General features: G+C 36.1%; 3 protein-coding genes across 4 annotated transcripts; 1 reads left to right on the forward strand and 2 right to left on the reverse strand.

The window, feature by feature from the left end:
* Window positions 1-4,675: 4,675 nt before the first annotated feature.
* On the reverse strand, window positions 4,676-36,588 carry LOC148874721 (mitochondrial import inner membrane translocase subunit TIM50-like). The gene is made up of 10 exons (XM_088964065.1): window positions 36,233-36,588; window positions 35,669-35,760; window positions 34,948-34,984; window positions 34,360-34,421; window positions 34,164-34,277; window positions 14,245-14,349; window positions 14,054-14,152; window positions 7,494-7,650; window positions 6,761-6,863; window positions 4,676-5,152 (listed from the first exon to the last, which is right to left on the reverse strand). The coding sequence occupies exons 1-10, from the start codon at window positions 36,477-36,479 to the stop codon at window positions 5,107-5,109; spliced, it is 1,062 nt and encodes a 353-aa protein (XP_088820191.1). The 5' UTR covers window positions 36,480-36,588; the 3' UTR covers window positions 4,676-5,106.
* Window positions 36,589-47,325: 10,737 nt separating this feature from the next.
* Window positions 47,326-55,003, forward strand: LOC148874722 (small ubiquitin-related modifier 1-like). Its single transcript, XM_088963624.1, has 3 exons — window positions 47,326-47,456; window positions 53,134-53,283; window positions 54,679-55,003. The coding sequence occupies exons 1-3, from the start codon at window positions 47,376-47,378 to the stop codon at window positions 54,748-54,750; spliced, it is 303 nt and encodes a 100-aa protein (XP_088819750.1). The 5' UTR covers window positions 47,326-47,375; the 3' UTR covers window positions 54,751-55,003.
* A 4,157-nt stretch (window positions 55,004-59,160) lies between these two features.
* Window positions 59,161-67,919, reverse strand: LOC148874723 (ER lumen protein-retaining receptor). 2 transcript variants are annotated; one of them, XM_088963625.1, is made up of 7 exons: window positions 67,362-67,919; window positions 63,305-63,570; window positions 62,999-63,114; window positions 60,242-60,315; window positions 59,634-59,697; window positions 59,485-59,542; window positions 59,161-59,407 (listed from the first exon to the last, which is right to left on the reverse strand). In XM_088963625.1, the coding sequence occupies exons 1-6, from the start codon at window positions 67,450-67,452 to the stop codon at window positions 59,506-59,508; spliced, it is 648 nt and encodes a 215-aa protein (XP_088819751.1). In that variant the 5' UTR covers window positions 67,453-67,919; the 3' UTR covers window positions 59,161-59,407; window positions 59,485-59,505. The 2 variants fall into 2 exon arrangements, with proteins under 2 accessions (XP_088819751.1, XP_088819752.1); XM_088963626.1 differs by having other exon boundaries at window positions 59,496-59,542; window positions 67,362-67,867.
* Between the last annotated feature and the right edge of the window lie 4,170 nt (window positions 67,920-72,089).

Consider the following 72,089-nt stretch of genomic DNA (forward strand, 5'->3'; position numbering starts at 1 on the left):
ATGAAAGACAATACTAATTAGAAGGATGAAAACACGAACCTATCCTTGCTTTTATAGAAGTCTTGGAGGGCTTGACCGTTTTTGTTTTTGTTGTTTTCATTTCATGTTTCAACTACTGCTCTTTTGACGGGAACAACACACCGTCAATGCCCTGCACTGAAATCTGACCGTCCAAATTGCACAAACCCATCATCCTCCTGTGCCACCACCTTGTGCGGCAACCATAGCGTATCGTATCGCACCTTGCTGAATCTTCTTACAGTCGTAGCATATCGTGTGGCAGCCCTGTTGCAAGGCAGTGGTATTCCTAAGCTCAGAACACTTTAGTGTTCAGCCACAGAAAGTAAGCCGTGTCAAGCTTCCAAAGCCAATCGTCTTCCACGACGACCATCTCGTCGAAAACCCAACTCCTCTCCTTCTGGGGTTGACGATGGCACTCTTGGTTTGATGAGCACCTGCAGCACCAAAGAGGAAAAGGCCGCGACCGGTAAAGTTTGAAGAATCCAATCAAAGTCATCCAATTTTTTCCAAGTGCAGACAAGAGTTTTGCAGAGGGAGATTTTCATTAGCTTCCAATCGAACCCCATAAAGCCTCTCATTTCTGGAGTTTTTTTGTTCAGATTTGAAGATTCGGAAGTCATAGATTTGGTTAAATCCATTTTTAGCGATCTGCTCTCGCTCTTGCTCTACATCGCCCCTTCGAGCAGGCAAAGAATACTAGCGAACACCGCCGATAAAACCGATTGGTTGACCCATCTCAGTGATTCGCATCCTTCCCAGAGATTCTCGTCAATGAGATTTTCAGCTAAGTTTTGAACCATTTCATATTTGCGGGAGCTGACTGGGATATCGTTGATGATGGACAGAATCTGAGAGAGTGGTCGAGCGAATGAGAGGAAAGTCGGCCGCTGATTTGGCAATTAAGGAAGGGAAGACAATAGGTAGGAAACGAAGAAAAATAAGAAAAGTTGGAAAGAAGGTAGCGAATGAATTGGAGAAGTTTATATCTTTCTGATATTGAGAAGGAATTTGTCAGCAAAGATGAATATAGAGGTTACCAAATTCCGAAGAAGAAAAGGAGCCATAGCGGTGGCTGAGTTCTCCATCGTCATCCTATCCTATCTATCTGGTTCTGGTCTGAATGTCTAATTCTTCTCCCTCCGTCGTATATTTAGCAGATTTATGTATTTGTGTAAATATGGGTTAGGCCGCCACCGGCAGACGTCAGAAACCTGTTACAGCGGCAACAACGGTGTTCATAAGCTCTTAACACTTCTGGTGTTCATAAGCTCATAACACTTCTAGTGCTTTTCCTTGTTTTATTTTGAAATTTTGAAAAAAAAAATAAAGGGTAAAATCATCTTTTTATCTTTCCCTTAGCAAAGTATTGGTCAATTATCAGAAATAGTGGGGTAATGTTAGTCAAATTTCAAATAGTAAGGATACACTTAATCAATTAATTTTAAAAATTTACGGTTAATTAAAAACTTTCAATCAATACGCAACATTAATATAAAATCTTCGTTAGATGTGTAATATGAATACCTATTTATTACAATGGTCCTTATATTTTAAATTTCATGTGGAGCTATTATTTTTATACTATTTATTAAATTTTCCAATTTATAAACATTATTTTTTATTGCATTAGAGAGAATTTATTTTGGTAAAAATATTGCTAGTGAGATGGATGGTAAAAAATACAATGGCAAAATAGGTATTAAAAAGTAACAACTTACCAACCAAGGTGCTTAGGTGATATTATCACTAATTCTAACTTTGCATCCCCTTAACCAATTTTTTGGTTAGGTATATTGCTCTAAGATTTTCCGACTTAGCAATAAAAGATGGTGTTCGGTATGGTTGTATTTATAATTGTAAGATTATCATAATGCCTAAAATAATGCTTACATGTTTTGGGTTAAAACATACCAGCGAGGGGCCCCTATGAAGGAAAACACATGTGCATATTGCATATGCTTCCTTAATACATACGGTCTGACCTTGTCCTCTTTTCCTTCTATAACATATACTTGTAGTTGCTCAACTTGTACTTCCTCTTCTAAATCTCCATTCAGGAAGGTTGATAAAATACATGTTATTCTTAAGAGAAGTATGTCGAAGATTTTTTAAAAATATTTCATATGTCAACTTGTAAACCCCTAGCTATTCCTATGGTTGTTAATAAAATATTGTCAAAGGAAGATGAAGCTGAATTGGTAGATACATCAATCTACAGAAAACCGTATTGGTTCTTTGATTTATCTCACCAACACAAGGCCGGATATTGTGCTTGCTGTAAACATTGTTTCAAGATACATGAACAAGCCAAGTAACATTCATTTTGGAGCAGTAAAAAGAATACTTAGATATGTGAAAAGAAGTAAGAAATAGGAACTTTGGGCTAAAATATGAAAGTGAAAATGACTACAAGTTGGTTGATTTTTAAGATGGTGATTGGGCTGGTTTTATAGATGATAAAAAAAAAAGCACAATTGGATATATGTTTTCCTTGGATGTAAAATGATTTCATGATCATCCAAGAGACTACTTTGACATTTTCTTCAACTAAAATAAAATACGTTTCAACCACTAATGCATCTTGTGAATCAATTTGGCTTAAAAGACTGTTGGAAGACCTTCAGTTTGTGCAAAACAACCCAACTATCTATTATGATAATACCACAACAATTGCAATGGCCAAAAACCTACTTCTTCATGGAAGAACAAAGCATATTGAGGTTCGTTAGAGTGTCAACTGAAATGAGAAATTGAATTGAAATTCATCAAGATCGAAGACCAACTTGTTGATCCTACCACTCGTCTTTAAAATATTTAGAGATGTGGTCTAAATAAAGACCAAAGATATTATAAAGAAATCCTTATTTATACATGATCCACCAAAATCCAGCATTATCATTGGGATTCTGGTAAAACCGATATAGCTTATTCAATGCTACTTGTCTAAAACTCGATGAGAGAATTATAAAACTTACACAACATTCAGAAAGAATTACAAACCTCACTCAAAGATGGATTACAAAACTCAAGCTTTCTTAAGCAAACACTCCTTAGCACACTATAAATGAGACTTAAGCCTTATTTATAAAAAGGAAGGCTTGACACACGCATCTGCTTTTCAAATTTGAACTTATTTATCTTATCTTCAATTTGTCTTTTTAGACAGACTGATGTTATGAAAATGCTTCTTTATCTTCGATGATTTTTTACTGTAGGGAAATGCTTATTTATCTTCAACTTTTTATTGACGAGACGACAAATCTTTACTATTGAGGATAGTGGCGAAATCTTTATGAAATGGTTCGTAAGAAAAGAGATCATTTAATTATTTTGTCGTCTTATGTACAAGTATAGATAAACATGTGAAGGTTACATATAGGGTAAAGAGAGGTTGGGGTGATAGATGATGGGTAAATTAAATAGTAAATGTTGGGTAAATAGAGATGGATGCTTTAGATGTTGGGTAAAGCAAATAAACAACATATAAATAAAAAGCCATTGGGCATTAGACATTGGATAAAATAACAAAATGGCAAAGGCATGATACACATATCTAAGGTCAAATGACATGTACTAAATTTCTGCACGCACTACACTAAGAAGAGCCCAAAGATTCCATTGTGCAAACGCTTGAGGCTCTTCTTATATGTTATTTTATCGCTAATAAGTATATATGATATGATTTTGTGTATTTTGTGTATTTGTAGTGTTTAAGCTTGCAACTTATTTAGATGGGTTGAAACATTTCAATCTTACATGCATTATCAAGTATATCACTTTTTATGTTGTCTCTTTTCATGTACATCCATGTGTATTAATAGCATATCAGTGGATACATTACAATCAAGTACGAATTTAGTATATGACTAAAAGAAGGCTTCTAATCCTTTCTAGAAACCTTTTACACTAAATTCTACAAATGTATTTTAGAAACTCAAAATCAACAAATCTATAAATAAGAAGAAGAAAAAAAAAAAAAACATGAAGAACTTTAAGTCTTGAATCTAAATGCACTTTTTACGTATCAAACGAAAAACAATAAGATTTTTGCAATTTTTTTATCTAATCTTGATTTTTCTATTATTTTATATATTTGAATGTTCAAAAAAAAATGTTTAGATCTACATTGATCTATATTTGGGTAGTTTGATAATTAAATTTGTTAATTTTGCTCTTAACCTCTTATAAATAGGTATATAGATTTTTCTCAAGAAATTGCAATAACAATAAAATTACAAGAAAAAAACCTATATGGTTTACATTATGTGAAAATAAAAAATAATTATAATGTGAATCTATAGATAATCTATCATATCCATGGATCTATTAAAATTTTATGTCAATTTTAAAAAAGAAAAGTTATTACTTTCATAGTCATATACTTAAATGCAATTTGTGTCCAAGAAAGTTGGATTAATTGATCATACTTACATTATGTAAAGTGGATTCTATAATATTTTGATCCAAATCCCTGGGTGTCCAACCCATCCGTTCAAACCAATGATCCATCCCCCAAAAAAGAAAGTTGATCTCCAATTCAGTTTTTAAAACATTGCTCATAACTCATAAGAGAGAGTTAAGAACGAAAGAGGATCTCCATAGGACACCTACAATAATTTGCCTATAAAGCCCCTCATCCAATGGATTATGAAAATTTTATGAAACGAGCCTTAATCAAAATCTCTCCTTCAATCCATGGGTAAAGTTAAAGAAAACACATAACCAAACTGTCATTTGCAAGATGGACTTCTACATTAGACTTCCTCTGCTGCTAGTAAACAAGCTACAACAAAAAGGACTACACTCTACTACTAACTAAGCATTAGTCGCTTTCATCTCATAGCATTTCTATGAAAGGTAAGCGCAGCTAATGATACATCAAATCTATTTGAAACCGCCAAAAATTTTGTGATGCACAAGGAACAAGAAAATTATCCCAATCTTTTTTTCCCCTTTCTCGGTTAAGGGAGGATGGAGGAATTGGATGGGCACACATGAAACATAAATCCTGTTTCACCTTTCCCTTCTATTCTGTGTCAAAAAGTAGATATTCCATTCCTCAATTCACTTCTGATTATTTCTATCTCAACGCCACCATAAACGCCCATATTGTTTCTGTTCTTGCATTCGCCTGCACCATAATTAAAAAATAAGAATAATAATAATAAAAAAAGTAATCTAGAATGTAAAACATAGATGCTCTTAGATATAATTTAACTGAAACCTCCTATAGAAAATTAGTAATCAACTTTTTTATCAATAATTAGTAATCAAACTTTTCTTATCAATAACTAGGAATCAACTTCTTGCTACGTAAATACCTATATTTTCAATTGATAGGACAGAACCTAAAATTGGATGGACCAAATATTCTTAAATATGCAAGTGCAACTGATAAAGCCCTAGAGGAAAATTCCCAAAAAGGTCAAAATAACCATCTAAAGAAAGATAGCAGTAATAACACAAAATGCCATTAATCTTAATCATTTTTAGCACAAAATGGCTGCTCTCAGCAAGGCAAGATTGCAGTAATGCATGTATATCCACATATATTTCCTTTGCATCCTTATTTTTTATGAATTTATTTTTCACCAACTGTATTTTGAAGGTAGACAAGGATGGAGGCGAGGAATCTTCTAACCTCAATGCTCACACATACCTCCACTCCTTTGTCTAATTAAACCCCCTTAAGTTAATCTCTCTCTCTCTCTCTCTCTCTCTCTCTCTCTCTCTCTCTCTCTCTCAATAATCAATGTTTATAACCCACTTACCCTCTACACTCTCTAATAAAGTAGGTATAAATTGTATGGGCTGGTCAAGGGCCAACCTTGGACATGATGAACCTCAAGCCCAAACCTAGACCAAATGTCAAAGCCCAAGTTTGCCAACTTAAATCCCACCTAAGTTAAACCCAACAAAGATTGGAATGGCTTTGGATGGGTTTGACCAAACATGAGATGATGAGAGGGTTGTCCAAGTAAAGCTTTATACGAGGATCATTTCTTCCGTTGGCCTTTGTTTATTTTAATATAAATATCAGTTACTTATCATCATTTATTTCACTTCTTATATCCATAACTACTTAAACATTATAAAACAATCATTGACTGACCATACAAATGGGTAGTTGGATACCACTATTTATCATCATTTCTTTCTTTGGATTTTGTTTATTTTAATATAAACATCAGTTATTTGTCATCATTTATTTCACTTCTTATACCCAACTGTATGGGTAGTTGGGGTACTGGTTTTTTAGAACAGATAAAAGTATAAACTTCATTAATTAATCAGAAAAAAAAAAAAAAAACTTCACTAATTAATCAGAAAAAAAACTACCCATACAGTTTTGCAAATATCAAAATACAAACAACTGTTTTTGTTATTTCTTTGTTCAATTCAATCTTTTAAATGTTGCTATTGGGCCGCAATATGTTGAACAGGTTTTCCCAGCACGGACCAGAGGACACTCATAGGCATGCATGAGTGGTATACTACTAGTGACTAGAAATGATTTTATAACCATTTCAGGGATACAATAGTTACGCTTGAGTTGTGTACTCGTACTTGCAAGCAACCAAGAGTTCAGGTGAATCACCAGAAGGAACCATGAGAAACTTGGCAATTAATTGCTCATAGACAAAGTAGGCTACAGCTGCAGGTGACAATATTATCTCTTCTACATAGTCAATCTTCTAAATAAATATTCAGTTCTTCTCAATGATGAAAAGATAATTACCTTTGATGCTCTTTAGAACGCTCAATGAATTCAGTTGCAATATCACGACCCTGATAAGAAGCTAGGACCAGTCTTATGTCAGCAGGTCTATGGTGTGCTACATCTGCAGATAAACAAATCAAGGTCAGTGAATCTTTACATAACAGACTGAAAACTGGCAAAACATCTAATCCCTCTTGGACATCTCCTCCCTCTGGGTTCATAAAGCTGAATTTTGATGGCAGTAGCTTAAGGAACCCAGGGCTCTCTAGTATAGGGGGTGTTTAGGAATGAGGAAGGACTTATTATAGCCATGTTCTCAGGCCCTATTGGAGAAGGAAGCTCTCTTAAGGCTGAGATCCTTGCGGCTCTAGAAGGTGCCCAAAGAGCAAGGGAGTATTGAAGGTGACTCGAAGGTGGTGGTAAGATGGCTAAAGGAAGACAACTATGGTATCTGGAACTACAGCAATGAAAGGAAAAAAGTTGAAGTGGCTGACTAGGGACATTGAGGTTAAATACAGCTGGGTAAAGAGAACTGCTAACTCACTCGCTGATGGGTTAGCCAAGAAAGGGGTGTATAGGGGTTCCTTCTTTTGGGCTCATTTATAATTTTGTATCCTTTGTTTTGTGCTGGTGGGGGAGTTAAGAAAGCTTACCCCCCCCCCCTCTCTTGTAATTAAAGTTTCGTAATCTTAATAAAATTTTCCATATCAAAAAAAAAAAAAAAAGACAACTGGCAAAACCCAAGGCTTACATTCAAGAAATGGAATAAGATCCAGAAGTGCTGTATCATCTGCTTCAAGCTTCCAAGGCTTAATGGGAACACAATTTTCTGGCTGAAGGCTTGATTCTAGCGCATGTCCACTCACATAGAGAATCCTAGAAGGATCTCTGTTTAGCTTTGAGAGGTCCTGCAAGAATGATTTACAATTAAAAAACTAAATCTCTCCAATTTCATGGGCATTCGTGCAAGGTAAATATCAAGCTTTATATATGATAGCACTATCAGATGAAATTAAAATGATCCCATGCACCCATGCAATCTAAAGGGATTAAATATCCCTCATGAAGAACCCACCATTCGTTGTGTAGATAATGTAAAGGACCATGCATGAACTCTACTGTAAATAACTAGAATTTCTTCTTTTCCAGCATTTGGACCCTAAAATTAAGCCATCAACAATACTGAAAAGTTCAGCCCCAGAATGACACCTAGCACTTTAACTTTATGCAAAGAATATAGGACTTTGAGATTAGATATTGGTGGTTACCAAATTTGGGATCTAATAGGTTAAAAAGAAAATATCCCTATATTATGGGACTATTTGAGAGGGGTTTCATGCTGTGACTTGATGCTTGGGAGGTGGGGCCCATCCAGAAATTCTATAACCAATGTTCGGTAGAAAAGTCAAGAAAGCCAAATTTAGTCATCATACAGCAACTTAGGTGGCATTCCAAACAAACCTCTTTCAGTAGCTTCTTTGAAGCAGCAGAACCAAAGCAGCTATGCATAAAGTTATGCCCTCCCAAAAAAGACCTTTATATATTAAAAATACCAGCTTTGAAGTAAAGATAAGTCTTGAAGAAATTGGGGTAATAAATCATTCATCCAAAAAATTGTGTGATAAATTGTGAAAGAAATTCTGGAGGATGATGTGGTGATTTTAGAGGGCAATTTTTTGTATGAGTAAAGGACAAGGTACCCGAATCAGATGGTTTCACCATGGCATTTTTCTCATGATTGTTGGGAGATAAGGATTTTATAATTGAAAGAATTTTATTGGAATATAGAGAAAACAGATACAAATATCCCATGGAGAGGCACAAGCTGCAACCTCTCCAAACAATCATATCCAAAAACAGACTACAAAGTTGCCCAATACAATTGGGCCCTGTTTGCCCCTTGCTTGGCTAAACTATCAGCCAAGAAAATTGATGTAGGACAAGGGAATGGATGTGACTTTCATTTCCCTAATTAAAAGAAATCAAGTGTTGAATCACCTAATGATTTTAGGTCAACAAGTATAGTAACAATTGATATAGAACTGATTGTCTTTATACCAAATTGATGTAGGACAGATAACTCTGACACCAAATTTTATGTAGGACTGAAAAGCCCTAATGATGGGTTAAAAATGATTTATGGATGATTTTAAAACTAAAGGAAGAGATAGGTAAGGTTAGGGGAGATCTCAGGGCTTGACTGCAAGAATTGTCTCCCAACAAGTTGAAAAACTTTTAAATAAAGAAAATATGTCAATATTGGAATTTTTCAATGAAATTTTGTAGGCACAGTTTTAATGAATTGTTGTAGACAGTAACCAAGTTTGGTAGGGTATGGAGTACATCTTGCATAAAAGAACAAAAATTCTATTTTTTGTGAAGAAAATTGAAAAAATATGGAACCTAGGGTTCTAGGTGGAATTTTGAGATAAGATTTGGTAGGATAAAAAGGTTAGAAAGATCTATGTAGGCATCCAAATATAGAAGCAATTGGAGATGCTTTGGCACAAATGGTGAAAGCTGCCAAAACAGAAAGATTTCAGATTTTAATGTAATCTTTTAAGAAAATATACCTGGGCCAAATTCAATCCTTTAGAGATGTTGAATAAACTTCTTTGATGAAGAATATGTAATCTTTTGGTGGATGCAAAGGTCACTTATAGAATTAGAGAGAAGATGGAGAGAGAAAGAAGAGAGAGAAAACCCAGAATCACTTACAAGGCACCTAGAATCACTCTAGGGTTTATGGGAATCACTTGTTATAAGAGCAATAGGCAATATCATTCCAATATCAGTTATCACATGTTTTACTAGAACCAAGAAAAACAAAAATTACAACTGTCACTATCATAATAAACACAACTCTTAAACAACTTAACCAATGACTTAAATTTTAAACACAACTTAACTACAATTGGACAAGCCAAATTGGCAGGATAAACACCCACAGACAACATATAAAATGACCAGAAACACATCTAAAAATACACAAATACATAAAAATCCAGAAATTTCCAATTATGACTCTTTAGGCCTCACATTATTCTCCCCTGATTCAAAAAAGGATAAATTACAAAGACCTCCCTGTACTGAGGGATCAGTGACAAATACCCCCTATACTTTCATTTGCTACAAAGGCCCCATAAACTTTTATGTTGCAACAATGACCTCCCTCTGTTAGTATTCCATCAGTTAATTCAGAAAAGACTCTCATTTGGTCGTTTAACGCTTTTTAAATCCCAAAACTGCCCTTTTATTATTTTCTTGGACAATTTTACCCTTTCACTTACACCTTTGTAACCCAACAATTCCTAAAAATATTGGTTCTCATATGGTTAATATAGCTAGTGTGGCATACATGTACATAGGTTCTTCTCCAGCAGCAATGATAAAAACACCTTCTCCAGCAATGGCATAAAAGATGCAAATGATTTTTTTGGTATTTCCAGAGATTCTTCTGTATCTAGTGATGGCATATCAGACAGCTCTTCACCAGTTAGATAGTGGCAACAACTTTTGACAAAGAGCAATGTAGAGTTCTTGCCAAATGGTTCTAGGGTTTAGGGGAAAAGCAGAAAATGGACAAGAAATAGACAAAAGGGAGAATGGTTGCCCATTTTTGCCATTTTGAAAACTTCATTCACGCCCCTTGAATTATGAAGAGGGTGTTTTGGTAATTTAGCGACTTTCATCAGCTGACTTAACAGTCGGATGGCCTTTGTCACAAATGAAAGTACAAAGGGGTATTTTGTCACTAACCCCATAATATAGAGGGTATCTTTGTAAATTGAAATATACCCAAAAAAAATTGTCCTCAATTTTTAAAGAACATAAGGATGAAAACTTAATCAATTCCACTGATAAAACCAACCACAAGCAAGAAAATCTATGTGATGACTTCAATAAGCTTAGACTCAGAGTATGTACATGACCGAAAAAGGATCTTTAAGGTAATATTTGAATGATTTTCTGCATATTATGTATACGGTGAGTGATTCTTATAAACCCTAGGGTAATTGTAAGTTCAAATAAGTTTTTATCAACTACCAATCAAAAAGATTGTAGGTCCCCATTAAGTGATTCAAGGTTTTCAATCTATGATATGAACAATGACGTAGAGTAATCCCCATAATGACTTCAATAAACTCTAATACCAACCAAGTTTTTGAGACCATGAAAGTAAGAAGGTGTAATTCCTACCAAGTCTCTTAATGGTATCTTCCTTCCTAAAGAGGGCCTCGATCAAAGAATCTAGATTGTCCATATGTTTTGTTACTTCAATAGTGCCTCCATTAAGGCCCTTGATGATTCCCTATCCTCACCCAACTCTGTCACAAAGTGAAAGCCCTTTGGGACAGCTCCATACACCAATAATCAAAGCAATTTACTACTGGGAGATGTTCCAACAAAGAAAACTTTCTGCCTCTCCTCTCATGTGTGCATCATTTACCTAAAGAGTGGTGACAATGACAATCACCTATTCCTCTCTTGCCCTTTCACAATAAAGTATTGAATCACTTTTTCCCTCTTTTTGGCTCTAATTAGACACAACTATTGGATATGTTGGACCTTTTCCATTCCTAGCTGACTCATATCATCACAAAAAGAGGAAAATTATGACTCAATGTACTAAACACAGTTTTTCGGAGCATTGGTGTAAAAGGAATGCTAAAATCCTTTCTTTTTTTTCATCAGTAAAACTTTGATTATATTAATTGAATGAGAAAAGATGGTACAAGTTTGATTTGATGATCATGATATCATCCCCACAAGCAGCACTTTGTTATAAAGATGCCCAAAACAATTGCTTCCTTGCTACCCCTTGTTTAGGAAAGGAATCAACTAACCCATTTGCACTCCTAACCCATTTGAATTCAGCACCCAACTCCCATTTCCTTGGCTTTCTGTACACCAAAGGTTGTTGCCATTAACCCAGCACTAACTGAATCTCCTCCTCCTATAGGACCCCAAGTACATTGCAAGAATACTTCTGCTCCCATCCCTTATGGCACTTCCAACACCAAAAGTATATCATCCATTGTGAAATCAGAAAACAAATCCAAGGTCCTAACCCAATATGCAACTCTTAGAGTAATAGTTTCAATTAAGGCCACCTGTAGAGATAGTTGTTAGTGTGTGGTCCCACTTTATATCTTTATGTTATTTCATGTTATTATATGGAGTTATGGTAGTTAGGCCAGATATATTTGTTTTATATCAGAAAACAAACAGTTTCTTTTATCCAAGTTGGTATCAAAGCCTAGGACAGGTTAGGGTTCTCATGTGAGCCTGATCTAGTCAGCTGCATGAGAACTTTCTAGGACTTGAAGCTCTGCATCATCGCCTGATTCTTGGAGGTTGCTGGAGTCTTTAGTTGCTGCCCAAGGGTTCGCATGACCTTTGGAGAATGCCCGGTGACCAGGAAGGATCAGAGAAAATAGGTAAGTCCAAGATTAGGGTTTAAACTGGAGATTGAAGGTGGCGATCAGTTTTCTTTTGAGAAAAAAACTTCTTTTATTGAGACCGACCTTGAATAAGAGCAGTTTAAACCGCTCTGTAAGCAGCGGTTGACAGTTATCTGTTTTCCCTGTTCTTTTCTCTAGGGTTTTCAAATCCTATGATCAGTTCTTTGCTCCCAGGCTTATTATTTTGACTGTGGATGATTTCTGGGTGACTACAGTTAACAGTGAATGATTTTTGGGTGATGAATCTTGGCTGTGAGTGATTTCTTGGTGGTGATCCTTGAATGTGAATGATTTCTGGATGATAATTCTTCACTCTGAGTGATTTCTGGGTGGCTGATTTCAATCATTTAAGTTTTTCTGCATAGAAAAAGGCAGTTCAGGGGTTTCCTTCTTGAAACAGTGACCTGTTAATATTTTATATAAAATGGAGAAGGCTGGAACTGAGTTGAATATTCGAGGGGAAAGTTTTTTAGGGGCTGGAAACATGACTAAGAGCTCTTTTCAAATTACTACTATTAGGTTTGATAGAACCAATTACTTGGAATGGGCCCAATCAGCTATGATGGCCATTGGAGGTAGAGGCAAATTAGGCTATGTGACTGGGGATATAAAGAAGCCAGCAAAGGAAGACACATCAAATGCCAAATGGGTTCAAGAGAACTATTTGGTGATGACTTGGCTGTACAATTCAATACAGCCTCACGTTAGCCGAAATTATTTATGGACAAAAACAGCCAAGGAGATCTGGGACAAAGATGCCTTACCTCCTCTCTTACTATATATCTGCCTTCTATTAAGACCTGCCTGTAATTCCAAACCCCTTGACTATTATTGTTCATCCACCCTGCTACCAATATTTAATCACCTCCACCTGCTTGAGGTTTGACTGCTTAGCGAGTTTTAATCCTTGAAATCGAGCTAAGACTTCTTCTCTAAGAGGGTCACCAAACCCTATTGAGCCCAAGAAAATAGCCTCAATTGTCTCATAACCATCCCTAAAGACTCCCCCAAACCAGAGAGACCTGGGTTACCAAATGAGCTTCCATGAAAATTCAACTATATCCTGTTGTTTATTGGAGGAACCCAATTATGTTGGACCCAAATCTTCAGGGTGGAAGAGGAAGCCATCCCTCCCAACTTCTCACCATGTCATCCACCCAAAAAAAGCTCGTGAAAATCTTCAATGTATTGACCCAATGAATTACCTTCGAAGTAATATTTTCAAGAATAGCATCCAGTTCTACATTGCTCCTTAAACAGCCTGTTGTTCCTTTCCTCCCAAACCGTCCATTGATTGCTGCTCTAGTGGCTTTTTATGTTGCCTTTCCTCTTCTTTTTGATTGTGGCATTACCCCTGAACTGAATAGACTAGCATCATTCTGAGTTGAATTCCATATGCAACCAAAGGGAGAGAAAAAGCGCTCCCAAACTCTAGCCACAAAAGAACAGGTTTTGAAATGAATATGTAAGAGAATAAAGTGAATAATTTGTTTTCATATTGCAGTAGCTTTAGAAATGGTACTATAATCTCAGCTACATGGCAGCAAAAATCTTCTGTTAGTTTGCAATTAAGAAGGGCGAAAGAAAATAGAACTTCCATGCCCTGAGAGGGCAACAAGATAAAGGACATTTGCATTTAACTAATAAACAATTCAAGAGCAGCCTAGCTCAGCAAAATTTGGCAGTAATACCACTACAGGAAAAGATGAAAGTGGAAATAAGACAAATACTAAAATTCTTCCGAAATGCCAAGCAAAGTTATAACACCCGAAAAATGTTTCAAAGATCAAAATCATGGCACATGACAGAGAAATCAGGAATAAAAATACTATCAATTAATACTTACCCTGTAATGTTTTCCATCTTGATATCTGGTTGCAGATCTTGATAGTCTATAGCGTATACATCCCTTCTTATCCAACCTTTCAAGAATAGGATCAACATACTGCAGATATGCCAAGAAAATAAACCTAATTCAATAGAAATTACAATAAAAAACAACTGACTCAATTCTAAAGAGAGCAACAACTTAATTACCATACTCAGCTGGTCAGAGTAGACAACAATTTCATAGAACTGGGCTAGGTGCTCCAAGAAGGCATCAACTCCTGGTCTTTTAAATGTTCTCCAGCCCCGGTCACGCTTTACATGATAAGAGAAGTCTTAATGGTTATATTCCATACAAAGTATGCATCCATCTTCCATCATAAAACTAACAAAATATGAGGATTTTCTGATTTTATGTCGACGTAGATATAGAAACAAGGAAAGAATCCATGGAGAATTAAATTAGTCTACCATTTCCTACACCAATTTCAGAATTTTTGGCTGATAGGATACCAGTATTACATTAAATTTTTTATTTATTTTCTAAAGTAGGTGTCTAAGATAATTATTCTGTTTTTTAGAACATTATTATTGCTATTTCGAAATTATTATTTATGGTAACTTGCGGACTTCTTGTTTGCAGTAATTTTTGTAATTACGATTTTTAGAAATTTCTGGTGTCTTAAAACTAAGTTAGTTTTGAAGGGATTAAGAAAGTGTTATTAAGTTATGATCAGAATTAGAGTCCTTGTTTAGGTGTGCAGATTACTTAAGGATTGTCTTAGTTCTAAAGCAATCAGAAGTTGATTTGGGCCATAGTCTAAATTGGAGTCTATAAAGGGATGTTCAAGTTTATTTGAGTATATTTATAGAATCATTGTAATTGGAGTTGAGGAAGAGTTGATTTGACAAAATAAAGTTTGGTTTAGTGAATTCTAGTTGTTTCCAGGATTTTTTTTCTCTTTTTTCTCCTCTCTCTCACCTATTTCTTACAAGTGATCTGTCTCTTTGCTTTTTTATGAAAAAAAAAAAAGTAAAGTATATTGTATTAAAAAATGGAATCAAAAGTATACACGCATGTTCCTTCATACATGTACACAACCATTAAGGACCCCCCAAAAAGTCTATTTTCAGAAAAGGGAAGGAAAAATCATCTCCGCTAAAATGGCTAAGGCTAGACAGCTAGCTTCTTATCAAGTTATCATGTCAAATGTCAAGCTGTAAGGAACACTGATGTGGTCCCCACAGTGTTTGTATGGCAGCAATATTTCTGTTAGATATGACAGTGTTAGTTGGCAGTAATTTCAGCTTTATTATTAGTTATTTCTTATTCTATTTGCCATGTAAGCAATAAGGGCAATTCAGCCCTTTTACAGTTAGCCAATAGTTATAAATACTAAGAGAGGGTCAGCAGAAATTATGACCTACTCTCTCTTTTCTGAAACTCTCTTCGTGTACTTCTTTTCTTCCTCTCTTCTCTTCTTCTTCTCTTCAATTTTTCATCCTTTTTTCCTTTTAATTCAAGACTGATTGTAGTCTAGATCGACTACTTGGTATCAGAGCCGACCTAGGAGCTCTTATGCTAGTCTGATTAGGCCGACTGCATGATAACCACCTAGGTTTGGAAGTTTTTCAACAAGTAAGGAGGATCGGCTGATTCTTGGATGTTACTGGTAGTGTGCGACTGCTACTAAAGAGATTGTAGAAGTCTGGGAGAGTTCCAGTAATCAAGAAGAATCAGAAGAAGCTTTGGATCCTCAAGATTAGGGTTTTGCATCAACCAGAAGGTGGCGGCCAAAGTTTTTCATAAAGTAAGCTTTTTCTTGTGATTCTGTTCAGAAAAGATAATCTTGGTTTAGTCTGAGAGGTGCGGCTTCAGAATTTGTGTTTTCTTTAGGGTTTTGAGAGAAAACCCTAAAATTCAAAACTGTTATTTGTTTCATATCAGAATTTGAACTGGTTTCATTCAGAATTCTGTTTTCTGTGTTCTTTGGAAGAACTAGGCTGACTGTTATAAGTTGTTTGGGTGTTGTTTCTCCTATTACAGTAATTAAAAAAGTTTTTTTATTAATTCTTGATCAAGAATGGAGTTCAAGAGTCAAGGGAAGGTGATTTTTGGAACTAGCAACTCTGGTAACATGTCTAAAAATACCTTTCAGATTACAACAGTTAAGTTTGATGGATCAAACTACCTAGAATGGGCTCAATTGGCCATGATGGCCATTGGGGGTAGGGGAAAACTGAGCTACTTGTTGGGAGATGTGAAAGAACCAACTAAGGAGGACCAAACCTATACCAATGGGTTCAGGAGAACTATTTGGTTATGACATGGCTATGCAACTCTATGCAGCCACATATCAACCGGAACTATTTGTGGGCAAAAATAGCTAAGGAAATCTGAGATGTCATGAAAGAAACCTACTCCCAACCCCTTAATGTTGCTAGGGCTTATGAACTGAAATGTGAGATTAACAACCTTAAAGAAGGAGAGAAACCAGTCTCGGTTTACTTCTCTACACTGAAATCTTTGTGGCATGAAATTGATCACCTAGATACACTTGAGTGGGAAAGCCAGAAGGATGCATAGACTCATAGAAAGCAGGTTGAGACTAATAGGGTTTTTGAGTTCCTAGCTGGTCTAAATCCTGAGTATGATATTATGAGACAGCAACTACTGACAAGAGACAGTGTGACCCTATCACAAGCCTACTCCTTAGTGCACAGTGAAAAGACTAGGAGAAAGGTTATGATGCAGCATCAGCCCTTCCCACCAGCCTTCGTAGTCAAACCTAAGTCAGGGGGTGGTACGGAGAGGGATATAAAAAGGAAGACAAGTGGGATCTAGTATGTGAACATTGCAAGAAACCCAAGCATACTAAAGACACCTATTGGAAGCTGCACCCTCATTTAGTCCCAACAAAACTCATGAACAAAAGGGGTAATGCTAATATGGCTATTAATACTGATTATGCCTCCTCATCGGGCACAAAAGGCATACCCATAGACACCCTAACTGCTTTCCAGGCTGCCCTGACTCAGTTAGAAAAGGAAGTTGGCAATTCAGCTCAATCATCTCAGCCACCATCAGCTCCCACATCAGCTTTTGCTCATTCAGGTACTCAGGCCTCAGCTTATCATGCTTCAGCTCCAGGTAACACTGGACATTGTTGGGTAATAAACTCAGGTGCATCTGACCATATGACTGGCTTGCCATCATTGTTCACTATCTATCACTTATCTTCTGGCAGAGATAAGGTGTCCATTGCTGATGGTTCCCTTGTTCCCATTTCTGGCAAGGGAGACATCAAGTTGTCTAATGCCATATCCTTATCTTCAATTCTGCATGTTCCTAAGCTTAATACTAATTTGCTTTCAGTCAGTAGCATTACAAAACATCAGAATTGTTCAGTAACCTTTTTCCCTTACCGATGTGTTTTTCAGGACTTGGAAACACTGAAGGTGATTGTGACTAGCCGTGAGACGAATGGGATCTATCTGCTTGGAGAGAGTTCACATTGGGAAGATAGTGAAGATAGGAAGTCTTTTGTTTCTCAGTTTGTTAGTCAGGTTATGCTTAGGCATAATTAGTTGGGTCATTTATCTTTTCAATCTTTGAAGAGTTTGTTTCCTGATTTATTTGGGCCTGTTCAGATGTCCAATTTGAGATGTGAGAGTTGTGAGCTTGCAAAGCATTGTAGAACATATTATTCATTGAGTAATAAAAGAAGTAATAATCCTTTTGATATTGTGCATACCGATGTTTGGGATCCTTATCACATCACTGCTATGAGGGGGTACAGATATTTCTTGTTGTTTGTTGATGACTATACCCGGTTTTCTTGGGTTTACCTTATGCATTCTCGAGATGAGGTTCCTACTTTGACCCGGATCCTTCATCAGATGATTTTAACCTAATTTGGGGTCAAAATCAAAATCTTCAGATCTGATAATGCGAAAAAATACTTTGCCAACTAATTAGCCTCCTATTTGCTTGACCATGGGATTATCCACCAAAGTACTTGTCCTCATACACCACAGCAGAATGGGGTTGCTGAGAGAAAGAATAGGCACATATTGGAAGTGGCCAGAAGCATCATGTTTAACTCCAATGTACCTATTCGTTTCTGAGGAGATGTTATTTTTATAGCAGTGTATCTCATTAACCGTGTTCCTTCACGGGTTCTTGACATGAAGCCTCCATTTATCCTCCTATACCCTGATAAAGACCTATTTATTGTTCCCCTTAAAACCTTTGGTTGTACTTGCTTTGTTCAGATTCTTGGACCTCAGCGTTCCAAATTTGATCCTAAGGCCTCCAAATGTATTTTTCTCGGTTATGCACAAACTCAAAAGGGATATTGTTGCTATGAACCCACTTCTAGGAAAAGTTTGTCTCTATGGATGTTACTTTCTTCGAGGATGTACCATATTATCCTAAGGTTTCTCCTCAAGGGGAGAGTAGTGAGTGTGGGGTTAACTCATCAGAAGTTCATTTACCTTTTCCATTGAGTGATGAGGGATGTAATGGGGAGGGGTGTCAGAGGTGTCGGGATTTGAGAGTCTATCACAGGCGGTGGAGGCAGGTTGATTTCGGTCATCAACAATCCAGGCCAGCCCCAGTTCCTTCTACAGATCTAGATCCAGGTACTACAGTTCCTTTATCGGATCCAGGTTCCACTGAGATACCTTCCACTGTTGAGCCCTTACCTCCTTTGGATGACCTTGACCTCCCCATTGCAGTCCGTAAAGGCAAACGGCATTGCACCACATCCACAGCCCACGGCATTTGCCAATTCTTGTCCTATGATCACTTGTCCCCCTCTTACAGGTCCTTCCTCACATCTATTGATGATATTCCTATCCCCAGAATAGTGCAGGAGGCCTTGTCAGTTCCTGAGTGGAAAGATGCAATGAAGGTTGAAATGGATACTCTTTTGAGGAATAATACTTGGGAGCTAGTTGACCAGCCTAAAGGGAAGAAACTGATTGGATGTAGATGGGTATTTACTGTGAAACATAATGTTGATGGTTCAATTGAAAGGTGTAAGGCTCAGTTAGTTGCAAAGGGATTTACTCAGGCTTATGGTATACACTACTTGGAGACTTTTGCTCTAGTAGCAAAGATGACCACTATTAGAGTTTTATTGTCCCTTGATGGATGTCAAAAATGCCTTCCTCAATGGAGAATTGCAAGAAGAAGTCTACACACAGTTGCCTCTTGGATTTTATGATGCAGACACAAGAAAGAAGGTTTGCCAGTTGAATAAAGCTTGTATGGACTAAAGCTATGTACAGGCCTAGTCAGACCATACATTGTTCATTAAGAGAGTGGATTCTTCGTTGACCTTGCTTGCTGTATTCGTGGATGATATTGTAGTGACAGGGAATGATAATGGTGAGATTGAGTCTCTCAAACAACTCCTTCATCAAGAATTTGAGGTGAAAGATCGGGGAAAGCTACGATACTTCTTGGGTATTGAGGTAGCTAGATCTAAACATGGGATTTTTGTTTTCCAAAAAAAGTATGTTCTAGAATTGTTGGAAGAAACTGGAAAGTTAGGTGTTAAGCCTGCAGATACACCTATTGAACAGAATCACAAGATCAATGCAGAGGGTGGAGAGCCACTGAAGATAAAGCATTGTTCCAGCGGTTAGTTGGAAAACTCCTCTATCTTTGTCTCACACGACCGAACATCAGTTATGCAGTCAGCGTTGTCAGTCAGTATAAGCACTCTCCTACGACTACTCACTTACCTGCAGTTTAGAGGATATTAGCATATTTGAAGAGGTGCCTAGGTAGAGGTATACTATTCAAGAATAATAATCACATGAAGATAGAGGTTTATACAAATGTTGATTGGGCTGGAAGTATTGATGATAGAAGGTCTACCTCTGGATATTGTGCTTTTGTAGGAGGTAACCTAGTCTCCTGGAGGAGTAAGAAACAAAGTGTTGTTTCTCGCTCTAGTGCAGAAGCTGAATACAGGTCCATGGCTAACGGTGTGGTTGAAATCACTATTTGAGGAGTTGGGTATTGCTTTTGAGAAGCCCTTAATGTTGTATTGTGATAATCAGGCTACTATTAATATAGCTCATAATCCGGCACAGCATGACAAAACTAAGCATATTGAAGTAGACTGACATTTTGTTATGGGCCTGGGAATAGGATCTCATCACAGGTTGGTCCACGGGGAAAAACTCATGTTTTCCCTTATTCCTCCCCTTCCTAGCTGAACCTATCTTGGCGTCCTAGAGGGTGATTTGTCCAATAGATCACCGAACTCTCCTTTTACTTTTTTCTTGACTGGAAATTTGATATCTTTATTCAATAATTTCAGCTCCTTAAATAGGAGATTACAAGAGGTAAGGGTCCTCCTTGTAGGAAGACTCCTTGATAACTAAACTGCTTACAGATAAGATAGATAAGACTCCTAGATAAGAGTAACTAAACTGCTTATAAATAAGATAGATAAGACTCCCTACTCAAGAAGGATAAAAACTCCCTAAGATAAATCAGACTCTATACTAATCCTTATTGGAACAGATAAGATAAGAGTAAGAAAGCAGATAAGATAAAGATAAGGTAAGATGAACTGTGGCTAGCTAGATAAATCTGATGAGGGTCCCACGTTACTGCTGTTGCCGGCGGCAATACTTCTTCCCCACGAATGCGTCCATAACATTACTCCCCTCCTGGACTACGAGCTTGTCCTCATGCTCGAAATCTGGATATGTGTCTCGCAGTTCAGTCAAGGGAATCCAGGATAGGTGGAATGATTTAGCCCTCCTAGATTGGGTTCCAATGAAGGGGGTTCATCCTCATCGTCCTCTTGTTCCACCACGAGGCAGAAAAGTCTCTTGCACTTGTGCCCTGCTGAGTAGAGTTCATCACAATTAAAACACTGTCCCCTCGCCCTGCGTTCTGCCATCTCAGCCCTGGACAGGTGCTTAATAGGGGGTGCAACAGCGTTGCTCTCCTCACTGGATGCTGATCTGGAATTGTGGCTCGTCTGTGGTTTCCGTTCTTAGCTGGCTGCTGAAGATGAAGCCATTCCGAGTGGTTCTGGGGATGCCCATGCGGTTGCATCTCCACATCCACCCTCAAGGGTTCTGCTAACCCTGCGGTGAACATGTCTACCTACTGGTCCGGTCGTATCGAAGCTGCTCTGGCAAGGAGGGTCTGGAATTGGCACTGGTATTCAGCCACCGTTCCCGTCTATTTGAGGTTGATCAATTCACCCAACGGGTTGCTCGTCAATGGGGGCCCAAACCTAAGGAGGCAGTAGGTTTTGAATTGGGTCCAACTGAGCCCGGGTTCCTCCTGCTCCAATTTATAAAACCAGAGCTGCGCCTCCTTCGTCATGTGGAATGCGGCCAAGCTTACCTTGTCGTTGTCCCCTATCCGTTGGTTGCAGAAGAACTACTCGCATCTGTACAGCCATCCCAAAGGATCTCCGGTGCCGCTGTATGAAGGGAACTCCAGCCTACTGTACTTGGGAACGACCACAGCTACCGAGGGGACGACCTGCTATTCGCCGGACGACTCCGTCAAGTCTGGTCGGCAGCTATTTTTGGTTACAGCCCCTTCTGGATTTCTCTCCTTGTTAGAGAAATACGATTCCAACAAGCGTCACAGCTCCCAAACATCGTCTTTGACCTCACGAACCTCCACGCTGGTGTCCATGAGCCTATGCTCCAGTTCATGGACCCTGAATGATAGCTACTCCAGATCTCCCATGACGGTAGGCTCTGATACCAAATTGTTATCGGCCCGGGAATAGGATCTCGTCACAGGTCGGTCCACGGGGAAAAGCTCCTGTTTTCCCTTGTTCCTCCCCTTCCTAGCTGAACCTATCTTGGCATCCTAGAGGGTGATTTGTCCAAGAGATCACCAAACTCTCCTTTTACTCTCTTTCTTGACTGGAAATTTGATGTCTTTATTCAATAATTTCAGCTCCTTAAATAGGAGATTACAAGAGGTAAGAGTCCTCCTTGTAGGAAGATTCCTTGATAACTAAACTGCTTATAGATAAGATAGATAAGACTCCAAAGACCTAGATAAGACTAACTAAACTGCTTACAAAGACAACATAAGGAGAAATGTTGGGTCTTGTATCCTCATCTGAAGCCAGCTGCTTTGAGAAAGGACAAAAGACAACATAAGGGTCACACAGCAAGTGGGAATCTTGCCACCAACAACAGTAGTGACAACTCACAAAGTACTCCGACAGTGTCCTCTTCCTCCACAGGGCAGGCTCCCGACTCCTCTGGACCAGTGTCCTCTTCCTCCACAAGGCAGGTTGTCGACTCCTCTGGACCAAGTACTTTGGGCTTCACGGCTAGTGAGGTAGAGATTCTCAGTCGGGCATTAGCCCGTCTAAAGAACAACTCTTTAGCTTCCACCTCTCTTGCCAGATCAAGTACAGTCTCTGCCTTTAGTGCAACTAGTTCCGTTGGTTCCACCTCATGGGTGATTGATTCCGGAGCAACTGACCATATGACACATGTCCTCCTTATTCTCTTCATATCATTTGTTGTCTGGCAAGGATAAGATGAGAGTGGTTGATGGGTCTCTCTCCACCATCTCTAGAAAGGGGGTGGTTGACCTAAGCAATGACCTCTCTCTTAAATCAGTCCTATATGTTCCTAGTCTTACCTCAAATATTTTGTCTATTTCAAAGCTTACAAAAAATTTGAACTACAGTAAAACTTTTTGTTCCTACTCATTGTGTCTTCCATGACAGATTGACAAGGAGAATGATTGGGAGTGGTCATGAGTATGGGGGCCTCTACTATTTTGATGCAGACATCAGCTCAGCCCTACAAGCTTCTACTACTACTAGTCCGGAAAGTGTGGAGTCAATAGCTAGGCTGCACCTGTGGCATGCTAGGCTAGGTCATGTGTCTTTCTCTTCTTTAGCAATGTTGTTTCTCGAATTGTTCAAGGGAATTCCAAGTCAGAGTTTAATTTGTGATGTGTGTCAAATGTCAAAACAATGTAGAACAATGTATCCAACTTCTAGTAATGAAATTCGAGCTCCTTTTGATTTGGTTCATTCTGATGTTTGGGGACCTTCACCCATAGTTTCCACTGATGGCTTCCGTTACTTTATCAGTTTTATTGACCATTATTCTCGATGCACATGGATTTATCTGTTAAAAGGACAAGATGAAGTACCACGGAAACTATGGCTTTTTGCAAGATGATTGAAACACAATTTGATAAGAAGATTAAGCAATTCCAGTCAGACAATGCACCTGAATACTTTGAAAGATCCCTGAACTCATTCATGGAAGATGCAGACATGTTACACCAATCATCCTGTGCTAATACCCCTCAGAAAAATGGGGTTGCTGAGCGCAAGAACAGGCACCTATTGAAGACAGCCCGAGCCCTACTATTCCAGCACAAAGTGCCCAAGCAATATTGGTCTCAAGCTATACTCACTGCATCATACCTGATAAATCGGATGGCATCTAAGGTATTGGGTATGAAGACTCCTTTCTCTGTTTTGTGTCCCACTCTTCCAAAATTTCCTCTTTCCCCATGGATTTTTGGCTGTACATGCTTCATACATGTGAAGGATCCAAAGAAAACCAAGCTGGATCCCAAGGCTACAAAGAAAATATTTTTGGAGTACTCTCCTACACAAAAGGGGTACAAGTGTTATGATCTGTCTCCAAGAAAAAGTATGTCACCAGAGATGTAGTCTTTTTTGAGTCTCAACCCTATTTCCAGTCTTCTCATAATCCTCTTCAGGGGGAGACTAGTGGGTTGGAAGAGGATTCTCATTCTCCCTTCTTTTTAGTTCCCCTTTCATCACCTTCCACTACTCCTAGCTGTGACATTCCGGGTCAACCTAGTGAGGCTCCCACTGTGCCAGTTACTTCTCCTAATACAACATATGCTCTTGAAGGTTTCAGTAGGCAAGAAAAAGAGATACTTACATACAGCAGAAAGAAGAAGGGCCCTCAACCTCATCATTGCAACCAGTTGAACTCAGATAAATCTGTCTCTGCAATCCAAGGTAATTCTGACTCACACACTTCGGATTTGGATCTTCCTATTGCTCTCCGTAAGCTTGTTCGTTCTTGTACCACCCGGCATCCCATAGCTGATTTTGTTTCTTACTCGCACTTATCTCCTGCCTATCACTCCTCTGTATTTGCTCTTTCCTCTGTATGTGTCCCTTCCAGGTACTCAGATGTGGCATCTGATCCAAGGTGGAAAGAAGCCATGAATGAAGAGATGAAAGCCCTAATGAAAGCAAGAACGTGGGAATTAGTGGACCTGCCAGAGGGGAAAGGCACTGTTGGGTGCAAGTGGGTATTCACAGTAAAGCACAGGGAAGATGGGTCAATCGAGAGATACAAGGTCAGACTTGTGGCAAAGGGATTTACACAAAATGAAGGAATTGACTACAAAGAAACCTTTGCCCCAGTAGCAAAGCCCAACACAATCCGGGTTCTACTGTCACTAGCAGCAAATTTCTCTTGGGAACTCCATCAGCTGGATGTGAAGAATGTCTTAGAATGCCTTCCTAAATGGTGATCTTCATGAAGAGGTAATCATGGAACCTCCACCAGGCTATGATGTTGGAAAGAAGGTGTATAAACTAAAGAAAGCATTATATGGTTTGAAGCAGTCTCCCCGGGCATGGTTCGAGAGACTTTGTATGGCCATGAAGAAAGTGGGGTACACTCAAGAGTAGTGCAGATCATACATTGTTTACAAGGAGACAGGATGACAAACTTACGGCACTCATTGTTTATGTGGATGATATGGTGATTACCGGAAATGACTTGGAAGATATGAAGAGGTTGAAGGAGTTCTTAGCTTCAGAATTTGAGATCAAAGACCTGGAAAATCTGAGATATTTTCTTGGGATTGAAGTTGCTAGATCAAGAGAAGGAATCTACATATGTCAGCGGAAATATGTGCTAGATCTCCTAGAGGAAACAGGCATGATGGGGTGCAGGCCAACAGACACTCCAAAAATTGGTAGGAAAATTGATATACTTATCCCTTACTCGGCCAGACATTGCCTATGCAGTGCATGTTGTCAGTCAATTCATGCACTCACCAAAGATCCCTCATATGAGAGCAATGGAAAGAATTCTCAGGTACTTGAAGACTTGCCCAGGGAAAGGAATTCTATTCAGGAAAAACAACAGACTTGCCCAGGGAAAGGAACTCTGTGTGCCTGATAAGAGTTCTTATTAGCCCATACTCAAGTTATCCTGTAACTGGGCCTGTGTTAATGGGCCTAAGCCTGTTTAATGTTTTAAGTTAACTAGGTGTCCCATCACTAACCAGGGGCATTCCAGTAATTACTTGTATCATTGTACTACATTCAAATATAAATAATAGCATGGTCAACTGGGCAGTTCAGTTCGACATTCACAGCATACCATTGGTGGTCTTCTCCTCTCCTCTACTTCGAGTACAACTCTCAAGCTCACACAAGGTATGGATGGGCCTGTAGTTTTGTTCATGCTTCAAGCCCGATGGACTTTCGAACGAGGGGGCATTTTTTTTTATCAATAACGAAAGCTTTCACTTAATTATATAAAGACGATTAAAATACAAGGGTGGGGGGAGGTAAACCCTCTTACCACCCACCCACCCCCCAACAATAAAATTACATAGTAGCCCAAAACAATTGGCTTCTTCCCACCCCCTGTTTGGCCAAAGCATCTGCAAATGAGTTAGCACATCTTTTGACCCACCAGACACGCACATCCATTCCTTGGGCCAGCCACTTAAAATGCCTTTTTTTCATTAATGAAGGCCCATAACTCATCATTTGACTTCTCTATCCAGCCAATTACCACCTGTGAATCTCCTTCTATAATCAACTTATTTATATTTAATTCCTTAGCCCTTTTGACCCCCTCCAGTAGGGCCAAAATTTCTGCTCTTAAAGAATCTCCAACTCCAATTGATCCCGAGAAAAGAGCCATAACTGAACCTACCTCTATTTTGAACACACCACCAACCCCTGATGGCCCTGGGTTTCCTTCACTGCTCCCATCAAAGTTGAATTTGATAAAGCCTTCCGTTGGAGGGAGCCACATCGGATGGACATTGATTCTGCTAGGAGTTGAGACTGCTATTTCCTGCCAATTATTCATGATGGTCTCTATTGAATCATCCCCAAAAAGATTCATTGTTTTTACCCATTGTGCCACCCTCATGGATATTACTTCTATAATTGTGTCTCTGCTTCTTTCCTTTTCCGCAAATATCCTTTGATTCCTTTCCTCCCAAATTGTGCAACAAGTTGTTGCCTTAGTGCATCTCCACAAGATTTTTCCCCTCTTTTTGATCCGGCTACCAACTGCATAGGTGAAGAGGTTGCAAATGCTAGATGAAGGAGTCCACCTGCACCCAAATAAAGAGAGAAACCACTCCCAAATAGAAGAAATAAAAAGGCAGGATATAAGTAAATGAAAGCAAGACTCACCATCAGCTTTACAAAGGGAACACCAGTGCGGGAACAAGCACCAAAAAGGCTTCTTTTTTTGAAGAAGATTGCAGGTATTAATTCTTTCCAAAGCTATTTCCCAACATAGAGCACCGACCCTAGGTGGGACTAGACTTCCCCGCACCTCTTTAGAAGGGAAAGGAAAGGCGGGAGAAACAGAAGAAGGGGCCAGGGCATTGAAAAAGGAGGCACAACCGCACAACAGAAGGAACCAAAAGAAAAAAGGGTCCAAATTCGAGAATCCCCCATTGACGGATCTAAGAAAACCTTTTGAAGTACCTGAATTAGGGACCCCACCAAATCCAACTCAGAGTCTCTGAGACCTTGTCTGAGCCCCAAATCCCAATTAATTTGATGTCCTGGGCCAACGAAAGAAACTAAAGATGAGGCAGTAAAGTTTTTTTACCTAGAAAGGGTAAAGAGGGAAGAAAATTGATCCTTAAGGGATGCCTCCCCCACCCACACATGCTCCCAGAACCTTTCCATATTTCCATAACACAAATTATACCTGACAAAGGGTAGAAAACAAGGAAGAATGGCATGGATGGATTTCCAAGGTGCAGTTGTTGAGGCTCTAGCCGAAATTCCAGCATCCCAACCATCTGTCGTCAGCCCGTGAATGCTCTTGATCACTTTTGTCCATGGCTAGTCTTGATCCACTAGAAATCTCCATAACCACTTACCCAGCAAGGCTATATTCCTCTTCTGAATGTTCCCAATTCCTAGAGCCCCTTCCTTCTTACTTCTAATCACCAATTCCCACCTCACCCTATGATCCCTCCTCTCCTCTCCTGGTTCCCATAAAAAATCCCTCATTACCCTCTCTATCCTTTTACAAATCCCCACAGGCATCCTAAAGACCAAAAGGAAATAAACTGGCAGATTTGCTAATGTTGATTTGGTCAAAGTTATTCTTCCACCCATCAATAAGTAATTCCGTTTCCAGGATGCAAGCCTTTTTGAGGACAAGATAGGGGTAATTTTGTCATTTTGTAATTTTCTATGGGGTCCAATGATAGGGTTTACTTTGTCTAGTTATAATTTTTTATGTTTAAAATTTCAGAGTCATTACATAAGTAGGACAAGAGTTATTGAGTCTTCTTTGAACTGAAATAGCATATGACAGCTTAGTTTGAGTCCTATTAGGATTATTGAATCTTAACAGTTTTGACTACTAGGACTATTATGAGTCTAACAGTTTGATTCCTAGGATTATTATGAGTTTAGAGTCTATAAATATGTATGGACATTTTACACAAAGGCACCTTGTGAATGATTCCAGGTATTTTCTCTCTTCTTTCTCTCCCTATTTTCCCTCTTATTCCTTCAAGAAGCCATTTGTAGAGAACACTGATGTGGGCCCCACTGCAGTGGTCCCCACTGTGTTCGTAGGACAGCAGTATAGTTATTTGTTTCAGTTATAGTAGTGTTAGTTTGAGTCAGTTTGTTAATTCAGTTGTTATTTATTTCAGTTTTTATTTACTTTATTTATTATGTAAGTACCAAGGGCAGATGTGTCATTTCCATTATGTACTAAACATAACCTATAAATATTAAGAGAGTGGCGGCGGCAGATTAGTAAGAATATGTCCCTCCTTTCAACAACTTGTGTTCTCTTGTTTCTCTTTTATTCTCTCTCCTTTCTCTCACTTTCTCTTCTGTTTTGCAAACCTAAAACCTTTTAGGATTCAAGACTGATTACAGTCTTGATCTTCTACTTGGTATCAGAGCCTATCTAGGGCTTCTCATGTGTGTCTAGTCCAGCCGACCACATGAGAACTAGCTAGGGCTGGAAGCTTTGAAGAAGTTTTCCGGTGGCTGAATCTTGGAGATTACCAGGAGAAGTTCGCAGCAGTTGAAGACTTGCCGCGGCTTGCAGAGAGTTGGTAATCAGGAAGAGGCAGCAAAGGTTAGGGTTCAGGTAACCCTAGAAGACAGTAAACCGAAGTACATAAGTAAGCTTTTTTTACTGAGTTTCAGAGACTGCAATCAGTCGAGATAGGTTGGACCTATCTAAAAAGAGGGGCCGAACTGTGTTCAAGTCTGTTCTAGGGTTTGGCTTGCCGAACTGTGTTTAAGTTTGTTTCTAGGGTTTGACTGTTGGGTCGAACCCCCCTCTTCAAAGGTGATTAGTTTTTAGGGTTTCATATTGCCCTACGACAAGTCCCACTTGTGCAGACTGCTTGGAGAGTGCAGCTGAGCACTTACTTTAGACCTACAGCTGAAACCCTAGTTTTTGCTCTCGCAGCAATGGGCCCCACAGTAGTGATTTCAAAAAATAGCATCTCAGATTGATAGGCTGCCTGGTACTATGCATGCCGATTGATTTCAGATCAGATTTGAGTTGATTTCTTGCATATACTGTGATAGGTGATTGATTTCAGATCAGATTTGGGTTGGTTTCAAATCGGATCAGATCAGATTTGTGTTGGTTTCGGATCAGATTTCAGACTTACTTGTTTGACTCTGTTTTCTGGTATAATTGCTCTAACAGTTTGTAGCCACTGAATCTTGATCAAAGATGGAGTTTAAGGGTCAGGAAAAAAGTAGTTTTGGAAACCACAGTTATGGTAGTGTATCTGAAACCGGGTTTCAGATTACAACTATGAGATTTGATGGGTCAAATTATTTGGAGTGGGCGCAATCAGCCATGATGGCTATTGGAGGAAGGGGAAAACTGGGTTACCTCTTGGGAGATGTGAAAGAACCTTCCAAGGAGGACCCAACATACACCAAGTGGGTTCAAGAGAACTATTTAGTTATGGCATGGCTGTGTAATTCTATCCAGCCACATATCAGCCGAAATTACTTGTGGGCAAAGACAGCCAAAGAGATATGGGATGTTGTGAAAGAAACATATTCCCAACCCCTTAATGTTGCCAAAGCCTATGAACTGAAGTGTGAGGTGAACAGCCTTAAACAAGGAGAGAAGCCAGTTTCTCTCTACTTCTCTACCTTGAAATCCTTGTGACATGAGATTGACCATCTAGAGACCCTTGAGTGGGAGAGTCCCACAGATGCACAGACTCACAGAAAGCAAGTCGAAACGAATAGGGTATTTGAGTTTCTGGCTGGTTTGAATTCAAAATATGACATTGTGCGACAACAGATATTGACAAGAGATAGTGTAACTCTTTCTCAAGCATACTCCCTGGTGCATAGTGAAGAGACCAGGAGGAAAGTCATGATGCAGCCTCAGCCCTCTTTCTGAGCCTTGACAGCTATTAAACCCAAGCCAGGGGGTGACTCAGAAAGGGACCGAAAGAAGGAAGATAAACGGGATCTAGTATGTGAACATTGCAAGAAACCCAAGCACACAAAAGATACTTGTTGGAAGCTACATCCTCACTTGGTCCCAGCAAAACTAAGAAATAAGAAGGGTAATGCTCATATGGCAGTGAACACTGATTCAACATCCTCATCAGGCACATCCCTGGAGACTTTAGCTACTGTTCGGGCTGCCCTCGTACAGTTGGAAAAGGAAGTTGGGAGTTCAGCTCAGCCATCTCAGTCACCATCAACTCCTGCCACATCTACATTTGCACATTCAGGTACTCGAGCCTCAGCTTACCATGCTTCAGCTCCAGGTAATACTGATCACTGTTGGGTAATAGATTCAGGTGCATATGACCATATGACTAGCTTGCCATCTTTGTTCACTTCTTATCACTTGTCCTCTGGCCAAGATAGAGTATCCATTGTTGATGGCTCTCTTGTTCCCATTTCGGGAAAGGGGGACATCAAGCTATCGGATACTATCTCTTTATCTTCTGTCTTACATGTTCTTAAGCTTGATACTAACCTATTTTCAGTTAGTAGTATTACCAAACACATGAACTGTTCAGTAACATTTTTCCCTGACCGATGTGTTTTTCAGGATTTGGAGACGAGGAAGGTGATTGGGACTGGCCGTGAGACGAACGAGATCTATCTGCTTGGAGAGAGTTCTCGTCGGGAGGAGTCAGTGGATAAGAAGTCTTTTGTTTCCCAGTCTGTGAGTTTGGTTATGCTTTGGCATAACCGATTAGGTCATTTGTCTTTTAAGTCTTTTAAGAGTTTGTTTCCTGCTTTATTTGAGTCTGTTGAGTTATCAAAGTTGAGGTGTGAGAATTGTGAGTTTGCCAAACATTGTAGAACCTCTTATTCTTTAAGTAATAAAAGGAGTAATTCCTCTTTTGATATTGTGCATATTGATGTTTGGGGGCCATATCATATCTCTTCTATGGGTGGGTATAGATATTTTCTACTGTTTGTTGACGACCATACCCAATTTTCTTGGGTTTATCTTATGCGTTCTCGGGATGAGGTTCCTGCTCTGACCCAAAACTTCCATCAGATGGTTCTCACTCAGTTTGGGACCAAAATCAAAGTCCTTAGATCTGATAATGCAAAGGAATACTTTGCTCAGCCATTGACCTCCTACCTTCTTAGCCATGGAGTTGTTCACCAGAGCACTTGCCCTTATACACCACAGTAGAATGGCGTTGCCGAAAGGAAGAATAGGCATATCTTGGAGGTGGCTAGAAGCATTATGTTTACCTCCAATGTACCTATTCGCTTCTGGGGTGATGCTATCCTCACGGCAGTTTATCTCATTAATCGAGTTCCTTCCCGGGTCCTTGATATGAGAACCCCCTTTTGCCTTCTATACCCAGACGAGGAATTGTTCATTGTTCCCCTTAAAACCTTTGGTTGTACCTGCTTCGTTCAGCTTCTCGGGCCTCATCATTCCAAGTTTGAACCTAAGGCCTCCAAATGCATTTTCCTTGGTTATGCACAAACTCAAAAGGGTTATTGCTGCTATGATCCGGTTTCAGGGAAACGGTTTGTCTCCATGGATGTCACCTTCTTTGAGGAGACACCCTATTATCCTAGGGTTTCTCCTCAGGGGGAGAGCAGTGAGAGTGGGGCTGTTTTGAGTTTCTTTCCTTAGGGGGAGAGCAGTGAGAGTGGAAGTGGGGCTGGTAGGAGTGGGGCTGTTCCTTTACCTATTCCACTGGGTAATGAAGGTTGTAGTGGTGAGGGTGGTCAGAGGGAGCCGGAGTTGAGAGTCTATCACAGGCGATGCAGGCAGGTTGATCCTAGTCTTCGGCAGTCCCAGCCAGCTCCAGTTCCTTCTGCGCCTCCAGATCCAGAGCCTACTGAAATACCTCTCACTGTTGCCACTTCCCCTCCTGTGGATGACCTTGATCTCCCTATTGCCATTCGCAAAGGGAAACAACATTGCACCGCTTCTACAGCTCACAGCATCTCAAAGTTCTTATCCTATGATCGTCTATCACCATCTTACCGGTCCTATCTCACTTCCATTGCCGATGTCCCTATTCCAAGAACAGTGCAAGAAGCCTTATCAGTTCCAGAATGGAAAGATGCAATGCAAGTCAAAATGGATGCCCTATTGAAGAATAATACTTGGAAACTGGTTGACCCACCAAAAGGAAAGAAACCGGTGGGATGCAGATGGGTGTTCACTGTAAAGCATAATGTTGATGGCTCTATTGAAAGGTACAAAGCCCGGCTGGTTGCAAAGAGGTTCACTCAGACTTATGGTATAGACTACTTGGAGACCTTTGCCCCAATAGCCAAGATGACCACCATTCGAGTTTTGTTATCCCTTGCAGCAAATCATTCTTGGCCCCTGTTCCAGATGAATGTTAAAAATGTCTTTCTGAATGGAGACTTACAAGAAGAGGTTTACATGCAGTTGCCTCCTGGATTCTATGATACAGAGACAGGTAAGAAGGTTTGCCAACTGAACAAGGCATTGTATGGTTTGAAACAATCACCTAGAGCCTGGTTTGATAGGTTCAGATTAGCCCTTGGAAGGTTTGGTTATGTACAGGCCCAGTCAGATCATACACTATTCATCAAGAGGGTGGAGTCCTCTCTGATACTACTAGCAGTATATGTTGATGATATTGTGGTGACAGAAAATGACAGTCATGAGATTGAGTCCCTCAAACAGCTCCTTCATCAAGAGTTTGAGGTGAAAGATCTTGGTGCACTACGGTACTTTTTGGGTATTGAGGTTGCTAAATCCAAACAGGGGATTTTTATCTCTCAGAGAAAATATGTTCTAGATCTGTTGGCGGAAACTAGAAAGTTGGGTGTTAAGCCGGCCGATACACCTATCGAACAAAATCACAAGATTAATGCAGAGGGTGGAGAGCCTCTTGAAGACAAAGTTGTGTTCCAATGGTTGGTTGGAAAGCTTCTATATCTCTGCCTCACTCGGCCAGATATCAGCTACGCAGTCAGTGTTGTTAGCCAATACATGCACTCCCCTAGAACTTCTCATCTTCTTGCGGCAGAGAGAATATTAGCATACTTGAAGAGATGCCCGGGTAGAGGTATATTGCTCAAGAACAATAATCACATGAGGGTGGAAGTCTATACAGATGCCGATTGGGCTGGAAGTGTTGATGACAGAAGGTCTACCTCTGGATATTGTGCCCTGGTGGGAGATAACCTTGTCTCTTAGAGGAGTAAGAAGTAGAGTGTTGTTTCCCGCTCCAGTGTTGAAGCGGAATACAGGTCAATGGCTAATAGAGTAGCTGAAATCTTATGGCTGAGGTCGCTAATTGAAGAGTTGGGTATTGACTATGAAAAGCCCTTAATATTGTATTGTGATAATCAGTCAGCTATTAATATAGCCCACAACCCAATGCAGCAAGACAGAACTAAACATATCGAAGTTGATCGACATTTTGTGCGAGAAAGGGTCACATCACAAGAAGTGTGTCTTCCGTACATCACATCTAATATGCAACTCGCGGATATCCTCACCAAGGCTGTACCAAGGAAGAAGTTAGAGATAGACCTATCCAAGTTGGGCATGATAGATATCTACCCCAACTTGAGGGGGAGTGTAGAAAACACTGATGTGGGCCCCACTGCAGTGGTCCCCACTGTGTTCGTAGGACAGCAGTGTAGTTATTTGTTTCAGTTATAGTAGTGTCAGTTTGAGTCAATTTGTTAATTCAGTTGTTATTTATTTCAGTTTTTATTTACTTTATTTATTATGTAAGTACCAAGGGCAGATGTGTCATTTCCATTATGTACTAAACATAACTATAAATATTAAGAGAGTGGCAGCGGCAGATCAGTAAGAATCTGTCCCTCCTTTCAACAACTTGTGTTCTCTTGTTTCTCTTCTATTCTCTCTCCTTTCTCTCACTTTCTCTTCTGTTTTGCAAACCTAAAACCTTTTAGGATTCAAGACTGATTACAGTCTTGATCTTCTGCTCCATTAAAAGCCATCAACAGCCATAAAATTCTGATCAAAGAATACCATTCAACATTCTCAAGGACTAGAACTGAGCAGGTCCTACATCAGCAGTCCACCCCTCCCAAGACCCCAGATAGCTGGGATCAACATTAAGTAATGTCCTTATAGAGAGAGAGTATCAAGTATGAAGCAAGCACCCAGAGAAGGAACAAATAAATAAATGGAAAGAATTGTTTATTGATAAATGAATGTAAAGAATTGAAAATAGATGTTATACCAGCAATTAGATATGAAAGATAGATTACATCAAGTTACCAACTAATCTTAGTGATAATGAACAAGGGAAAACAACAAACAACAAACAACAGATAATAAATAAAAGATGAAAATGGGCCCAAACAATGGAAGTCCACCTTCCAATCAGAGTGTATTAAAGTCTCATTTAGATCCAGAACAAGAGTAAAGACATGTTGCTCCAGAGGATGCAAATCGGGAAGAAGCTTTTCAGACAAAGGCTCAGTAAATCCCTGTAGCCACAGATAAAATATATAAGGAACTAAACAAGTAACATTCTTGAATGTCAATGCTAGTTGCTTGAATAATACACACTCGAACTTGTTGTTCAATTGATCTCCTAAGGTCCAAGTACAGTTCAATTGCTTTAGAAGGCACTGGAATATGAGACAATAAAATTATTAGAATAATATAAAACCAAAACAGGGATAAAATAATTTCCAAGAGGGAGAAATTTATAGAACTTTTCAAGTGACCATTATTTTATTTTGGTGCAAAGATGCATAAAATAAGTGATTCACAATAGTGAAAAAAATCAATTCTTCAAGAAAGAAACTTATAGTCAAAAGCCCAGGGGAATCCATTGCCTTGAGGAGGTAAAGGAACCCATGGTAATAACAGTCAAGGTCCCGTGGAGACAGGAAAAAGAAACCCATAATGATTAAGTTTGTGATGCCATGCATTAAATTTAACAAGCACAATGCCATGTAACTGAAAGTAGAAAAATAAGGAATAATGAATAGAAGGAAATAGGAACATAAAGATCGATAAAAATTTCTCTTATAAGTTTTTCTTGTCTTTGTTTTTTTTTCTTTTGTAGGGGCTACTTTAAAAATAAAATGATTAAATAAACTGCAAATTAAATCTATTCAAAAGAAAATAAGCCTCAGTTTAGAGAATAACCTGTCATAGCAGCTGAATAAAGCAAAGCCTGAAATTTCTGTTTAAGGCAACAACCACAGAAGGTTAGCACATTGATAACAAGTTACATATCACCGTGATTAAAGCAAATAACAACAATAAGCAGAGACATGGACCCCATTCTCCTTTCCACATGATAGAGATTTGCAGGGTTTCAGACCATCTTTCAGGTTTCAAGCAATAAATAAACCTTAAAGGTTTCCCAACCTCTTTTCCATCTTTGTGCTAAAAGATAAACCTCTCCCCCATGTTATTTCTGCCTCTCGGGTTGGCTTCTCTTGGGATTTCGGTTTAGGGAAAGGGTTTAAGGATCATAAAATTACTGCAGCCATCCTTTTTGTGGTGGTGAAAGCCAAACAGGACATGCTGATATCTCCTTCATCCTCTTAAGTAGCAGCGCCTCTTAATTGAAATATTTCTTACCAGAAAGAAAAGAATTCCTCAACCAGAGATGCATGTTCTAAGGATTCGAAACTATAGAAACTTATTCCATGAACATAGAAGAGAATGTTAAAGTTATATGCTAAAAGTTTAATTATTTGTTTTTTATGGTTTTATCGACTGAATGTCAATAAAGACCCTTACATTTTTTTTTTTTGATAAATAATAAAGACCCTTAGATTTTTGTTGAACCAAACAACTTCTATCATTTAACAGTTCTAGAAGCATGGATTTTGAGATTGACTATTAATACCATACTTACATCAACAATAGATACATCAGCCCCTACAGGGTGGTGGTTCACGGACTCCCGGAACACCTTTGTCTTTTCATCCATTTCTTCTAAGGTGTATGCTGAATATACAAGAAACAACTTAGAGTACAGGCACTTCGTATTCTAATAACAACCAATACTACTGTCAATGACAAACTCATCTTCACCATGTCCCCTCTTCTGTTTTTTTTTTTTTTTTTTTTTTTTTTTTTGGTACTGCTTATTTGAAATGTAAGACGTTCATAAGCTGCTATCAATTTCCAGCATTTCACAGTTTAAACCCAATAACAACTGAGACCAAAGCAAGATATAAATGTAGAACAAAAAAATATGACTTCCCTACAAATAGAGGGGTTGTCATCTCTTTTTTTTTTCTTTTTGAAGTTTTTGTTATTCAGCTTAAACAAGCATCTCTCTAGTCCTATCAATTTTTCAAAAGATTTTCTAATTCTAGCGTTCGAATGAAGCAAAAGAAAAGGAAAACAAAACCCATAACCTCATGAAGAGAAGAAGAAATGAAAGATAAAAAAAAAAAAAAAGTGAGAAACGAACCGTAAGTAGCGTAACCGGTGGCTATAGCTGCTCCAGTAAGAGCAGTGAAAGCCCCAAACTTGAGAAAACTCCATGTTTTCTTCTCACTGGTATTCGGAGGAGAAGAAGGTGGTGGTGGTTGATCGTTGAGAAAAGAAGCAGAAGAAGCGATTGACTCTTTTGGAGGATTTGCAGTGACAACTGAAGAAAAAGGTCTGTTGTTCTTCGAGAGGTAGAAAAGAAGACGAGATCGAGCTATTCGAGACATATTTGAATCACTAGCAATCTCTCAAAGCTGAGAGATGGACGAATTTGTACAGAACAGAGGTTTGTGTCGGCAACTTAGAAGCGACGCTGCCTGGAAAAGCCACGGAAACGAGAGAGAAACATGGCAATGACCCCGTATTAAGTACGGAAAAATTAATTAATTATATATATATAAATAAACATTAATGATTTTTATTATTATTGTTCTTAAATTGCAATTTTTCAAAACATTCATACAATCTACGGATCCAAATAAATTGGCCTTTATATGTCAAACCCATAAAATTATACGGGTCATTAAATTTAACTTAAACAACGTAATGAGCTATTACGTCAGGGTTTATTATTCTAACGAAAATTTATTACTTTAATTTAATTATTATTATTATTATTATATTTAATTTAATTTTTTTATATATTAATAATATAAAGTAATTTTATAATTATTTAAATATTTACTTATAATATTTTTCCAATTAAGTATAATTATTATATAATAGATTTGTTAATTTATATTTTGCATTTACAAATAATCATTAATGATTTGGCTTAACATTTTCAATTACTATTAATAAATATTGATTCTTATTTAAGGTTTAACCACTGTATTCAATAATTATTATGGGACCCACTTTGAATAAACATTAATGATATTATTAAGATTATTAATTAACATGGGCCCATGATTTTATTCCAAAATCACCCCTACCACTTCTTCGTATTGAAAACAAAATTGATCAAACAAAGTGGTTGCTTATATCTTATTAGGGGCAAAATGGTGTTTTCATTTTTGTTTTCTTTTGATTAAACTTATTCAAATGGATATTAGGGTCAAAACTGTCTACCATTACACGGCCATCTAATGAAAGGTCAATTAAGTAAATTGATTGTAAATTATAGGAATATTTTAATAAAATACAAATTATAGGGCAGGTTTTAGTAAATCCATAAAACTATATTAGTGTTTAGTAAATGACCCAACAAAAACTATCATCATCTTACGGTTTCAATTTTATTAAATACCTAGTATAATTTGCAGCCAAATGTATTTAATGGACCTTTCCTTTTTGCTTTTTTTTTTTTTTTTTTTTTTTGCTTCATGACCTTTCCTCCAAGTGGAAAATGTTTAGGCTTAGTTTGGAAGGAGAACAAATACAAATATGTAGAAAACCCTCTATTTTATAATTTTTTGTATGTATTTGTATTTTGTACTACACACATTCACATTTATACTCATTCCAAACTAAGCCTGAAGGGCATGGGCCCATGGATGTTTATTTTGAAGATACCTCTAATAATAAATTGAGGAGTTGGGACCTCCCCCAACAAAACACCTTCCAACACCCTATCAACTTGATCGGACACCACACATCTCACTATAAAAGTGTAACCTATCATGCATGAGATGAGATGCGTGGTGTTGAATGATTTTGGTAGGGTGTTGGAAGTATTTTTATTGACAGGTGATTCAGACTCTAAATTGAGTGTGTATGTGTGTGTGTGTGATTGAAGCTTCATGTTTTATGTAGGTGTACTAGCGGGGACCCGGTGCACGGGATTTATTAAACGAAAGATGAATAATAGAAAGGGCCATTTACTAAAATACCCTTATAGTTTCATGGATTTACTAAAATCCACCCTATAATTAGCATTTTACTAAAACACCACTTATAATTTGCAACGGATTTAATCAATATTCCATTAGATGATAGTGGAAAATGATAGTATTGACACTAATGTTAATTTAAATAAATTTAAGCAAAAGAAAATAGAAATAAAAATGCCATTCATACCCTTAATAAGACACGAGCAACCAATCTATTGGCTATATTTGGCCAATTTTATTTTCTATATGAAAAAGTGTTAAGGGTATATTTGGAATAAAAAATCATGAGCCTAATGGCAAAACAAACAATCCTTAATGAAAGGTTGACTAAGTAAATAAATTGTAAAATATATGGGATGTTTTAGTAAAATGAAAACTATAAGGTAGGTTTAAGTAAATATATAAAACTATAAAGTGTGTTCTAGTAAACGACCCTAATAGAAATATATAAGAGTATACAATTGTTTTATATTTTTCACTTTTTAAATAATTAATAATTATTTATATTTTATATACTACTTTTAATAATTTTTTTATAATACAAAAAAATAAAAATTAATTTCAGTTAGGTTTATTCATCAAACTTATGAAACCGACTAACCTGACCAACTCGACCCGAGTTGGTCTATTTTCTAGTATTTTAGGTCAGTTTTGGTTCAAAAATTTCCCAATTCAACCAATTTGGATCAATTTCACTTTGGCTATTAAAACCGAGCAAAATCGAACAATTTAACCATGGATATATATATATATATATATATATATATATTTATTTATTTTTATATTTTAAATATAATTTTTAATATGAAAAATGATAAATTTCCCATATATTCTTTGTGTAACATGTTTTATTTCATAAATCTAATTTATAAATTTATTTTTTAATAATTGCATTGTAATTTTTAAAATTTAATTTAATTTTTCAGTTTAAATCTTTTGAACCGACTGACCTTTTGTGAAAATCGACCAAAATCGATACAACTTGAGTGGATCAGTTTTCACAAAAGGTTAGTCGGTTTCAGCTGACCAACTCCCCAACCTGACCATGTCAATTTAATTGGCCAAATAGCCTATGGCCAAACCGGACCAACTCATGAACATTCATAATTTTAGCTAAATTAATAGTCTTATCTCCGATAAAATAACAATGGCTTAATCTCCAATAATTATTGAAAATTTATAGCAAAAATACACAATTATTGAAAATATATTGGTAATAAAAAAATACAATAAGTACTAAAATTATATTAACTTAGTCGATCAATAGTATAATCTAAAATAATAGTCTAATTTCTAATAAATATTAATTAATCAATAAGTTAGAAAAAAATACAATAAGTATAATAAATTAAATTTAAAAAATCAATAATAGTAGTTTAATCTCCAATAATTATTGAAAGTTTTTTGTTAAATAACAAAACAAATTAAATTTATACATAATCATTGAAAATACATCTATCACAAAAAATAATAAATAATTACTGAAATACAATAAATATTAATTTTAGTATATATAATTATATAATAAATATAGATTAAGAGTTTAAAATTATTATTAATAAATATTAATTTTTTGAAAGTTATTTTCTTGAATTATTACCTGATATAAGTGAACTTAGTTATTTACAATACTATGTATAAATATTAAATTATTATTTATTTCAATATTATGTTATAATTATTTTTCTACTTTTTAGATTTTTTTTAATTTATTACATAATTTCTTTATTTTAACTATTTAAAATCTAGTTATGTTAAATATTTTGTTATTTAAATACTTAAATAACATTTAAAATGTTAATTATTTATTGAATTTAATTATACATAAAATCATAATTTATACTATTATTAAATAATTTCATTATTAATTTTACATTGATATTTTATATTTTAAATATAATTTTTAATGAAAAGTGAGAAATTTCCCATATTTCTTTGTCTAAAATGTTTTATTTCATAAACATGATTTTTAAATTTATTGTTCAATATTTGCATTATAATTTTTAAAATTAAATTAAAATTTTAAGTTTAAATATTTTGAATTGACTGACCTTTTGTGAAAACTGACCTAAACTGATACAACTTGAGTGGGTTGATTTTCACAAAAGGTCAGTCAGTTTTAGCTGACCAATTCCCCAACCTGACCAGGTCAATTTAGTTGGCCAAATATCCTATGGTCGGACCGAACCAACTCACGAGCACTCATAATTTTAGCTAAATTAATAATCTTATCTCCGATAAATAACAATAGTTTAATCTCCAATAATTATTGAAAATTTATATAAAAAATATACACTTTATTGAAAATATATTGGTAATGAAAAATACAATAAGTACTAAATATATATTAACTTAGTCAATAAATGGTAGAATCTAAAATAATAGTTTAATCTCTAATAAATATTAATTAATCAAAAAGTTATAACAAAAATACAATAAAAACAATAAGTACAATAAATTAAATTTAAAATTTTCAATAATAGTAGTTTAATCTCCAATAACTATTGAAAATTTCTATTAAATAATAAAACAAAATAAATTGATACATAATCATTCAAAATACATATATCACGAAAACAATAAATAATTACTGAAATACAATAAATATTAACTTTAATATATATAATTATATAAGAAATACAGATTAAGAGTTTAAAATTATTATTAATAAATATTAATTTTTTGAAAGTTATTTTCTTGAATTATTACTTGATGTAAGTGAAATTAGTTGTTTACAATATTATGTTATAATTACTTTTCTACATGTCAGATTTTTTTTAAATTTATTACATAATTTCTATATTTTAACTATTTAAGATCTAGTTATGTCAAATATTTTGTAATTTAAATACTTAAATAATATGTAAAATATTTAAATTTTAAAATATTAATTATTTATTGAATTTAATTATCCATAAAATCATATTTTATACTATTACTACATAATTTCATTATTAATTTTGTAATATGTTAAATTATTATTTTTCTACTTTGAAGAATTTTTTTAATTTATTACATAATTTCATTTTTTTAACTATTTAAAATCTAGTTATGATAAATATTTAAATAATCTATAGAATATTTATAATTTGTTGTTATTTAAATTTTATTTATTTAAAGATATTACATATTATTAAATATTTAAAAAAAATAAATTGATAATCCAAAAAAAACATAGTTTAAATTGTTAGTACATAATTTCGTGACATATTTTGTAAAAATATAAAATTATTTTTTGCGTTTTTAATAAATATTTTAAAGTTATTATATAATTTTGTTATAATATTTAAATAATTCTTAAATTTTTTAATCCAAACTTTCTTTAGATAGATATAGATAAAAAGTAGGGGACAGGATAAATAGGAATTAGAGATAACTTAGGAGAGAAACATTCTACTAAATTAGAGATAATTTTGGAGATAAATAGGAATTAGAGATAATTTAGAAGATAAATAGAAATTAGAGATAATTTTGGAGAAAGTGGGGGAGGTAGTATAGGAAAAATTTTAGGAGAAGAGATCATTTAGGTTATTGGAAAGTGCATCTCATTGGTTGTTTAAAAAATTACATTGAATAAAAACTAAAAAATTCAGAAAAAAGAAAAAATTTCTTGACTACTTTGTTTTAATATATATATATATATATATATATATATATATAGAGAGAGAGAGAGAGAGAGAGAGAGAGAGACTTATATGAACTTGTATGATAATAATATATTTAGATTGTAAGTAACATACACCCTAACTTATGTTAATTATCTTACCCAAAAAAAATACTTATGTTAATCATAGTGATTTTCTCCTCACAATCCATGTTTATAAGATACAATTGGCTTGCAACAATTAGAAATACCTCATTGTGACTTTTCTCCATCTTTTTGTAGTAAGAGAGTTTGTCCACGTTTTACCAATGGCAATAACAACATTTTTATTTTTAATTTGTTTGAACGAATTTTAAGGTTCAATTTAGGATTATCAAAATGTCTCACCTCCTGCAGTTTTATGGGCCAAATAATTGGTCAGTTGAGTAAATTGATTGCAAACTAAATGGGATGTTTTAGTAAAGGACCCATTATTAGTTGGGATAGAACTTTGCATAGACAGGCCCTCAAATGTAGATAGTTAAACTTTTTTGGTTTGATTTGTTTGCAATGTAACTTCATTTGTATTGGTGCAAAAGTTTGAGACTGTAAATTCTGATTAATGATTATTTTCAGCCTTTACGTTATTTTATCTATTTATATTATATAACATATGTATGTAAAAATTCATGTTTTACTATATATATATTATGTGTCATGTTATAATATCTAGGTTAGGCAAAGCCTATAGTATTGGACCTAAGCCAAGCTCAAAAATGCTTAACCTACATAAAAAATAGGTTTCATTTTGAAGCCATAATTTTTCAAACATTACAAAAAGTGTTTTCTAGTGACATCAAAGTGTAATTGGCACATTATAAACAATTTGCAGAAGTGTTAAAATTGGGACATGAAAACATTGGACTTGTGTGAGTCCAATGCCCTAATAGTTTATGTACCATGCTTCAAGCATTAGAACACAACATCAAATAAACCCTTCTAAGTTCATTTGAGACTAAAAATAATGACCCTTTACATTACTTCGTTACATGAAGGGTGGAAGAAATTTTCTTCTAGGCTATAAAATATGCGCTACAAGTAGTCTAATTCTTGACATTATTATAAGGTATTGTGCATTATTTTCACTGGTGGATTCTCACAATATTTTATTGATAAATAGGCTTGTCAATGATACTCAAAAACATTTGATTCAATTATGTTGGATTCAGATGATATATTTATGTAAGTGGATCGATTTTGATCTTTTATTCTACATTGGATTAATTAGTTAGATCGAAATTGACTCCATTTAATCCAACTAAAATCTGAATCCGGTTATAATATAATATTTATTGATTTTAATATATAAATTTCATATAATTATATTTAAAATTATAAAAATATGTTTTGTACATTATATTATATATGAATATATATAATAAATTCAGTATATATTTTTATATTAATTTATTATATATAAAAGTTGGGAAATAATTTTTTTTTATTTTTTGTATTTAACAAAAATTAAAGTGGAATCAGATTAAATCTGAATCGATCCAAGCCAATTAGGATGCGAATTCTAATCCAAAGTCTTTAAATCCGATCAGATTTTGGATTGGATTCATATCCAAGCTTACCATAATCAGATCATAGCCAGATTTTGCCATATCCAACCCAAATTGATATGATTACAACCCTATTGGTAAAGTCAATAAGTACAATATCAACTCCTAAGATGTCACATTCATTTAGTTACAATTTTTTTATGAAAACTAGAAGTGTCATGACCAACAAACATGAATTAATCTAAGAAATACACTATTCATTAAATAATTAAGGCAAAAGATGCATTGATAAATCCAAAAGCATAACCAATAACTTGTAGTTGTTCTCATGCATTAAATAAGTATGGGCCATATTAGGGCTAAGCATGGGTTAGTTTCGATTTAGTTCCAAGGCAAAACCTAGAACCCACCCTGTCAATTGTCAATATTGGTTCCAATACCAATTTTGGCCTTGGCATTTCAATGGTCAATTCCAAGGTATACCTGTGGAACTTTTCTTTCTTTACACCCACCCAAAAAAGATACAACAACAATAATAATAATAGACATTGTTCAAACTTATATTTCCTTTATTGATTAAATTGGGCAATTTAATATGGATATTATCATAATATATTAATATATAGTTCAAACCTATCATTATAATTTAAATTTTGTAAGTATTGCCTTTTACATTTATACACATTCCAATACCAAATTGAAAAAAAAAAAAGAACAAATCACTAAAGTAACTTAATGGTCAAATAAGACCATTGTTTTTGTAAGCATGAGTGCTTGGATTCAAATCTTCACACTCTTAAAGTATTTTGGGATTTTATTTCAAGTCAAGTTCAGTTCCATCAAGGTCAACCAAAGCCGATTCTACCAAGGCCAACCAATGTTAGCTCTCTAGGGGGGGGGGGGGGGGGGGAGGTGGGTAGTCCCAATAATTTGGAATAGACCCTACCTAATAATGGGTAAGGCCAGTTCTTGGTCGGTTCTAGATAAAATTTACCCATTTGCTTACCCATAGTCCTTGTAGTGCAAGACTGAAATGCATCTTTGGAAAAAAAAAAACTACTCATCCGATACATTGTTTGTATCTAGCTCTATTCTTTAGCCTCAGATCGGAAGGAGTACAAATATAAATATGTATAGTGCAAAGCCTTGTATTTTGTATTATTTTGTATGAATTTGTATTATACATAATTGTATTTGTATTCTTTCCAAACTGAGCCTAGGCTCAATTTGGAAAGACTACAAATACAAATACGTATAGTGCAAATACAAATTTAGAAATGCAAAATACAAGGCTTTGCATTGTACATATTTGTATTTGTACTCTTTCCAAACTAAGCCTTAACCTATATTTTTTTTTCACTGCAAAGCCTAATCTATAAATGTCTTTTTTTATTAAGTAGACACTTAATTTGAGTGTCCATGTCAATTCATCACCATACATATTAATTATCACTATTAATGATCAACAAAAATAATTGACATGGTAAAAACCTAAAGTGCAATGGTAATTATCCTTTCAAATATATTAATTGTCTAAAATCACATTGTAAATATTTGTCCATTAATTAAATATTTTTCCTAAAGTGTAATGGTAAAAACCTTATGCTAAGAAGCATGAAAACATGTTTGAGAGCAGCTACTTTGACTTGTATATAACAAAATGCCGAAGGATAGGTCCATATCTACTTATTTAGTCCATTACTCCAACAAGATAGCTAAGGGGTTCTTAGTCTTTATTACTATGCAGTAAGACCAAAATTTGGGGGAATTTATATCCCATTCATTCAACAAATTAATCAACATTTATCTATACTATATAAAATGGATACCTTGGGTTCTATGCAAGTTGTAAAAACTTCAAGCCAAATATCATATACCATACATGGTTAATACTAACTTGCACATATGCATAGCACATACACTTACAGGTCAGCAAAAGTAGTTGATTACCATGGCAATGAACTTTCATTTATGGACTTTTCTTACTTCTTTTCTTTTAGGTTTTGTTTGGTTTGAAGGAAAATATAGGGAAAGGTAGGGAAACATTTACAAATCTTGTATTGGTTTCCCTGTCTTTCCCTTCCTTTCCCTACCTTTTCCTTCAAACCAAACATAGCCTTATATGAGCAATGCTAAGGACACAAATTTGTTTTGTATGGTTTACAAATCACATTTAGCAATAGCTGTACTCCTTTCAAATGCATCATACATATAGAACATTGTGCCATTTCAAGAGTGCTCCTCACATTGACCTCGCAGCATGTCCTAGCCGCACATGGGGAACATCCCCCATACTTGTATTTATTATTTGTGGGGAGATGTTCCCAATACATAATGGGATGTGGCTGTGAGGAGCAGTTTAGCAGATCCAAATTCCATTTAGGCTATGTTTGATTTGAAGGAAAATGCAGGGAAAGGTAGGGAAACCTTTTTCTTCCTTTCCCTACCTTTTCCTTCAAACCAAACATAGCCTTAAAGTGAGCATCCCATTTTCCAATACAGGTAGGAGTCTATTTTGGATATGCTACTCAACAAGGCGCTACCTATGCAGCTTACACCATGATCTATATAGCCCCACAACTCAAACATGATTGCCGTTTCAAAAGTATGATCTCATCAATGAGAACAAACAAGTATGAAACATGGCCTTTCTATTTATGTTTTTGATCTACAAAATTTGTTAACAATTTTCTCTCAATTTTTGGTTTCTCTCTTATTTCTATCAAACCAAACATAGCTATGGATTTGCTAAGAATATGCACAAGAGTCCAAATTTAATGCCCACAAAATATTTTCCAACATGATCAGATTGCATGTCTCATACATGATGGGTCCCATTCTCATAGTGAGTTGTGTGATGTCAGATCATATTAGAAGCATATTGGAGTGTATTTTGTGGGGAGCAGATCTCAACTCAAGCCAGACATGTACAACAAGCTATGTAACCCAATCATGAATAAACACATAAGTTGCAGATACATCTAATAACTGCATGAATTGTTGATGTGTTAATTTATGATTGAGTTACATAGCCAATTGTGCATTGTGCTTTTGTATCATATGCCGGTATATATGTATATGTATGTATGTATGATATATATGTATATATATATATATTTACGTGTATATTTATATAATAATATAATATTAAAAGGGGTAGGCGTAGTTAGAGCCTTAGAGGAAGTTATTAATTGTCATATTCATTCAAAGAATACCATGCCCCCCACTTGCACATGCGATGCTATTTGGATAGGAGATCCATTCTTATGGTTTGTAGTAAACAAAGACCCATACTCTATGTGGATGAGGAAGAATCCAACCCTTAAAAAGCAAATAAAAATTCAAAACACTTTTTAAGAAATCAAAATCACTCTCCAAGAAGGAAGTGATTAGGGCACATTCCCAATGGTGAAAAGACAAAGAAACCAATCTTTGTTATCACAAAAATCTGTTGGGTGCAACAAGGTGTGGCCCCATTGGAAACCCAACTGACTCAACCCAAAATTGGGCTCGTTTGGGTTAGGGTTTTTAAAAAACCAGGTGGTCAGAAATCAAGTTCAACCCAACTTAGTTTTATTAATTTATTTGGTATTCAAATTGGTTTTAGTTAGGCCAGGTTAAAGTTCACCTGGTTGAGGATTGAGCTGGATTGGGTTGGGTGACATCAGCCGGATCCAACAAGGCCCATGTTGCACTTTTAACTGAAATGAAAAAAAAAGTGGGGTTTTTTTGTCTTTTCATAACTCCACAAGGTAGAATTGCTTTCAAAAGTACAACTATACAAGTCGTAGAAAGTCAAAAGAAAAAGCATGAAAATGACTTCTAAGCCTATTCCATCCACAAATACCCACCGTTTCAAAATTCCCAGCCGTCAGATTCCAAACTAACCAATTACAGCCGTCCTTTTTGGCTTCCACCATGGAAATGAAAACCAAACAGCTTTTCTGGCGAATCAAGTATTCCTGATCCTGCCATTTTCCTTCCGATTCCCGGATTCGAAATCCTATTTTAATTAAGGGTTTTACTTGGGTTGGTTGACGTATACAACGAGGAGGGTTTCATTATTTAAAGACTCGTGGATCTTCTTCCCCTTGTCTACTGTTCGACTTGCAGAAGCAAAAACCCTACTTTTCTGGTCCGAAAATGTCTGCAGCCCCATCTCAGGACGAGGATAAGAAGCCGACGGACCAGTCGGCCCACATCAATCTCAAGGTCAAGGGCCAGGTGAAGAATACTCTCTCATTCTTCAGTTGTTTTTTCCCCATTTTTGTTAGGGTTTTAAAAATAATTTGTTGTTATTATATAAGCTTTTATTTTTATTTTTTTCTTGTATTTTGGGTACCCTTTATCATAATTGCTGATTATTGTTTCTGGGTCGGTTGATTTGATAATTGATTGTTTGGTTGTATGTTCGTGTAGATCAATGTTTATGGTTGGATCAGTTTTCATGTTGAAACGTGTATGATGTTTTCTTTGTTTAGGTTTTTAACGTTGAAGTTGTGATTGGGGTTTGGAGGGAAGCGAGGAATTAATTAGTGGTTCTCGGTTTGGAGTTTGCATTGCCTCTGAAACATTAAACCTTGCTGTTGTTCTTGCTCAGTGACTGGAGGAAGAAATCTGTATATTTGCATGTTTGTATCGTATGATACCTTGGTGTCCTTGGCTCCTAGCACTTGGCGGTGGGTGCTAGCTCTAGTTAGCAACTTATCATATACGTGCCCTATCAATGCATTGCTGTTCCACCTTCCTATTTGGGTCTGGCTGTTTTTCTAGTTGGGTTTGGAGTTACAGTGTGGATTATGGACTCCATACAATTTCATAGTTTTTAGTTATTGATTTTGGATGCGTTGAAAGGAAATATTCAATATCAAAGGAATGTTCATTGAAGGGAAGGCATGTTTTCATATAGTAAACAAGGGTTACCTTTCTAAGAGTATTTGGTTTTCTTACAAGGAGTAAGAAGGGTTACCTTTCTAAGAGTATTAGTTTTTTTTTTCATAAGAGTATGACTACTTGATTATTGATTCAAATTTGTTAGGCATGTTGGCTTAGTTTCAAATTTCTGAAGATATCAACCATCCTTTCTCCACTGTTATTTTTTTTAATTTTCATTTTTTTTTGTGCTGGTCCTGCTTTTTAGTAATTATTTCTCTTTTCTGTTTACATAATTCGTTTTCCTAGCCTATTGTTGTTGATGGTTTCTAGTTAGAAAATTGTCATTCTATTATTAAGGATGCAGGATGGCCCCGGCCATTCTCTCACTTGAGATTTCCATTATGCATATCTTATAGATGGTGGCTACCTTTCTATTTATAGCATGCTTTGGTAGGATAGTTGCAAAACTTCCCACTGCTAACTGGATAATATCAAAATCGAAATTGAAAGTTCGTTATTTCTTTATTTATTAAAGATGACGAACAATAGGTTTCATAACCCTTTACTGCATCATAGACCAAAGTCTACTTAATATTAGTGGTCTTAGGTAAAGATATCATTGGGCGGTATGACAGAAATCTACTGCTTTCTGCTGTGCTTCCATTTTTTTCATTTGAGTTCTAAGGTGGCGTTTGGTAAATCTGAACTCTGAAGTCTGAAAAGTGGAAAAATCTCCAAAAAAGCTTTGAAAGCATTCTGAAGAAAATTTGCTCTTCTACTTTTGTAGATATCTGAATGTGACTAAGATATTCGACAATTTGAATGATCTAACATCTGAAAAATGTGCATTTTACAAATTTACCCCTCAAATTCTCACTTAAATTATTAAATAACAATGACAAAAATTATTAAAATTTTATATATTATTAAATTATAAAATAATAAAAATGTTAAATATTAAGAAATACTAAAATTAGAAAATTAAAAATAATAAATAAGATTCACAATTTAATTATAAGATTAAAATTATCAAAATAATAATATTATTAAATAATATTTATAAAATGTTAATAATATTAATATTATAAAAAATAAAACTAAACAAATTAGAGGTTGTCTTCAACCTCTCGCACCATGACTGAACAGCGATCTGTGATGGTAAGTATTCCATGCTTCTGCCCAATCTCTCTCTCTCTCTCCCTTTCTTCTTCACGTTTGATCCCTCTCTCTCCTCTGTTGCCAGTGAACAGACATTTGAACACTGTTGCTGGTACCCTCTCTTTCTATCTCTTTCTCCACCTTTCTTCTTATTCTTTCATTTTTTCATGACCGTGTCCTCTCTCTCCTTCTCTGTTTTTAGTGAGCACGGCTGTGCCCAGTGCCCTCTTTCTCCTCCTCTATTGCCAGTGAGCAGGTTAACAGCTCAATGTTTTTGGGCTTTTGGCACCACCTTTCTTCAGGTTGCCGCCCCTTGTGCATCCTATTGCAGAAACAGAGCCGCCACGTCCCCTATTCAAGATGCTTCATCTAGGTTGTGACCATGCGCAAGCTCGAACCGATATTCCTATTTGCTCTCCATCACACATCGGTGGGAAACACATTTAGTCTGTTACCTCTGAAATTTTTGGAGGTGTTTTCAGCATTCGGAGGGTATGTTCGGAGGTGCAACTGAACGATCACCGATTGCTGAAAAAGCAATATTTTCAGCATTTGGTTCTGTTCAGCGATACCAAATGCCCCCTAAGGCTACACTCACATTTATTACAAGATCCTTGATCTCTTCTACTTTTGCAAACCTATGGTCAGCTTGAACTTTACAGGTTTCTTTTGTCACATTGTTATGGTTAATTAGCTCTGAAGCCATGCTTGTAGTCTTATTCAGTGATTTAAAAGGTGCGCCTCAGGCGCACCTAGGTGCTTAGGCGAGGCACATACCTTTCAAAAGGTGCGTGCCTGGTGTGCCTTGCGCCTCAGCCGAGGTGTATTCCTTTTTATTAATATTTTTGCATTCTGTTCTTTTTTGAACCTAACAGCTGAGGTGTGCACCTCAGCCCAAAGCCCCTATTTTTCTAATGTTGTTCATTCATTCATCCTAGTAAAATATAATCTTAAAAGAAAATTAATAGTATAAAATCATTTTTTTTTAAGGATTAAGAATTTAAGACCCTAACATGGATTTATTTGGGATTGCCTCGAGGGGCTTGGTACAAAGGCGACTCATAGAATCAAGAACTCAAGATGTTTTACATCACATGGGCTATTTGAAGTAATGCAATTGAGGAAATAAGAGATCATAAGCTTTACATGCTTGAAAATGTTTTATATGCTTGATTTTATTTTTAAGTTTTTGTTTGAATGCACTTTACATGTTGTGCTTATGTATTTAAATTTTAGATAATAGTTTTTTAAAACATTTATTTTAAAATTTAAGTTTATATTTTTTATTAATATTATGTTTAATACCTTTTGATTTTTTTTGCGTTTTTTTTGAAAATTTGGCATTTTTTGAAATTTCTGGATTTATTTATTTATTTATTTTTTGTATTTTTGTGCCTTGCTTCAAAAAGGCCATGCACCCTTGCCTTGTGTGCTGGGAGCAAATTGCCCCTTGCGCTTTTAAAACACTGATCTTATTAGGATATTCTTTTGATTGATTCCTATTTTGTGCACAAAACCTTTTTGTCCCGTATTTATGGTCAACTGTGACCTTTGCTTCACATGTTTTGAGCATCAAAATGAAGGGATATGAACTATGTGATGTTGGCTTTTCCAAGTAGATGTGAAATTTCTGGATTTATTTATTTATTTATTTTTTGTATTTTTGTGCCTTGCTTCAAAAAGGCCATGCACCCTTGCCTTGTGTGCTGGGAGCAAATTGCCCCTTGCGCTTTTAAAACACTGATCTTATTAGGATATTCTTTTGATTGATTCCTATTTTGTGCACAAAACCTTTTTGTCCCGTATTTATGGTCAACTGTGACCTTTGCTTCACATGTTTTGGGCATCAAAATGAAGGGATATGAACTATGTGATGTTGGCTTTTCCAAGTAGATGTGAAATTTCTGGATTTATTTATTTATTTATTTTTTGTATTTTTGTGCCTTGCTTCAAAAAGGCCATGCACCCTTGCCTTGTGTGCTGGGAGCAAATTGCCCCTTGCGCTTTTAAAACACTGATCTTATTAGGATATTCTTTTGATTGATTCCTATTTTGTGCACAAAACCTTTTTGTCCCGTATTTATGGTCAACTGTGACCTTTGCTTCACATGTTTTGAGCATCAAAATGAAGGGATATGAACTATGTGATGTTGGCTTTTCCAAGTAGATGGATTCTACAAAGCTTTGTAGGCCAGATGGTAGGTGCATAAGAATTTCAGCCCCTTAAGGATTGTTTTGACCAGTGTATGTATAGATATGCTATATGAACATCAATGCATTCATGATGTAGATTGCATATTTTCTGGTTATCAAATTGACACTACACAAACTCGTGTTGAATGGCGTAGCCTTGCATACATTTGTTTTATGCTTTCATTGTTAGCTTAGTTGCAGATTTAACCGCCTATTTTCCTCCCAAAATATATGTTCGCATGCATATGCACTGATGCACATACAAAAGGGGTCTAGTGGTGCTGAACCCTTTTGTATACTGACATAAAAAAATGATGCCTGTTATTGTCCAGAAAATATTTTTTTGTGTATTTTCTTGTGATGGCCAGTTACCGATTGATAAAGAAAAGGGGTCTACTGGTGCTTAACAGTTTGTTCTGATGAAATATAATGGGTTAGTTAATTAGCTAATTGCTTAATTTACTGTCTCTGGGACACTTTCCAGGAACCTTTATCTTGCCAAACTCAAAAAAAAAAAAAACTTTACTGCAGCAGTGGTAATTGTATTTGTTAGAGAATAAAAACCTATTCAGGAACCTCACTTAATAGCTTAAGCTTGTAGATTGAACAGTCTATGAATAGGTTTTGATTCTCTAACACTACCATCTCAAGGAACATTCAACCTAAAGCCTTAAGCTGTTAAGTAGGTCCCTGAATATGTTGTTATTCTCTAAACAATGTTCTCATCAATGTATATGATGTTGCCCCTTTTATCTGTGTTTGGATTCATTCTCCTATTATATAGCCTGGTCCTAGTGGAGACATAGGGTTGAATCCTGCCTTAACCAGGGTTGGACGGTTTTGGGGAGGACTACCCCCATTTTGTGGCCCATTTGTCTAGGAAAAAAAATCTGAGGGTCTATCTACTGTCCAGGATGCTTGGTTCGTATCATGGTCTACCGTTCTGTTAAAAACAGCTGGGAAGGGTATATTCAAAACGGAAAGACCAAAAGTTTCATTTGAGGCTTCCTGATTTTCAGCTTTTTTGGTCTTCTGTGCACTGTCTTTGGTCTTTCGGTCTACATGATACCAAGCGGAGAAGACCATTTTTGGTCTTTTGAGCTTTCTGCAGACCGACATATGTATTGAGAGGGGTGTTCATTCGGTCGGTTCGGTTTGGTTTGGTTAATTTGGTTAGTTAAAATCAAAATGTATTTTATATTTATATTAATAATTATTATTAACATATATCAATATTTATAATTAAAATACGTATTATATATTATCATTAATATAAATACTAATGTTAATATTAATATGAATATTTATAATTAGAATATAAATATCTGTATTTATTTTGGTTAATTCAGTTTTTGGTTTGATTTGGTTGATTTTTTTTCTCAAACCAAACTGAAAACTGAAAACCAAAACTTCTAAAATTTTAAAACCGAACCGAAATAAAAACCAAAATAACCAAACCGAATTGATTTATTCGGTTCGGTTTTCAGTTTGACAACTGAATTTGAACACCCCTACGTACTGAAAAGATTTTCCAAACACCACCTTTAATGGGATGTACTTCTACCCGGTATTTATTTATATATACTGAAATCTATATCCCCCTTTAGCATTGAACACTTCAACTATTAAGCTGCTCTCATTGTTTTCTGTTTTGCTGTTATTGTTTGATTTTTAGGATGGGAATGAAGTATTTTTCAGGATTAAACGTAGCACCCAACTTCGGAAGCTCATGAATGCATATTGTGATCGACAATCGGTTGATCTCAACTCCATTGCATTCTTGTTTGATGGCCGGCGCCTTCGTGGAGAGCAGACGCCAGATGAAGTAACTCTTTCTCTCTCTCTCTCTCTCTCCAGTATTGCATGGACTCTCCTTAATGGATGATGTCTCCAACATGGATGTGTCATAGTCTGACATGCCATGGATTCTTGAGGGCACTTTGTGTAGCATTTCCTTTTTATCTCCTAGCTTATTTGACATAAATGAACATCAAACTATAAAAGATGAATGTCATTATTCAATCAAATATTACCTACTAGCAAAGGCAACATTTTTTCTGCAGGTATTTAATTTTAGAATTTAAAAATATGAGCTATTTTAATAGTATATACTTTTTCATAGATGTCAATGAGTCCATATTTTCTCATATTTTCAAGTGAACTTGGACAAACATCAGATTTCAATTCCCATGTTGGTGTCCATGCAACATGCACACATATGCACATGCGGACAGGCATGCAGACTTCAAGGAAAAGTGGCTCTATTTTATTGACTTTAGTAACTGGAGTTGTCCTAAAAGACAAAGTTGGTTCTACTGAGAACAGCAGTTCATTTGTTATGCAAGTCCACTATTTCCTCTTTCCTTGTAGTTGTATGTCTAATGACTCTTCAGTCCTCACTGTCTTATGTAACTAATGAACCCTATTCTGTGTTTTAAAGTACCCTATTCTGGAGCAGGCGTGCTTGATAACCCTTCAAAACCACCTCTCAGACATGCACATTGTCATTCTCAACGTGCATTGTCAAATGTCAAATGTGTGCTACCTTATTCCCAATGCCTACTTTGTTCCCCCGTCCATGTCATAGTGAATAGTTAGTTTTTGAAAGTAAACAAAATATTTGAAGTACATAATAACTAAAATATTTAATTACGGGTGATGCCATATGGTGCCTTTGATACACTAAAAATTATAAAAAGGATACAGCATGCACATTCTCTGGCACTTTTTTACTTTGACAATCCACCATGTCTGCTCCCACTTCTGGGCACCAAGTCCTCAACGGAGAAACTCCCACTCCAGGAACCTCTGTTCTTGGTCTCCTTAAAGTTACATTGAATGTTCATTAATAAGAATTATCCCACATTGTTCTCTTTCCTGTCCTCTGGTGTTATCGTGGGCCTGTTCAGTGCTTTTTCAAATGTGAACCTTCTAGCTACTTGGGTAATGTGCACCAAACATCATTGGATTGGTTGATCATGTTACCTTGTTCTGGGACATTCTTTTGCATCATTGCATTGCACACTTTTCAAGGAAATGGTACATGTATGTTTCTCATTGGATGATGGCTTCCATTTCCATTAATGTGTCACTCTAATTGCTATTGCTTTTTATTGAGTGTGCAAACCATATTATTGGATAGGCTGATCATACTTACATGAATTTTGGCTATCATGTCTGCAATTTAGTGATTGGTTTTTATTGACTTGGGGGATTGCAGCTTGAAATGGAGGATGGTGATGAAATTGACGCAATGCTGCACCAGACTGGAGGTGGTTCTGGAGGCCCTTAGGCTAAGCATTTGATTTTTGTTCCATGTACTAAGACTTAAATGTAAAGAAAAGAAATATGGTTGATCCGATCTTGGGCTTGAGAAATCAAATGATGATGGTATCTTCATCCGGCTTTTAAAACAGGTTATGTCCTACGGACATTGATGGTCCTTTTTTTGCTGGATTTGAATAGTATTGGATATAAACATAATACTTAAAACTATTTTTGTGTTTTAATTTTATAGCTCATATTTTGCCTGTGTTCATCACAAACCCAATTTCTCTTGCTTTTATGGTTTATTCGGTCAAGCAGAAAAGCCAATGACAATTGACGGTTGTTTATGGAGCAGGAAAATGTTCATGTGATCTGTGCAAAGTGGATGAGTTTGCAATACTAATGTAACTAGCAGATCAGTTTCTTGTAGAATTCATGAACATAGTTCAAATTGGAACTAATACTATTGAAAGTTGAAATATCATAGTTTCATCTAAAGCCTGCCTTTGAAGGGTTTGTTCGATTGACATTTGACATTTGAAAGTGCAAATGTGCAATTATTATAAAAGCCTGCCTTTGAAGGGTTTGCTCGATTGTTTTGACGTCTGACATTTGAAAGTGCAAATGTGCAATTATTATAAGAGGTAGGTATTGATGAACAATGAACTTTTCTTTCTTTTGAACTTTGAATGCAAATAATGTTGTTTTGAATTCTAAAATTGGTCAAATATTCATTTTAATCTCATATATTAGATTTTTTTTTTGTGTTTTGGGGTATTATTGGAAAAGTTATGCATGGGAAAGTTTGGCAATGGGTAAATTTCTTCCATTGACCAACTTTCTTATGTTTTTTTTTTTTTTTTTTTTTTTTTTGCATTAAGCGATGGACTCCACATTAAAATTATCCTTATTTTCTTAGGTAAAATTTACCCATCTCTTAGGTTCATTAACTTTCCTAGTTAAGAGAAATTTTTACAAAACATGATGGGACCATTTTACTCATTTTAATAGCTATTTTTTGTGGGTAGAAATGTCATTTTATTTACTTGGGAATCCTGAAAATAAAATGAATATAGGTAAGTGCATTTATTCAGATAAGTTGCACTGTAACAAATGAACAAGACTTAATATTCTTTAAGAAATAAGAGAAGAGGGAAATGAATACTCATTTTTCTCTTGAAGTTATAAGATTCCTCTCAGGAACAAGCCCTAAGAGTGAATTTGTTTCTATTTATTGAAAACAAGTAAATTTGTTTTTGCCTTTTTGATCTTCAACATAGTTGGGGAACTTGGGGGTCTTTGAGAAAGTTTGTCCTTGGTTAGGCATGGGCAGCCTTGGCTACCAATAATAGAAAACATAGACAAATTGATGACGAGTCTCGCAATTGAGCCCCATAAGCACTCTGTTCTGTTTACCCCTTGCTTTGCAGCTAAGCCATTTGCCGACCTAGGAGCCCATTGAAATATCAGTTGCATATCCCCTGAGAACCTATTAAATTGTTTGAAATTGTTTTTGAAAAACCAAGGAATCTTCTCGTCCTGCTTAAACGAACTTATTACTATTTTGGAGTCGTCTTCAACTATTAGCTTCCGAAACCCCATTTCCAAAGATTTCTGCATCCCATAAAGTATTGCCTTCAATTCTGTTGTTACAGAGTCACACACCCCAATGGGACCTGAGTACATTCCCAAAATCATTCCGCTTTCATTCCTTAGAACCCCTCCAATTCCAGAGGGCCCTGGGTTCCCAAAACTACTTCCATCAAAATTTAATTTCAGGAAACCTACCTCTGGGGGTTCTCATTTCCTTTAGTGTCCTCCGCTTAACTTAAGTTGAGGTTGCAATTGTTCTCCAGTTCCTTAATATATCATCAGTAGAGAAATCTGAGGACAACTCCTAAGTCTTTATCCAGAAGGCCACTTTTGCCATGATCCCTTCAATTAATGCTTCATTGCTTCTTTTCTTTTCCTCAAATATATGCTTATTTCTTTCCTCCCATAGGGTTCATATTATTGCCGCTCTTGTGCACCTCCACATCAGTCTTCCCCTCCTTTTTTGGCTAGCTGGAAGTGTATCTATCGAACAACCTATCCAATTTGTCCAGAGTATTCCACCTACACCCAAAAAGAGAAAAGAACCAATCCCAAATACCACAAGCAAAAGGACAGGAAGAGCAGATTCACCATTGGATTCACACAAGCAGCACCAATTAGGTGAGAGGCACCATCCAGGTCTCTTCCTTTGTAAAATATCACAAGTGTTGATTGCACCATGGAAGACCTCCCAACAAAAAGCACTCACTTTGGGGGGAATCGGATGACACCAAATCTCTTTGACCGAAAATGGAGTATTTGGTTGAGAAGGCACAAACAACGATTTGAAAAAAGCACAATTGAAAACCCCAGAAGGATGTAGAGTTCAAATTCTATCATCTTGTTTACTCAAGTCTGGGAAAACCCCTTCAAGAATGTGTATAAGATTTGAAAGAACGCCTAACTCAGTGCTCCTCACATTTCTACGAAAACCTAGATTCACCCAAGCCCGTTAGCCGAGGGAGAGGGGAGCAGAAACTCAGAAATTGGCTTACCCTAGAGATCCTCCCAGAACTTGATCTTGTTACCTGAATTAAAATCGAATCTGATGTAATTGAGAAAGGATGGAAGGCATTTCTGAATTGCTCTCCATGGTGAAAAGCAAGAGGCCCTACTAGAAGTTTCAGCATCCCACTCGTTCACAGAGAGCCCATGAATACTAGTGATCACTTTATGCCATAACCTATCTGATTCTCTCGGAAATCTCCACAACCACTTCCCTAGAAGAGCCTGGTTCTTTTCTTTCAACCTTCCTAACCCCAGCCCTCCATCCTCCTTCCGTCTACAAACTATTTCCCATCTGATTAGGTGATCCTTCTTTGTTTCTCTTGGTTCCCACAAGAAAACCCGCATAATTTTCTCCAACTTCTTAACAATCACCTGAGGTACTCTAAACACTGATAGGTAATAGAATAAAGTGTTAGCTAAGGTGGATTTGATTAAAGTTATCCTACCTCCCAAAGAAATATAGTTCCTCTTTCAAGCCGTTAACTTCTTCTCAAATCTCTCTACTACCGGGCTCTAGAAGGTCACAGACCTAGGGTTTGCACCTAAAGGGAGTCCTAAGTACTTCATAGGCTAATCACTGGACACACATCTGAGTTCCCTTGCCCACAGCTCCAACTCCTCCTACCCCATATTTACCCCAGCTACTACACTTTTATTGAGATTAACCTTCAGATTTGTGAATAATGATCTAAACATTTATTCATTATGATTTGTGATGCCCCTCCTTAGGGCTTCATTTAAGAAGAGTAAATAGAGTGCAAATACAAATATACCATGCAAATGTAAAGTTGGTTTAATTTGGCAGATAAATTTATTCTCTTCCTCAACAAACAAATTTTAGTTGTAATGGGTGCAAACAGAAGTTCCTAGATTCGATTTTTTTTTTAAATATTGGCCAACTTTAAGTGCAAAGTTTGCATTCATTTTGCTCTCATTTTGGATGCAAATATGCCTTCAAATTTTTAAAAACTGTCAGTTTACATAAATGCATTCTTATCAAAGCCCAGCAAAATTGAACCAGAAAACATATATACAGTTATACACCAAACCAGCATTTACAATCTTTCCAAAGGAGTATAAATACAAATTTGTAGAATGCAAAACCTTGTATTTTGTAATTTGTATTATTTTGTATATATTTGTGCAGTACATAACTATACATTTGTATTCGTACTCCTTCCAAACTGAGTCTTGGGTGAAAACTGTGTAGCTACAAGATCCCATTTAGAGGAATTTGTTGATGGATGCAAGATAATTGCATTTGTTGATGAATGTGGTTCCATACGTGCAAAAGATTTTGCTTTTAAATATGTTTTAATTCATTTCACCTTCTATCATTCAATCCCCAGATGTGTCGGTCCCTACGAGGTTGCCCAATCAAAAGTTTTAACCTGTTTATTTCATGGCCTACCTTTTAAATTATTGTGAAAAAGTGTAAAAAATGAAGTAAATTTGCGGTGGGCAAATTTTGATGATTTTACAGAGATCAACCATAATCGTGTTTGATCGATAAGAGAAAAGAGAATAACAATCACTTTTTGATCTGTTGGTTCCCAGTAGAAACCAGAAATCAACAAAAAAGCATTGTAATTGGATCACCAAATTATGTGCCAGTGCAAATACATTCTTAGTGATCAGTTATTACGAAGTGGTAGCAGTAGCTGTTTTGAGTGGTGAAACAACTAGGATACTTTAGTCGAGGCTGATTAGAATACGGGGGAGCTTATCTGAATTCCCTCAATTAAGGGTAAACCCATCAACTGCCTGCACCAGCTTGTGCTTCCATTTTCTTAATAAATATCACTTGAATGAGAGACAATTGAAAACAGAAGAATTTGAGTACATCAAAGATTATGCTGTAGGCTGATTTGTGATATAAAAAATATTTGTCCAAGATGGAAATCCAGAAAAGAATATGCACTGTGATCCCTGGTTTTTACATAAAACATGTTGCACTCTAGAGACTACATGCTTTTTCCATGTTAGCAATAATATGACACACTAGCTGTAAAAATCGTCAATCCTCCTTGCAATAGAAAATTGAAAAAACTTGCCTTTTGCTTGACAATCCAACAAAGCACCTACATGGGCAAAAAGGAGGATAAAAGAAATGAAAAGACTCGAGCACCTGACCAAAACAAATACAAATGCATAGAACCTGCACTGGACCTTCAAGAACTCATGCTGGTAAATGGAGCTTTTCATTGTTCTTCCAGCTGCAAATCACAAAATTAAGAGTATAATTTACATCCCTATGCAAGCATTAGTGTACACTAAATACAATGCCGAGTAGAATGGGGTTATTACCTTTGGAAGTAATAATAGAAGAAATCTGCGTACAATAATGTTTGAACAAGCCCAGATATCCAAGCTGTGACAGTAGAGTAGCCAAAAAGTAGGAATGCAGAAAAATAAATAAAAAATAAAAATAAATAAATGACTTGACATGCGATATGCACTTCTGATTTCTAATCTTCCCAGGTACTGAGTTACTCCCTCAATGGACCAATGCAAAAACAGTGGCATTAGTCAGGTATAATCCACTCAAGAGCTTTCCCTTTGACAGCTAGAAAATTATGAGGAAATTGATTTTGATCCATAAGCAGGTATTCAAAGTTTTCTGACATGATTGATGGGCCTCAATGATGACAGTGGCTGAAAAATTACAAAACAGTACCGAGAAAGGCACTCAGCTGAAAGGATATATTATCATTTCCTTACAGTCCCATACAAGCATCTCTGCTTCACTTGGAATGGCACACGATTTGAAGTGTAGCAGTTTGGTTGGTGCATTGGTTTGATGTACCTCAGGCATCTACTGAAATGTATCGAAAGCATATGCACATATACACAAACACAAGCAGAAAAGAGAGAGAGAGAGAGAGAGAGAGAGAGAGAGAGAGAGAGAGTCCTACTTATCCAGTGTACATAGTGTGGTTCAGTAAAGTAGCGATATATCCAATTGAGAATATACAATGCCCGGTATGCACTGCATAAGAACACAAATTATTAAGTGGAGAGTCTATGTAACAAGGAAAAGAGTGATAGAACTAGATGAATGTGAATGCACAAGTATGTATTATCACATACTGCAGGAAAGAGGTGCAAGATAAAGGTTGACAACAACGCAATTTCCTGGCAAGAGGACTTTATTTTTAATTGGCATGACACTACTCAAAGACACAAGTAAACCCAAAGTTTCAAGGCAAACTTCCATTTCCCACTTTTATATGCCATGTTGAATTTGAAAAGGCTTCATGTGTGCAATTTGACGTTTTAAAAGAAACAAAGGAGTTAATTGTTTATTGATATCAACTACCTGTTTGCAAGATCATCTAGTAGGGGAGAATGGATCAAACAGATTGCATTGATCAAGATCAAGTTTTATTGCATATATCTAAAACTGAAGTCAAAATGTGGCTGACTGGAACCTAAAAATGCAGGAAAGCCTAGACTATCCAATGATGATGTTGGATAAATTACTAAATAAAAAAGGGACACACAATATTGGTCCTAACTATCCAGGGTCTTGGGGGGGCTAGACTGGATACGGACCTAATACTTAACTTCTTTTTTTGTACAAAATGCCATTGTTAGACTCAAAACCATGTTCTCACACTTGTTAGCCTGAGATTTTACCATTGCACCAAGAACAAGCAATACGGTACTAATAGATAAGAATTATGAGTAAGCTTCCAATTACAGAAAAGGTTATATAATATATACTATGCATGCCAGTATCTTGATTAAAGATGACGGTTGAGAGGAAAACACATCTATCGAAGCCTATTAGAAACCTGTTTTAAGATCAAAGTCTCTGATGGGATGGCAGACTCTCTAGCAAGGCAATGGGTTGTAAGGGAACAGTTTTTTGGGCTCAGCTGTTTTAAGGAAAAAAATGTTAACCTGATACTGCAGTAAGGGTTGGGCAGGGAATGATTGCAATAGGACTTAATTGTTAGTTTGTTACACATGCTCTAAGGGGTACTCACTCCCTGGTTGCATCACTTTCTGTATATTATTGTCTATTTGATGATAACTTTCTGTTACCTATAAAAAAAAAGTCTCTAATTTTCATGTTGAACATCTTTTCTTCTTTCTGGCTTGTTAGTTCCGATTCATAACAGGAAACAAAGGTCAAGAAAACAGAGATTATTCCCTGAGTGTTTTTCCAATACCAGTCTCTAAGAGAGATGTTGATATCTGAAGGCTGGAGAGAGAAAAGAGGCGGCAACTCAACAGGGTTAAACTTTAACTGTTTTGGAAGGCTTTCATCTTTTGTGGTTGGTCTTGCAAGAGAAAAAAAAAAATCTTGGAAGGCTAAAACCAGATAAAGACTATTCTGTGCCATTGTTCCAGTAAGTTCCATTTGTAGCATACACTTAGTTTGGAAGGAGTACAAATACAAATATGTAGAGTGCAAAATCTAGTATTTTGTATATATTTGTATTGTTCATATTTGTATTTGTACTCCTTCCAAACTAAGCCATAAGCACATAATCTAGAACACATTCTTGATATTTGGAATGAGCAAGTTGATGGAACATCACTGACAATATCTGATTTCGAAAATTGTCAGTTCTAAACATCTCCACACTTTAAAATTTTAATTCATTCTATATTCTTGTCAAATAATTCCTAACAATCAATTGACGAATAAATAAAATCTGGTGTTAAAAGAAGAAAATAGCAGAGAGAAGAACATGGGAAGGGAAAATCAGATCATGGGCCTCATAATGAGCCAGCAGTAACAAAAGACCTATAAAAAATAAAATAGGCTCGTCCAATTTTACTTATATTACTACTTTCAACATGTATGTGATGACACAGTTTTGTCTCTGATGAAGGTTTTTTCCTTGTCAAGAGTCAAGATGCTGATTTTTCACACAGACAAAGATGGCAGAACAGTGGAAGGGGCTAGAAGAGCTAGGGGTAAATCAATAAAACATGGGTAGAAGTAGCAAAAAATGATTTAAGCACTAATAATTTAACAGTGGATATGGCTTTATATAGAATGGATTGGCGAAACAGGATTCATGTAGCCAACCCCATAATGTTGGGACTTGGGATAAGGCATGGATGACGATGATGACAAAGATGGCAGAACAGAATAGATATGCAAATGTATTCCCTAGAAAATGGTTTTGTTGGCACACTGTGGTACTATCTTCACCAGAAAGTTGTTTAGGTGAAAAATGATGTTTCCCAAATCACCAAGACCACAGATAGCTAGGGCCAACATTGGGCAATTGCCTTTTCCATGTTTCCCCAATCAGAAATCCATGATATCATGCGCATGGGGAACATACCTAAAGGTAACTAAATTTACCATTTTCAATTGTTGTATAAATGTGTATTAAAAAGAAAAGGAAAAAAAGAAGCAACAAGAAGGGCATGTGTTATTTGAATATTAGTCCATGACATGGTGAGAAAACCAAAAGTTTCAAAATATAACATTAGCTTAGTTTAATTTGACAATATGTTCCAATTAGAAGCCCATGATATCGTGAACTATGTGAAGAACATACCAGAAAATAACTCAACAGACCTCTTTTGACAATTTCTTTTTATATGGATCTTAAAAAAAATCTACAGAAAGCAGTATAAGAACATCAGATAATTAGATTTTACAATATTGTGTTGAGCTGACAAAACAACTTAAGATGATTTACCCAAGAAGGAAAACATATTGCCCTGTCAGGTTGTCGATGTTCCTAGTCCTTTGCAACAATACCAGCTGAGGAAGTATGGCAACAGCTTCCAAATATAAGGAAAATGTCCACATTACCTGCCCCATTGTTATGGAAAAGTAAGAAAGACAATCCACCAGTCAAAGCAACAGAAACACAAGTTTGTACAATCACCAAGATGTAAGAGTATCATAAAATTAAAATGAATGGTAACTTAAGAAAATTATGAATAGGGATTAAGAATAGACTGTAGACATTAGTATCCAAAAAGTAAAGGCATGTGATTACCTCCATTAAGGAAAACTTCTCATTAATAAATAGGGCCAAAAGTAGGCAGGGCAGTACAAGGAAAAAGTGGCGAAAAGTGTCTTGTTCTCTATCATAGGACCTACGAACAATCTTGTGTTGCCTAATGTACCAGACAATTGAAAAGGAGCTCCCCAAGAAGATTAACTTCATGATAGTATTATAGAGTGAGATAAAATCAGTAAAGATATCCAAGTACCGAGTGGTAAAAACAATAGCATAGAGTTCTTGAGTCTTCAAAGAAATGCCTGCATATGATTTTATAAATTATTGGTTAGACATATATATGATATAAGAACTGCTTGTTACGAGCATATATAACTTGAGACATGGAAATGTAAGATACACATAAATCATAACATAAATAAAAACAATGACCAACATTGATTTGAAAAGCAAGAGAACTATATATATATATATATATATATATATATATATATAAGAAAATGAAAATGAAGAAGAACCCTTTTGATAGGAAAAAAAAAAAACTATTGAAAAAGCTTACATGCTTCAAAGCTACCCTAAAATTATCACCTCTGATAGAAGCAGAACAGTTTCAAGTATTTCTGATGAAAATGGCACTTTCCAGAATGTGATGCAAAACATAAGAAATTGATTTTCTTACCAAGCAAGGTCAGTGCACACACCATGGAAGAACTGCTGTTAAACCAAACATCTAATCTGAAGTTGATTTGGATCATATCTGCACTATGAGGCTCCTTTGGTGTTTATTCTTCATTTTGATATTGTTCTTGGTTAGTTTTCATTCAGATTTTGTTTTTTATTTTTTATAGTTTCCTTGGTGTCTTCAATCTCCCCTTGTTAGACTTGTTAGTTTGGTCTCCCTATTCTGAATCATTTTCCTCTTGGGGTTCTTGTTATCAGATCTGGCTTTGACCTATAAATCATAAGTCATTAATATAAAAAGTAAATGCTACAAATAGTAACTTTTTATAGTAAAAAGAAAATTTTATTAATGAAAAGAAAAAAAAAAAATCCAAGCAGGTGTCAAGGTAACACCAGGTATATAGTACAGCACAGAAAAAACAATCAGGATTACAAGTTTGTAACTTGGGCACATCGAAAAATCTATCCCCCCAAATCTGATCTGCTAACTTGTGCAATTTCAGGAAGGATTAGCACCCAATCTGCCACTGTCTTGCCAATGACCACCACCGGCCTTTTAATGTTCCAATATATATATTTTTTGATCAGCTAATGTTCCAGTATTTGATCTCAAAAACCTTCTGTTTCTTCTTTCCAAATGATCCAGCACACAGCAAAGGGAATGCAACTCCAAACTACCCTGGCCTGGCCTTTTTGCTTCTCTGGACTTTGGCCACAAGGAGAATATTTCTGCAAGGGATCCTGGCTGAAAGACTCTCAAACCAAATAGAGAAGAATAGAATTTCCAGATGAAACCAGCACAGGAAAAGAATAAGCGTTAAACTGATTCCTCCTGCTTTTCCCACATGTAGCAAATATTGGCCAAGTTAAAGCCCCTATTTTTCAGGTGCTGATTAGGTTTGCTTTCATGTGTGGTGGCTGCTGAAGAATTGGATCAGAATGATCATGCTGGCCCTGGTAATAGAGTGGAGCCCATTCCTGAGGTAAGGTCTGGTTTGGTCTTCTTCAGATTCTGGGATAGGGGATTCTTTTTTGGGGGAACTTGGGGGTGAAGTTAACTGTGAGTAGTTTTCCGAAATGGTTGAGGGATGGATTGGCATCAATATTGGTATTAGGAGGGTGGAGGTTGAGGAGAATGTTTGTGCTAAAGATACGGAAAAGTGTAGGAAGTCAAGAGGCTCGAGTAGATCGTATCTGGTTCACGTGACATAGATTTTCTCACATCTTAAAGAAGGTCTGGTTGGGCCAGGTCCTATGAATAGATTTAAAAGAATTTGCAGAGGAAAAGGTTTAAAAGCTGTGGATAAGTCGGGATATGGGGAGAAGGAGAATTTGGACAATCAGCAGCTGTTGAGTTGCAAGCTTTCTATTAAGTCGGCAATCTGAGCTCAAGAGAATGATGTGGTGGAGACAGGTTCAGGTAGGGACAGTGGGGGTGGTAAGAAAGTTTAAGGAGGCACAATGAAGATAGGAGAGGATGCCTTAGCAATGTCTGTTAAAGACAATTTGGTGGAGAAAAGTATTGATTTGGAAAAAATGACTGACAGGGAGAATCAGCCATTCCGTTTGCATTTCTCCTGATCCATGTGAATGAGGCATTAAGTTCCCTTGCTATACTTACTATCTCCCCTAGCAGATGTCTATATATCCCAGGAACATTCTCACTTGAGGATTTTATTACAACAAGAGAATCCCTTTATATTATAATTGAGCCCAATACAAATGATGTCCATGTACTCCTTGCTTAGCTAATCCATCCACCAAACCATTAGCGGATCTTCTTACCCACCACCACCACCTCCTCCTCCTCCTCCTCCTCTCTCTCTCTCTCTCTCTCTCTCTCTCTCTCTCTCTTCTTATATATCACCTCATATTGGGGATACCGCTACTGTGTTTTAGGGAGTGAGTTATTGGATTTTTGGTCAGTAATTGGTCGAAATATTATTCATTCTTAACTTTCATGGTCTTAGGTTATTATTTGGAGAACTAATTGAAGGTTGGTTGGTCTCGAGAGAGAAATTTTGAAACTTTGCCCAAACAACCAAGAAGAACCAGAGAAAATTGTTTGTTCGGCATATTGGATGGAATTTTCTATGGCACACATGTATTTCTAGTTTTCTTGAATCATTTTAGAATGGACAATTTGGATTTATTTTGCATGGGACCTTTTTCTTTATTTCTTTTTTTTGTGTGTGTTTTGCTAGGGAGTTTTGCATGAAATTTAGCTCTTAAAACTTTTTAGCAGCATTCTTAATGTAGGAAATATCAGCTTTGGCTTGTTCAGAGTCATAGTTTTATTTCTAATATATGCTTCATAAGTATGGTCTCCTGGTGTGGGAAACAGTATTACATGAACACAGACATGGGAATCCAGAATCAGACTCTGATGTCAGTTTGGGATCCTAACCTGGCAAGACAAATAAACAAAGACTCATAGAAATGTCTATGTTTGTTGAATTTTAACATGAAGGTCTAAATGACTATCAATTGTTACTTAATAACATTTTTTAGGGCAACTGGCATTTAGTATATACGTTAACTGTTCATTCATGTTGAATAAAGAGAAAAAGAGAAATGTCTCATAGATGTGTTATATAAGAATCCATGGAGTGTCAGAGCACCACACATATACGAAATGGACACATTTAAGAGAGTCCATGCAACAGTGGTGGGGAGAATTGGAGAAAAGATCAAGTTTTCACATTTTTTTCCCTGTAAATACTTGGCCTGGAATAACAAAACGTTGTCTTCATTTTTGCATTCTTTATTGGGTGTCGTTTTGGAAGTTAGCAGTTTTCAAACTCATGAAGCGGTTCCTGTTTGCAGCATTTATCCCGAAAAATCTCCAATCATTTCGACACTTGACCTCAACCACAAATGACCTCCCAAGAAAAAAGAATAAATTGGTGAATAAAAACGTAAGTGCAATTTTCCCGAACTTCTTGCCTCCTGGACTGAGTTTACTTTCCCACATCCATTTTTTCAGATGGAGCTTCTACTAGATCTAAATCTATGAATGATATCGAAATGATAATATAGGCTCATTCCTATTCCTAAAATGGAACCCGATCTCTCTAACAAGTAGTAACCCGTTAACTCGCTCTAACCAGACTATCTTACAACACCAGGATCACAGGCCCATCAGGCAGAAATATTGAAACTTTCAAGTTCTGATGAGATCCATATCAATTATACAGAATATATGAAACCCTACATTTCGCGTTAACAGATCCAAAGCAAACAATAGAATGAAAATGCCTTGAACATTCCACTGCCTTGCAAAAAAATTAACCGAAGACCAGAAATTCCATGTTGCTTCAGGGGTTGAAAGCCATTAATCATAAAAATGTTACAATTGAGGAAAAATGAAGGAAATTCATGAATACACAAAGAGAGGGAGATAGAGAAGTACCTGCGCAGGACTTAATGGTGTGGATCTTGAGGAGCAAGACGAGGACGCTGGCGAGATGGGTCATATCCCCTGCTAATCTGAATATATTCATCTTGGCTCGACCCAACAGAACACAGATCGATCAGAAATGTGTGTAAATCCCCGATCGATCCGATTCAGAGACTCAACTCCCCGTCCTCTTTCCTTCTTCTTCTTATCCTTTTTCGCCTCTCTCTTTCTTGTTTCGAGAAGAAAATGAGGTAGCGAGCGAAAGGGAACCAACCAGAGGACGAAGTGAGGTCTCTGCTGTAACGGAATTTCTGGTGACGTCGGATGGGATTACAGTCACGAGCTAGAGAGAGAGAGAGAGAGAGAGGGAGGAGATGAATGAGATGGTGAAATGTTGACACCACACGTTTCGCTTGTTGTCTCTGTAATTTGTGTAAGCGTAGGTTTATGGAATATTGGAATTATGAGAAGTTTAGGACCAAAGAAGATTCAACAGAGCAGCAGGAGGCCTTTGGTTCGAATCACATCGTCGGCAAGAAAAGGGAATTCGTCTCACAACCCGGGTAGCCCGATGGGGTGGTCTGTTCTGTATCGGGTTTGAAGAAAGGACAAAGTTTTAAGCCGCAGGCTCAGGCTCGGGCTCGGGTTCTAAACATTGGCCCGATTATTTTTTGGCCGGGTTTGGGCTTTTCCAAATAAGCCCAGCCCGATAATATTATATATAATAAAAAATAATATATGATATATATTATATAATAATAATTTAGTAGTGAAAAAGTATTATATATATCATAATGTATGGAATATTATATAATATATAATTAATATAATATAAAATATCTTTCCAAATTAGGCTTTGGGCTTTACATAGGGTTGGGCTTGGGCTTTTCCAAATAAGCCCAGCCCGATAATATTATATATAATAAAAAATAATATATGATATATATTATATAATAATAATTTAGTAGTGAAAAAGTATTATATATATCATAATGTATGGAATATTATATAATATATAATTAATATAATATAAAATATCTTTCCAAATTAGGCTTTGGGCTTTACATAGGGTTGGGCTTGGGCTCAAGATTAAGGTTCGATGGTTGGGCTAGACTCGTGCTTGGGCTTAGTCATTTTTTGTTTATAATGAGGTAAAGTTTGACCCGGACTAAGCTTGGCCCCGCCTATGAACAGAATGTTAGCTGGCAAGGCCCACTTTTGTGGGTTGCTCGCAGTGAAGTGGGCCATACCGTGCCAACACGTGGGCCTGGGTGGGCTGTGGCTGCTTGGCTTAGAATCCATCGAAAGGGAAGCCTAGCATGGCTCACGACCCAAACCCAAGTGAGTCTATGCTGTGTCGGGCTATACCAGGCCATGAGCCTATATCTTTTTTTTTTTTGTTTTTTTTTCACTTTTTTTTTAAAAATTAAATAACATTTTTTTTTGAAAAAATAAAAAATCAACCAAATACTTAACAAAATATAAAATAAACAATAAATTAAAAAATCCAAAAATTTTATTTCACAAATTGAGTTGAATCGGTCACACTAACCACTGAACCACAACTCAGTGGAGCACACATTGGGTGTGGGTTGGGTTGGGCTAGGGTGAAACCTGGCTCAAAGTTAAGAGTCCTTAGCTTTACTGGATTAGGGGTGACCATGGGACAAGTAAAAATGAACTTGGGTTGATTTTAGCACGTATAATAATGGCATATAGCAAGGTGCCAACCAACTAGTTGATCGTAGTAGAGACTTGGGATCGAATCTTGTCTGCGCCTACATTGGGGGATGGCCCAAACCCCATACCCTAGCTTAATATAAACCAAATACTTTATGCCTGCCTAGATAGGACTATAGAAAATAATAGAATTAATAATTGAAATAGAATTTCCATATTTAATTATAATGCTTGAAAATTTGACATAGTTGGCAACTGAAAAGCAAACTTTTTTTTTTCTTTTTGATAAAAACAAGGGGTGCTAGACAAGCTGGGGGTAGCACGCCCCAAACACCACTTAAGCAAATCAAAACAAGATACTTAGGGAGATTACAAGGATTAAAAGCAATCGACCCATCAGAAGAAGAAAAAGCTTTATTTGCCGTCCAGTCTGCTGTTTGGTTTGCCTCCCTATACACGTGCCTATAGCTGACTCCACTTTCCATCTTATCCTTCATCCACAAGCATTCTGTAATGATATTTTCAAGGTTCCAAGGAGGGTAAGACAACCCTTTTAGACACCGAATGGCGAGGTTCGAATCACCTTCAACAATGATCAAGCTGCTGCAAAAGTTGGCTGCCAAGTTATATGCTTCCCGCAGCCCATGCTTCAACAGAGTTGATAGTGGAAGTGCCTAAGAAGTAGCCTTTGAAGTCCAAAATCTCACCCAGGTGGTTCCTCGTGATGGCTGCCATAGAACACCTACCATTATCGTGACAAGAAGGATCAAAATTAATTTTAATTTCTTCAGGATTCGGAGAGACCCAATAGATGGCTTTCCAACTTCTTAATTCTTTGGTGGTACTTGGTTTTTCAGTTAAGTCCTCATATTCAGCAAAATCCCTCAATGTTTTGCCCAAAACAGTTTGAAGGGTTGTCTTTATTGCTGAATGCCTTTTGATTTCTATTTTTCCATATATGCCAAAAGACAAAGGCACATATTTCTTTCAAACGACCCCTTTCACTTAAATCCTTCTTACGAATTTCTGTCCACCATTCGCCAATTTCAAAGTTATTCCGATTAGGACTCCCAATATTCAAATATAGTTTATTCCAGATTTGATTCGAAGCATTGCATTCAAGGAAAACATGATTGGTATTTTCTTCCATGCCACTTCTACAACAATCACCATCAATATCGTAACCTCTCTTTCTTAGAATATCCTTTGTCACAAGCAGTCTAGTATTTAACAACAAGAATATGAACACTTTAATTTTTGGAGTGATTTTAAGGCTCCAAACAATTGCAACCCAACTGACTGTGTTTGTTCTTGAAGAACCGTCCTCACATTTAAGCTTGCAATCCGATTTTATGGTGAACAAGCCCTTTGGGTTTAGACCCCAAATCAATTTATCTTCTTTAGAACTCATAGGAATAAAAATGGTTTTGATTTTATTCCAAATATTAGGAGGGATAAAATTTCTAATTTGATACACCTTTCATACCCCTCTATCTTTATCAATGAATTCACACACCAACTCATTTTCATTGTAACATTGTGAAGGAGCCAAGCAATCTACAAGAGAATTCTCTCCAACCCAATTATCTGTCCAAAATTTAATGGTTGCCATTACTAACTAAATAATACAGACGGTTTAAACAGAATAAGAAAAGAAACTCAATAATTTATATACTTGTATTCTGCCTGAGGAGACATCAAGAATGAAGCATATACCAATGTTGAGAACTCCAAATTCTACAATAAGATTCCAATAAGAACCATGTCCGTTGAGGAGAAAGAAAAGTTGCAGGAAAAAAAATCTTGTGAGTGATTAGTTAAAAGAGTAATCTATACTATTTTAAAAAGCACGAATGGCCTCAAGAATATTTCTGGACCCTTCTATATTTTGATAAAAAATGAGGGCAAATAGGGTAATCGGTTCTTGATATTAAATGAGTTAAAGAGGTAATTTAAAGATATTCGATGCATTCAATTCCCTCTCATTAAATCCAAATTTAAGTTATTAACTTGCATTTATGTTCATTGAATCATATATTTAAGTCATTTTTTGTTTCTTCTCATCATTAAGTTCTATTAATTAAATCCATACTTAATAAATTAACAATTCTAATAATATAAAATCTTATACTTTTAAAATCTACCTAGCAAAAATAGTATTTTCATCTAGGTGGTGATAAGAAATTAAATCATTTTGGGTTAAATGGGTTAATCCGTGTTGCCATGATTAAATAATAAAATTAAAAAATAGCTAAAATGAAAAAAATAGAAATTAAAAAAATTGGGAACATTTTTAACATAATATTAAACAATAATAAGTATTGCAATTAAATCCATAATATTAATTTTAATAATATAAAAAATAAATATTTTGAAAAGTAATTTGAAAACAAAACTATTTTCTTCCCTACCGATGGTGGGTAAGCAATTCGACCATTTGGGGTCAAATGGATTAATAAATAATGCCATAATTAAACAATAAAGATTACAATAAATAACTATAAAATGTAAGAAGTATTTTTATTAATGATGAAAATGGAATTCCAAATTCAAAATCTACCTAGAAATGAAATGATGTCATAGTCAAATAATAAAATTTTTAATAATAGAAAATACAAAAAATCATAAAAATTAAAAAAAAAAGATAAAGAACATTTTGAGCACATATCTAATGTTATATATTTATAAAAAATAAAATATTGGGTATATCTCTAACATTGTGCATTCATTATATTGAACAAAAAAAAAAGTTTTATACATAAGAAATAATTTTATCAATGATGGAAATGTAATACAAAATTTAATGTTCATCTAGAAATCAAATAATTTTTTTTAAGTGTGATAAATAAAAAATATTTTATATAATGTAAATGAAATATATAATTTAAAGGGAAAATTATAATCAAAGTTGGTTGTATATTTAAAATTAGGTTACAAGTTGGTCCAGAAACCAACAAAACTATGATAACCGGCTCTACATTTTAAATTATAAAAACCCCCGCCATGTCATTGGAGGCTTATGTGACTGTTGCCAACATAGGACTCTTAGTCTATGTTGGA

This window comes from Nelumbo lutea, chromosome 1 (assembly GCF_056320005.1).
Source record: "Nelumbo lutea isolate HS-2025 chromosome 1, American lotus-T2T, whole genome shotgun sequence".
Classification (NCBI taxonomy): domain Eukaryota; kingdom Viridiplantae; phylum Streptophyta; class Magnoliopsida; order Proteales; family Nelumbonaceae; genus Nelumbo; species Nelumbo lutea.

What these genes read in the sequence shown, in the direction of transcription:
- LOC148874723 (XM_088963625.1), bottom strand. Translation starts at nt 67,452, where the DNA reads ATGAATATATTCAGATTAGCAGGGGATATGACCCATCTCGCCAGCGTC. An exon ending in CACCATTAAGTCCTGCGCAG is followed by an intron (nt 63,571 to 67,361) that starts GTACTTCTCTAT and finishes AATCATATGCAG; the next exon opens with GCATTTCTTTGAAGACTCAA. An exon ending in CAATATGTTTTCCTTCTTGG is followed by an intron (nt 60,316 to 62,998) that starts GTAAATCATCTT and finishes GTTCTTATGCAG; the next exon opens with TGCATACCGGGCATTGTATA.
- LOC148874722 (XM_088963624.1), top strand. Translation starts at nt 47,376, where the DNA reads ATGTCTGCAGCCCCATCTCAGGACGAGGATAAGAAGCCGACGGACCAG. An exon ending in ATCTCAAGGTCAAGGGCCAG is followed by an intron (nt 47,457 to 53,133) that starts GTGAAGAATACT and finishes TTTGATTTTTAG; the next exon opens with GATGGGAATGAAGTATTTTT. An exon ending in GAGAGCAGACGCCAGATGAA is followed by an intron (nt 53,284 to 54,678) that starts GTAACTCTTTCT and finishes GGGGGATTGCAG; the next exon opens with CTTGAAATGGAGGATGGTGA.
- LOC148874721 (XM_088964065.1), bottom strand. Translation starts at nt 36,479, where the DNA reads ATGTCTCGAATAGCTCGATCTCGTCTTCTTTTCTACCTCTCGAAGAAC. An exon ending in CACCGGTTACGCTACTTACG is followed by an intron (nt 35,761 to 36,232) that starts GTTCGTTTCTCA and finishes TTGTATATTCAG; the next exon opens with CATACACCTTAGAAGAAATG. An exon ending in TCTTATTCCATTTCTTGAAT is followed by an intron (nt 6,864 to 7,493) that starts GTAAGCCTTGGG and finishes GTTTATCTGCAG; the next exon opens with ATGTAGCACACCATAGACCT.